Here is a 69,609-nt window from a genome sequence, read left to right as displayed (position 1 = left end):
ACCCTTATTAAATGTATTCAATTTATCCAAAAAAATTTCACAACTTTCTTACCATCTTATTAATTTTTTTCTAACGTCAATTATTTTTTTAAAAGAAAATATATGCTTTTAAGAGGAAATGTCCCTTTCTTTTTTTATTTTTTTAACAAAAAGGGTTTAGATAGGAAAAAAAATCCTTTGTGTTTTAAAAAACTGGACATTTCCTCTTTTTTTTTTAAAGCAGACATTTTCTTTAAAAAAATAATAATAATATCGTAAGAAAGTTATGAAATTTTTTTAGATAAATTGAATACATTTAATAAGGATAAACTTGGAAAGAAAAAGTTAACTCGTATAATATATTAATGACATGGTTTTAAGTGTAAGGAGAATGACACATGTCAAGCAAAAGGGAGAATGTCCAAAGGAGAAGGTTAAAGAGAAGGTTGTTAGCATTCCCCCAATTATTATTATTATTACTATTGCATGTCCGCAAATTGATTTGTTTAGCTGCATTAATTTCCAATACCATGAACTGCTAAAAGGTCAACAAACTTCACTACTAATTAAGAATTAATAAATAAAACATGCCAACACATACATAAAGTTAGTATTTCATACATGTTCAAATTAAGGATATAGCAATGGAAGTTCCAATGCAGCGAAAGCAACTGAAATAGAGAGATAACACATAAAAATACAATACTAATAACCCACAATATCACCAATATCCTTGGATTTTTTTTCAAGAAGAGAAGGGAATTGATGTGTAAAAAAACAATTAATTTGCATCTTAAAATTCTTTAAAATAATATCATTTGCAAAAGAAATACTTCTTGTTGGAGTGCTTCTTTGCAAAACCAAGGCTAAGAATGTAAAGTCACCACAGAATCCCCATTACCACATATTATTATCCATGGCCAATGGACAGCAGATGCCAATGGCCAATATAAGATAATCTTATATTCTTCATGTCATGATGAGATCTGGTTTTTAAATTCATTAAAACGCTCCCTTGTGGAGGTAAAATTGGCCCAAAACAAATTCCCAAAGCTAAGATCAATGTTGGATTGGTTGGGGGGTTATACTTGTTCAATGGAGTTAAATTTCGGATATGTTTTAGTTGATACTCATTGGAACAAGTTTCTTGTAGAACTTTACCACATCCGAGCACCGGAATATGGTGATCAATGGTTAAGAAGTTGACCTATGAAAATGAGCAAAAACAGATTTTATATTCAAAAATGCACTTTTAGGTTCCATATATTCAGTGATGCACTTTTATATCGAAATGTCTTATTTGCTATTTGAATAATTTTTGCCCTAACCGACTCTTCAATTCAATTAATGCAATATTATGGAAGAAAAAAAATGAAAACATGTGGATATGTCTATGTATTTTTTTATATTAAAAAAAATGCATGCTTTTAACTTTTCCAAGGTAAAATAAATGTTTGAAGAGCCAAAGTCAACTTACCAGTTCTGAAGAGAGAGAAAGAGGTTGCAGCTTTGATGACTAAGGTTGAAGAGGTTGTTGGAGAGAGTTTTTCTGATGTAGCTCACCTATTTTAGAATTCCAAAGTTGTTGAAGAGACTGTTAGAGATACTCTTATGTTTTAGGGGCATAATTCTTTAAGGTGACAAATTGAAACTGATGTATATGTTTATGTGACATGTCTACAAAAATCCCTAAAACAAAATGTAAACATCAATAAATCAAAAAAGGCATGTAATCTTATGTGGTGCAAAAGTAAAAAAAAAATGGGATCAACAACAACTTTTGCATGAATTGCACCTCTCATTAGAATTGCACTTATGCCAAAATTTCTATAATAAGAATAACCTATACCTTCACACAAGTCTAAATGTGTATAAATATGAAAGGAATGGAAGCATATCACAAAGACAAGATGCGCAGACTGACGCTGGGTATTGAAGCACAAGGTAGGGGTAGATTAGTGGTTCATGCATGGAAAAGTATCGGATATCGAAAATAATAGACGAAGATTTTGAAGAAAAAAAAAATTCACGGTAAACAAACAGTAAAAGTACAACTATTTTTCTGGCATGGGTTCAACAATCGGATATAAACTTGCTGGGTCATCTCTTCTACTGTTTTTCTTGGTGATTTTCTTTTCTTTTTCCAAACAAAATAAGCAATTAAGAAAAAGATGATGTGGCAGATGACAGGGTTGCCATGAGAGATGACATAACTTAACGTGCAATATATATTGGTATTAAGAAGTTGGTGTCCGTAGCATTATTGTTCTGTAATAGAGAGCTCCCTTCTATCTATATTTATACCCAAGTCGTACCATAACGTGAAACCTGTGTTATTGGCTGATCCATATAACAAGTTTAATTTATTTGATGCTTCTTTTAACTTGTTATTCCACTTTCGCTTTATTACTTTTGCTTATACTTAAGTCGTACCAAAACGTGAAACCTGTGTTATTGGCTGATCCATATAACAAAGTTTAATTTATTTGATGCTTTTTTAATTTGTTATATTCTACTTTTGCTTTATTACTTTTTATTTTTTTAATTTTACAACTATGGAAGTTACTTTGTTACTTAATGTTATTTTTTTAATTTTCCCAGAACGATGGAAGTTACTTTGTTACTTGATTAAGCAAGGTATGTGATGCTCAAGAAAAGAAAAAAAAGCAAGGTGATATTGGGAATGTCAAATATTACTCGCCATATATAGAGTAGTGGAGAGCGCGCGGTTCTATAAAGAAAGCAACGAATTGAGTCGAAAAATAATATAGCTAGAGATGGAGGAGATGGAGGAGATGGAGGAGGATGTTTTTATAGGAAAGGCACTGCGTCAGAGCGAAAAGCCATATAAATGGGCCATGTACGGCGAATGGGAACCCTAAAAGAATTCTACAAGAAGAAGCCAGATGAAGTAGTCCGCCAATTGTCAACAAACAACGACACTGTACTACATGTCGTAGCGTTGCCGGAAACAACGAGCGTGCTTGGTTTTTGATTGATCTAATAATAAAAGAGCCTCAGAAGTTATTGTATGCGTTTGGCAGGAACCTATGGCAATACCATTCTGCATGAGATGGCTGCGTCTGGAAATCTGGAGGCAACAGTGATCTTGATGGCGAGGAGAACAAAGTCAGGAAAAGTATCGTAGCTATAAAAGTATGCTAGAGATTCAGGCAGCTTAGGAGAGACCCCACTCTGGGCTGCTGCTTTCGGTCACACAAACACTACAAAAGTGAAAAAGGCGACCAAAAAACACGACGGTCTAAGTGAAAACCGTCGTTGTTTTTAAAACGACGGTTTTATAAAACCGCCGTGAAATAACACATTAGACAACTAAAAAATGGAGTTTCAAATGGCTGTTCATAAAACAGCGTACTTAATTTAAAAACCGACGTCTTATTGAAATAGGATTTTCAAGAGGTAAAATCGGCCAACAAATAACGGCGGAAGTTATGAACCGACCGACGTAGAAAGTAAAGACGACGGTTTCAAAAAAAGCCGTCGTTTTACGAAATGCTAACACGACCAAGTTTTCGTATAAGGCGCCGTATAATTACAAATAAATCCACGGCGGTAAAATACAAAATACCGCCGTATTAAATTAATGTACAACTACGGCAAAGGTAAATATAACGACGTCTTTCTCGTATTTCTCGACGACATCTTTAATTCTTACCAAGTTGGGGTTTTCATATAACGACGTATTATATAATTTAACGTCGTATTTGTCCACTTTATCGTCATACATTATATTTAAACCGTCGTCTGAATAAAATTGTTTTTAACAATTTATTTCTTGGATTTTGTTATCCTCGTCGGTAGATCTACTTAACAAAATTGAAATAACCACGACGGTTTATATAGAAAACCGCCGACATAATCAGATTATTCTGAGATCACAAGGGTTAGGAAATCTTACAAGATGGAACTCTGTTGCTCATCATCATCTTACCAGAAGACAATATTTTAGAGGTTAATGATGTATGTGTATTTGTGTCTTTGAGATACACAAGCGCACATACATTAACATCAAAAAATTGCATCTGAAATTTGACGACAATGACCTCAGATTTGCAATCGAGAGACAATTTTTTGGAAGTGAATGATGCGTGTGCGTTTGTGTATCTACACAAACGCACACACACATTCACATCAAACAATTGCCTCCTAAAACTTCACGACAGCCACAGATTTGCAATCAGCGAGACAATTTATTGAAAATTGGTGATTTGCAATCAGACCACAGATAACCAACATTCAAACAATTGCCTCCCAAGAGATGAGGTGAGACAGAGAAAGGGGCAAGAAGAAGTTGAAACCCTAATCGAATACTAAAACTGAAAGAACCCGTGGAAAAAAACCCTATTTATAATTAAAAAACCAAATCCACGTCGGTTATATTACACATAACGACGTTTAACAAAAATAATCCTCGTCGGTAACAAATACATTACGTCGTTTTCTTCTTACTTAAGACGACAAGAAACAACGACGGTATAACAAAAACAGTCGTTGTTTTATATTTTTATTTGATTTAAATCAGTCACCTAGAAAAGAAACTTTATATATTCTAGAACATTAATTTCCTCGGGAAAAAAAACTATATGTATAAGGCACTGTTTTTTAAAAATAAACTATAAGAAAAGGAGAAAAAAATTATATTTATAATAAAAAAATAAAATCCACGTCGGTTATATTACACATAACGACGTGTAAAAACGAATCCACGTCGTGAAAAATAATACGTCGTTTTAGTTTAGTGTTATCCACGTCGGTATATTACAATAAAACGACGTATATTATAAAAATAAACGTCGTAAATTTAAAACAACCGTCGTGTTAAATATTTCTACCATGACGCGAGATATTGAGTTATCGACTTTTATTTAGGAGTTTACTACGGCGGTACCTACAACACTCTGTCGTATTATGTACCACGTCATAAGTTCAAATTAACGTCGTAGTTTGTCTATTAATCGTCGTCGTTATATGTAAACCGCCGTCTTATTACTATGAAGCGGTTTGTATACATATACAACTTTTCGTCTACCTGACTTACACATGCACTGTTTCCAAACCGAGAAAAATTTCAATCTCAGAGAAAACTTTTCGTCTTTTTCCTTGTCGAGCACTTTGTCAGAGTATCTCATCGTCTTCCTCTTGTCTTCGTCGTCGCCTCTGAACTTAAACACCAAAATCCGAGAGAAAGCTTTCATTGCACGCATAAAGGTAAGCTTTCATTTCTCACTATTTTTGTTGCTATTTTGCATGCTCATACTGCTTTTTGTTTTGAAAATCTTTTTACCTTTTTTCTGGCGAAAATCATTTTTACTCTTTCAAGTTTGATAAAATACACAGAAAGAGAGGGAAAGTTTCAACTTTGAACACAACTAATTCAACTAAATAAGACGACGGTAGCTTTGTATTTGCGTGGTTAAATATGTAGACCACGACGGTTCGTCAGTCGTCCTAGCGTCGTCTTAAAATTGATCTAAGTTGTTTTTAAACAGACGGTCAAATTTTTATTTGCTTGTTTAGTTGCAGGTTTGATTTCTCTGAACCATGGTTTTCGTTTTTCCTAATTTGATAAAATACAGAGAGAAAGAAAGTAGGGTTTGGTATCTTATATAGACGACGGTATCTTATTATTGACGCCGTGTGAATGTTCATACCACGACGTTGTTTTAAGATACCGTCGTCTATAAAAAGATGCCAAAGCTTTTTTTCTTTGTATTTTATCAAATTAGGAAAAACAAAACCATGTTTGAAGAAATTAAACTGCAATCAAACATTCACAGAGAAAGAAAAATGTTTTGGTTTCTTATAAATACGACGGTAGCTTATTATTCACGTCGTGTGAATATCCATAACACGACGGTATATTAATATTTACGTCGTGTTAATATGAATATCACGACGTCGTGTAAATATCGCGTAATAAGTTCTTATTACGTCTTATTTAATATTGTTTCGTCGTTGTTTAAACATTTGTATTGTTTCTTCTTTAAACATTTATTACGTCTGATGTTATGTTATTACGTCGTGTAAAATCTTATCATACGTCGTAGTTTATAAATAACCGTCGTTTGTGTTCTAATTTTTTCCCGAAATATTTTCACTTGCAGGTTTGTTTATTCTGTAACCATGGTTTCTCAAGACCAAAGTAAGTACTCTGGCTCCAAAAAAAATGGAGGTAAGGAGCTTGGAATGGTAACTCCTCAAGACAAGCCCTTGAAGAAGATGAAGTTTGTTTCATCTGCTGAGACAGAACCAAGCAGCCCGACAACAATTTACTGAGGATTCAAAGTCAGGTCGAGTATGAGCACAATGCCTCGTGTTGTGAAGAAAATTGCAGAAAATCAAGCGGTTGTTGAGTACAATAAAGGGGAAAGGATGTGGCCATGCACATACTGAGATGCAGTCCTACATTGGTGTGTTGGCACGCTCCAGAGTCCCACTTGTGGACAAGAAATGGGCTGAAATCCCCAATGATATAAAGGAGCAGATTTGGGAAGCCGTTGACATGGCTTTTGTGGTAGGTCAAGGGGGCAAGACCTCGGTGTTATCTTCTGCTGCCAAGAAATGGAAGGATTTCAAGTCTACACTGACGAGGCATTATATCCTTCCATACATCAAGGAGAGGGAGAAATTAAGCCAACCCCCTGAAGTATATAAATTCATAGAGAAAGCAGAATGGGATGCCTTTGTAGCTTCAAGGTTATCCAAAGAATTTGAGTCATGTGCATTCTCAACATTCACAGATTAGGGAGAAACTTGAGTACAATCATCGATTGTCTCGAAAAGGATATGCTGGTTTGGAGGATCAATTGGAGGAAACCATGCCTAGGGTAGAAATTGATCGATCTACCTTATGGAAGAAAGCTAGACAGGACAAACATGGTAACATCCCAGATCCAAAGGTGGCAGAGAAAGCAAAATTAATTGTAAGCCTACACACTCTGTTTTAAAATTTTATTAAACTGTGTATATATAATTCTTATTACGTCTAATGTTATATTTTTTCGTCGTGTCAATGATTTTACTACGTCGAAATATTTTAAAAAACGTCGTGAAAGATCTAAAACTGGAATCACAACTCTGTTTTCTCGTAAGTATAGATAAGACGTCGGTGGTTAATTTTTTCGTCGTTTAATGTTATTACTACGTCGAAATGTTTTCAAAAACGCGTGAAAGATCTAAATCTGGAATCACAACTCTGTTTTCTGTAATTACAGAAAAAGACGTCGATGGTTTATTTATTGCGTCGTTTTAAACATCTAACCACGTCGGTTTTAATTAACGTCGTTATAAATATATTATAACGTCGAGTTCTATTTTGGTGCGTCGTGTGAAATTATATACTGCGTCGTTTGTTTATAAATAACCGTCGTGTGTTTTCTTGTCTGACTTTTTGTATGTCTTTGTTTTAGGATGAATTGCAAAAACAAGTGGTGAAGTATGCAGTGTAATTGCGCGTAATGATGTCTTGACCTTGGCTTTGGGTCAGAGCATCCGGGAAGAGTAAGAGGGGTAGGTGCTGGGATTTCCCCTAGGCAATTCTTCAATTTACCTAGACCACAGAGGGTAAAGTTTGCTGATCAATTGAAGGAAAGTGTAAGACTTGTCCTTCAAGAGGAGACTAAGAAGATGGAAGCTAGAACCAAACAATTAGTAGAGGCTGAGAGGAACATTTACTAAGTCAGCTTTCCCACCTCATCCCCAATTTTGATCCAAGCATGCTTAAACCGAAAACTAGCCCCTCTCAAAACCAAGGTCTACACAAAGTCCCATAAATCCAATGTCTGATAAAGCAAGCATTACAGGGGCTGAAGGAGATCCCAACATTTAGAGGATAATCTGCCAAAAATGGGAGCGCGGGAAGAAACGGTAACATAACTGAACTTTGAATTCTCTGTTTTTTTTTTACATTAGACGTCGTTATTATGAATAAACCCGTCGTTTTAAAACCATACCACGACGATTTTATAAATAACCCGTCGTGTTTATTTAAATATCACGTCGTATTTAGTTTACTTGTTTTACGCGCCACTAGACGTCGTACTTTGTGGTTTTTAGACGACGGTTTTAGTCCTTAACGACGTAATATACAATTACCACGACGTTTATTATTTACCATCGTTTAATAATTTTAAGACGTCCATAATTCTTACATACCGTCTTAGGTTATGCCTTACCACGACGTTTTGGTTTAATTTTTTTACTCTCTGTACAATCATCTTATATATATATTTCTTTATTATTTAAAACAGAAATCAGGGCTTTAGATAATCAAGATGAAGAGAAGAAAGGAGAAAACAAAGATGAAGGGAAGAAGGAAGAAAAAAAAGAGAAAAGATGAAGGACAAAGGAAGAACAAATGATGAAGAGAAGAAAGAAGAAAAACAAGAAGAAGAAAAGCATGACGAGGAGGTATATTCTCATAACTTTGCCTTTTTAATTTGTTTTCACATTTGACGTCGATATTTTTCTTTAAACCGTCGTTTGTTTTCACATTAGACGCGTCGAATTTATTTTCTACGACGTCGATAGTTATATAAAATAGCGATATTTAATTATCGTCGTTTAAATTATAATAAGACGACGTTTTTTAATTTAAACCGTCATTTTTAATGAATTACCACGTCATTTTATTTTGCTTTATTTCTTTAAGCGTATGCTAAGTAGTTGATTATTCGAATGTGGAGGTGCCATCTTCCTTGATCCCTTTGTCGTTATGTGGAAACGACACTAAAGCCTCAGGAGAAGATCATGACCTTCAACATTGAGAAGGAGGTGTTTGGTGCAGATCGAAGTACCTTCGTCTTGCATGAAGATATTACACAGTTTGCAGGCATGGAAGAAATTGGGGCTACTGTGGTTGCAGTATATATGAGGTTTGTCCTAATCAAATATCAAACATTATATCATAAGACGTCGGTTGTTTAATTATTACGTCGTTTTAAACCACTAACCACGTCGTTCTTTTTCTACCGTCGTGATAAATTAGTTATCACGTCTTTTCTATTTCATTTCGTCGTGTGAAATTGTATAATACGTCGTTTGTGTATAAATAACCGTCGTTTGTTTTATATATTTAGGTGCTTATATGATGTTTTGAGAGAAGCAAATATGTGCAAGCATGGTTGGCTTTATCGACCCTGCTCAAGTTAGTGTATTTGGGTCACTAAGCGATGATCACGAATTGTAGCCAATCGACTTCAAAAAACAGATGGTGAACAGATTTTCATGATGCCTTACAATCCAGGGTTAGTCTCCTTAAAAGGATTTTGTTTGTATGATTTTCACTAATTGACCACTTATAAAACTGTTTAACTAATTCGTGTCGTTTGAAACATCTAACCACGTCGGTTATTTATTTATTGAGTCGTTTGAAACAACTAACCACGTCGGTAGTTAATTATCGTCGTGATAAATTTATAATGACGTCGATGATTAAGTTATTACGTCGTGTGAAACTATATAATACGTCGGTTTTTATATTAACCGTCGTTTTTATTTTATTTTGTGCACCGTCATTGGGTCTTGCTGATTGTGAGGGCAAAGAGGGAAACCGTCTATTTTCTGGATCCTCTGCCTGGAAATCGTGTGGTTGATGAGGAGGGCAAAAACATCGTGAGCGATGCTTTAAAATTTATAATTCCCACATAGGCGAGACCAGGCCGTAAAGCACCAATCTGAAAACTACGCGAGCACACCAAAGCAACCCAGTGATGTCGAATCACGGGTATTATGTGATGCGCTTCATGAGGGACATCATCATGGATCCTTCCTTGGAGTTTGAGAAGAAGGTAAGAATAAAATTTTCAGAAACATTTTTTGTGGTTTTTTGTATTATCAGCGGCGGTCATTTAAAATTACGTCGTTGAATCGATATACTACGTCGGTTATGAAAAAAACGTCGTCTGTGTCTGAATTTCTTTTTATTTTGTAAAGCTTAATAATCATTGTTTATGGATTGCAGTTTGCCAAGGGAAAAGATCAAGCGCCATACCCCCAAGCAGCCATTGATGAAGTCAGGAAAGAATGGGCCGAGTTTGTTTGCCTTCATATGGATTAGATGATTGTTGGAACACTTGATATTTTTATATAATATATAATTTTTTCTATAATATATAATGTCCAAATTTTGTTTATAATATACATCCTTTTTTTCCCTGAAAATTTGTTGAGGTTTTCATAATATAAAAGAAAAAACAAATTGCGTAACCGACGTGTAATAACTTTCCAACGACATAATTATGTAAAAACCGACGTAAAATGATATTTAGACGTGATGGGGCGTACATAAGACGTCGTTTTGATGACAATTTCGCCATGGTTTCGCTTTTAAACGACGTGCTTTTGAACAAGTAAGTCGTTTATTAGGGTTTAGGTTAATACCTTATAACGACGGTGATTAGGTTGTTGAATATGTATTTTACGTCTGATGGTGAAACATCCGCCATGGTTTCTCTTTTCAACGACGTCCTTTTTACATGTGAGTCGTTTATTATTATTTACAACGTCGTGGTTTGTTGTTGATATAAGAATATTTTATTATTTTTAATTCAAAATTTTAAAAATAAATTTAAAATAAATTCAAAAAATTCAACTTCAACTCCTATGAAGTCATTGATATATTTTCTTCCCCCTAAAACCCAAAAAAATGCAGTTTGTGTAATAAAAGATTAAAATGTCCAACCTAAATAAAATTGTTTTGATGAGTCATAGCATCACTTGCATAGTTTGATGGTTTAGGGTCTAGGGTTTGGGGATTAGGGTTGTTATTTATTAGGGTTTATGGTTAAAGTATAATTTTTGGGGTTTAGGGTTTATGTTTGTTATTTCTTAGGATGTAAAACCATAAACAATTTTATAAAATTAAATTTTACAAATATATAATTTAGGGTTTTAAAGTTTAGGGTATTACTTTTAACGTGGTGATTGAGTCGTGGAATATGGAGTTCGTCGTATGGTGAAAAATCCGGCGTCGTTTCTCTTTTAAGCGACGTTTTGTTTACGTGAGTCGTTTATTATTGTTTACAACGTCGGTAGTTAATTAACCCCGTGTGGTTTGTTGTTGACATAAGAATATTTTATTATTTTTAATTCAAAATTTTAAAAATAAATTTAAAATAAATTCAAAAAATTCAACTTCAACTCCTATGAAGTCATTGATATATTTTCTTCCCCCTAAAACCCAAAAAAATGCAGTTTGTGTAATAAAAGATTAAAATGTCCAACCTAAATAAAATTGTTTTGATGAGTCATAGCATCACTTACATAGTTTGATGGTTTAGGGTCTAGGGTTTGGGGATTAGGGTTGTTATTTATTAGGGTTTATGGTTAAAGTATAATTTTTGGGGTTTAGGGTTTATGTTTGTTATTTCTTAGGATGTAAAACCATAAACAATTTTATAAAATTAAATTTTACAAATATATAATTTAGGGTTTTAAAGTTTAGGGTATTACTTTTAACGACGGTGATTGAGTCGTGGAATATGGAGTTTACGTCGTATGGTGAAAAATCCGACGTCGTTTCTCTTTTAAGCGACGTTTTGTTTACACGATGAGTCGTTTATTATTGTTTACAACGTCGGTAGTTAATTAACTTGCGTGGTTTGTTGTTGACATAAGAATATTTTATTATTTTTAATTCAAAATTTTAAAAATAAATTTAAAATAAATTCAAAAAATTCAACTTCAACTCCTATGAAGTCATTGATATATTTTCTTCCCTAAAACCCAAAAAATGCAGTTTGTGTAATAAAGATTAAAATGTCAACCTAAATAAAATTGTTTTGATGAGTCATAGCATCACTTACATAGTTTGATGGTTTAGGGTCTAGGGTTTGGGGATTAGGGTTATTTATTAGGGTTTATGGTTAAAGTATAATTTTTGGGGTTTAGGGTTTATGTTTGTTATTTCTTAGGATGTAAAACCATAAACAATTTTATAAAATTAAATTTTACAAATATATAATTTAGGGTTTTAAAGTTTAGGGTATTACTTTTAACGACGGTGATTGAGTCGTGGAATATGGAGTTTACGTCGTATGGTGAAAAATCCGACGTCGTTTCTCTTTTAAACGACGTTTTGTTTACACGTGAGTCGTTTATTATTGTTTACAACGTCGGTAGTTAATTAACCCCGCCGTGGTTTTTCATAGTTTTAACGCTCCTTTTTGATTTTGCGTGGTACATAGTTTTACCACGACGTCCTTAATGTAATTAGCGTCATGTTTAATGTTAAATTTTAACGACGCGTGTTTTTTCGGTCGATGTTTTAAAAAGCGCGCTTTCTTAAAATATTCGCGGGACCTAAAATTTTCAGATTTGGCTCTTATTTTTATACTTCTAACCCTGAACCCTAAAATTGTCAGATTTCGCGCAACATAACATTTCGCTCTCTCACTTCATCTCTAATTCAAAGTTGGGCCAGGCTGTGTCAAATCCAATTTGGTCATAATCTGTGAGCTCTGCCAACCTGTAAGTACAAACCCTCTCTTCCCCTTGTAAATTCATTGAATGATATATTCGTTGTTTTGTTAAAGGGTTTTAGGTATATGTTTTGCGATCTATTAATAATGTTGTTAAAGGGTTCATGGATTTTCTTTTAATGTTTTCTTGATCACTCTACTATGTTGAATTGGGAATGGATTTCATTTTGTCGGATCTTTTAATCACTCTCTGTTATGTTGAATTGGGAATGGATTTATTGTTTTCATGCTTAGTATATGTTGGTTTCACGTATATGTTAGTTTCTTGCTTGGTTTCATGTCTATGTTGTGTTCTTAATAGGGTTTTCGGATCTTGAAAATAAACTGGATATCGACGCGTTTAGGGCATACGACGACGGTTTTTACTTTAAACCGTCGTTTTATTTATACAGACGGTGTTATGTAACTACCGTCGTGGTTATAATTAGACGACGTAAAATCCGTGTCTATATATATCAAATACGCTGTTTTTGTTTAAAAACCGTCGTCTATGTTGTATATTACTTGCTATTAGACTTTATATAATCTGCTATAGTGATGGTCATTGCTTTCCTTTTCACTTTATTATATATAATAGGGTATAGTGTCGGAGATGGATAAGTCATGGATGCACTCGGATAGAAGATCGAAGGCATATGAGTTAGGGGTGGAAGCATTTTTGAACTTTTCTGTAGAAAATCTTCTAACTACCACACATATCCGTTGTCCATGTGTTAAATGTGTTAATTTGAAATTGTTTGGGGTTGGAATTATAAGGGATCACTTATACTTTAATGGAGTTGACCAAAGCTATAAAATTGGACATTTCACGGAGAAACAGGAAGCGACTACTAATGCTAGTAGAAATGTTGAAGAAGATGATGACCATAGTAGGTCAGTTTTGTATGTCGAAGAAATAGAGATGGATGATAATGATTTTGGTGATTTTGGATCTGATCCTTATGAGTTTGCCAATGTGATTGGGGATGGAGATCAACCATTGTACAGTTGTAGAAAGTACACGAAGTTATCGGCATTAGTGAAGTTGTATAATTTGAAGGCAAAATATGGGATAGTGATGGCATGTTTTACAGAATTATTGATACTTCAAGGCGATTTGCTTCCAGAAGGAAATACAATACCGGCCTCTATGTATGAGGCAAAAAAGACTTTGTGTGCATTGGGGCTGAGTTATGAGAAAATGCACGCATGCCCCAATGATTGCATCTTGTATAGGAAGGAGTATGAGGATTTAACTCATTGTCCTAATTGTGGTATCTCAAGGTGGAAGGAAGGCAAAGATTCAATCTTGAAAGAGGGTGTGCCAGCGAAGGTGGTGTGGTATTTTCCTCCAATTCCAAGGTTTAAAAGGATGTTTCGATCACATGAGACTGCTAAGAGTTTGACTTGGCATGCTACTAGAAAATCAATTGTGGTTATATGTCTCATCCAGGGATTCCCCGTCTTGGAAACTTCTTGATGATAAATGGCCCGAGTTTGATGTATGGCCGAGAAACTTGAGATTGGCTCTGTCATCTGATGGATTCAATCCCATTCTCTAAGTAGCGAGATATAGTTGCTGGCCAGTTATCTTAGTTACATATAATCTCCCTCCATGGCTGTGCATGAAACGAAAGTTCATGATGTTGACCTTATTGATTTCCGGTCCTAAACAGCCCGGAAATGATATAGACGTCTACTTGGAGCCTTTGATTGATGATTTAAAATCTTTGTGGGATGGGATTGGAGGAGTGTATGATGCACATAATGGAGAATACTTTACACTCAGAGCTGCATTAATGTGGACAATTAATGATTTCCCGCCTATGAAACTTATACAGTTGTGTTGTTAAAGGATATAAAGCTTGTCAATATCGGCGTGATGATACACCTAGTCACAGGTTGAAAAATGGCCACAAAATTTGTTACATTGGGCATAGAAAATGGTTACCGATCAATCATCCATATAGGAGGCAACGCGTGCTTTTAATGGGAAACTGAATATGGCACGCCTCTGAGCCATTACTTAGGAGAAGAAGTGCTGCATATGGTTGAAGATGGTGTGAGTTTGTTGGAAGAAGAAATCAATATTCTTTGATCTCGAGTATTGGAAATACCTTCCTGTGAGGCATGTCCTAGATGTTATGCACATTGAGAAGAATGTTTGCGATAGTATCATTGGTACATTGCTGGAGATCCCTGGAAAAAATAAAGATGGGATTGCTTTGCTCGATTAGATTTATTGAACATGGGGTCAAAGCGATTTGCAACCTGAGTATGGAGAAAGGCGTACTCGTTTGCCTCCCGGGCCTTGGAATTTGTCAAGAGCAGAGAAGAGAGAGGTTTGCAATTCTTTCTATGGTATGAAGGTCCCTGAAGGTTATTCTTCAAATATAAAAAATCTTGTATCTTTACAAGATTCAAGACTTCTTGGCCTTAAATCACATGATTGTCATACCTTAATGCAACAATTGCTCCTGTGGCAATCGTTACATTTTGGAGAAGCACTGCAAGGTATGCAATAACTCGTTTGTGCTTCTTCTTCAATGCTATATGTGCAAAGACTGTTGATGTTTCCAAGCTAGATAAGTTGGAAGAAGATGTAGTAGTTACTTTGTGTTTACTTGAGAAGTATTTTCCCCTTCATTCTTTGATATCATGGTTCATCTAGTAGTACATCTTGTCGGAGAAGTTAAATGCTGTGGGCAGTATATTTTAGATGGATGTATCCGTTTGAAAGATATATGAAAATGCTAAAGGGTATGTTGAGAATCGTACTCGTCCAGAAGGTTGCATTCTTGGCGGTATATAGTGAAGAAATTTGTAGAGTTTTATCGCAGCATTTATCGATGTTAGTACAGTTGGAGTGCCTTCAAGCCAAAGATGGGAGTTTCAAAGCCATTATCGGGTTGCACAGTGAGCGTAGTTGATCGGGACCTGTTGAACCAAGCACATCTATATGTCTTGGAGAATACGGAGGAAGTCCTACCTTATATCGAGTGCGTATGAGTTTTATTCTTTAAGTTTCCATTTTAAATTATTTCTTATGTTTATCTTATATGTTTGGGACCGTAATACTTGAATTTTGTGTGTCATGTAGGCAACATATGATTCACATCCAGACCACTTATCCAAAATTTAGAAAGAGAACAAAGTGGGCTGCAGGATAAGCACAATAGCACTTTCATTCAATGGCTACGCTTCAAGGTATATGTTATTGAATAACATATTGGACTTTTAATTTTCTTCTTTCTATGTTAGATTGAATGAAGTTATATGATTAATTTGCAGGTTCAAAGTGAACTTAATGAGGAAGACAATCATGGCGTATCAGAAAATTTAAGGTGGCTAGCAGCTGGTCCAAACATGGCAGTGCCATTATATAGGAGCTATCTCATTAAAGGTATTAAATTCAACATCAAGGCACAAGATGATGTGCGGACAACTCAAAATAGTGGAGTTTATTTACTTGCACATACTATGCAAGTTGCTAGTGCCAAGGATAAAAACCCAATTCTCTCAAATATGGGTTTCTATGGTGTCATTCAAGAAATTTGGGACCTTGACTACCAAAAGTTTACAATCCCAGTCTTTAGGTGTGATTGGATTGATAATACTTCTGGTCTTGTAGTGGACGAACTTGGATTTACCCTTGTAGATTTGAGTAAAATTGGACATAGGAATGACCAATTTGTTTTGGCTTCTCAAGTCAAACAAGTATTTTTTGTTGACGACCCGATGCATCGTGGTTGGTCGGTAGTGTTATCAATGCCTAATAGAGAATATAATGATGTTATTGGTGATGATGTCTTAGGTGATGTGAGAATTGAGTGTGAGCCATTTACTAGGGGGATGCCAAATGTTGACACATTTGATGAAGTGAGTGGTTGAGTTAGGGAGTCAAAATATTGAGATGGGTGTGAAGATATATGGGTTGAATGATGCTTTTAATTGGCGATGTATGACATTAATTTTGTAATATATTGTAATGTGATTTCTTCACTTTCATTATAATGAGTTTTGGCCACAAAACAATCGAACAAAATTACTGTTCCGATTACAAAACACGCGGTTTTGATAAAATGTAATAAAGCGGCGTCATTCTAATAAATAACGGCGTTTTGGAGCATTCAACGACCGCAATATATTTACCGACGCGTCTTAAAGCAAAGTAACAATGAAGAACCACGACGCTATTGTGAAACAGTAATCCAGATAACACGTCGGACAAGCATAAAGAACCGCCATGTAATTCAAAATAACACGACTCAATCCCATAATACCGACGTCTAAAAGATGAGAATTTTAACTGAGCGTTACAAAAGACGCGTCGTCATGAATTTACCACGTCGTAAGTTCTTTAATAAACGAAGTGGAAAAGGATGAATTCACGACGGTATTTGAAGTCCATTAAATTACGTTAAGATGAATTAGACGACGTTAATTTTTTAATGAAGACGTATAAATTATTAAACACGACGGTCTTTTTCATGGTACCGACGTTGTATATAGACGACAACGTCGTCCTTATAAATTACTGTGTCGTAATTAATGACCCCATCATTTTTTCTACGTCGTTTATTTTCAAAATATGACGTATAAATTCTGTAATATGGCTCTCATTTATTTGCAACCGACGTTGTTTATTCATTTCAACGTCGTCTAAGTAAATACATACGTCGTAATTAATGAACCTGACATCTATTTCCACGTCATAATTCATAAAAAATCGTAGTGGAAAATTTATTTTACGACGGTTATGGGAAATGTTGTGACGTAGTAGGTGTCAATAACGTCGTCTATTATGATTGTAAAGACGTCGTATTTATATTTGTCATCTGTTTCCTTTTTAACGACGTTTTTTTGTTGGAGTTGGTCGTCTATTCTCATCCTCATCGTTTTTATGTCTTTTGCAGCACAAAGGCGTCGGTTTTATTTTTGATGACGCGTTTTGTTTTAACAACGACGGTTATTCACCGTCGTGGTTTTGTTATGGAAAAGATGTCGGTGGATTCCACGACGATTTGAAAACAGAATACACGACGGTGAATTCCGTCGTGGTTTTCCTTTTTGTAGTAGTGAAACTTGGTCAAATATTTGGCTTCCCAAGTGAAGCTGCAGCCGCAGCGGATATAGAGCAGCAGGATATAGAGAAGCAGCAGGAGGAGGCTATGGAGTACCACTTCAACAGAAACCATGATAACTTATCCATTCTTCAGATCGCAGTCATTAGCCAACATTTTGGTCTCTCTCTCTCTCTCTCTCTCTCTCTCTCTCTCTCTCTCTCTCTCTCTCTCTCTCTCTCTCTCCCCCCTGACAATTTGCATTCTTAGTTATATATGTTAGTTATCTATGAAATATAGCTGTGAATTAAGATTAATTCTTGTCTGAAGGTGTGGTTCGAATATATAATCTTGCCAAATAAACATTAGTCTAATTCTTTTTATTTGACTTTATTACTACTAACACAGTTTTCTTTCAATGCAGAGACTGCTCTTTGGTTACTAAAAGAGTACCCAAATCTTGCGAATAGAAAGGAAAGCAATGGACTCACAAGTCTTCAATTGCTAGCCCAAATGCCATATGCCTTCGAAGCCAAATTTTGCAAAAACATATGGAAGATGCTCATTTATAAATATACTATCTACGCTACTGCTACTACTAGAATTAGATATAAACTCACAAATTCAATTTAGGAACAACCATCTATTATTTTTTAGGATCAACTTAGGCCCATTTTTCAGGTTTATATATAAAAATTTATCAATGGCCATGCCAATGAGTCAGCCTATAGCCCCATTTATAAATGGTAATTTTTCTTTTTCTTAAAAGGATTACCAGGGCTACAGCCGCATGCATGTTAGCCTTGCCATTGCTATTTCCACTCTCAGAATGAAGTGCAATCCAAGCTTTATTTATGCAAGGCTTTCTGATGTGATAATGCTGATCTTTGTGCGCTCTTTATTGTTCAGGGATTTACCCTTCTACTGATGACTTGACGAGCAGGATCAATCAGCCCTCCCAGTCTAGTTGTTCACAGAATATTACAAGTAACTAATCAAACTTTCAAAGTTATATATATATAGAATGTCATCCTTGCATAAAATCTTTAAAACAACTTATTTTGTTAGAAAAAAAGAATAAGTTATATATGAAATGTTGGTAAGCCATTATTAGTTAAGAAACATTTTCCTTAAACCTGGTGTGAGGTTAGATTTTATTTTTGCTCCTTTTGACTATAGCTGTCATTATTTTTTTGTATTAGGGCTAGTTCTACTTATGGTTCATTTTGACTTTTGGTGAAGCCTGTCACACCACTGGATACGGCCATGTAGTTCTAATAGCAAATTATGATATCATACATACTCTAATATACATCCAAAGATGTTCATAACTTAGTATCGATATACCTACCGAACGTATATGTTTAGAATGTAATAAAAGCGTAACTGCAAATATAAAGAGTTAGAGAACTAAAAATAAAATAGAACCAATCTAACAGCCAGGTTTTTAATTAGGCCTTACCCAAGAATGACAATCTAAGACTAATTTTGTACAATTGAAGTTTCATTTTCATGCATGTGTATGGATACATATATATATAAAGATCATAACTTACTAGGATGGCGACCAATCCGTGATATGTTCGATGAAATCAAAAATCAAAAATGTCTGTCGTCACTCACTCGTTTGCTGGTGGAGGAGGACTATTCATGGGCGGTAAATATAACAACCGATATCAACACATTTACTCTGGTATGTCCAAACAAATCAGATGATCCTCCACAACAAACCTCTGAATCTACCCTTAAGCAGACCCCTTTGCATATAGCAACGCGCATGGGAATATCAAAATTGTGAAAAAAATGTTGAGTCTCACCCTCAAGCGGTGGAAGTGTTGGATCCTGTAACTCGACAAAACATTTTGCACATGGCCATTAAGTATCGCCGGCTGGCCATCTTTAACATACTAAAAAAGAGCAAATCAATAACGTCAAGGTTGGCTTACAGGATTGATACTGATGGGAACACCATATTGCACCACGCTGCATATGTGAGTTCTTACCCTGTAGACGCTCAAGGCTCAATTGGTCCTGCATTTCAATTGCAAGAAGAATTGCGTTGGATGGCGGTGAGTGACTTTATATATACACGCCTAATTCCCTAATTTTTTATAATTATCTTCAAACATACAAACAGAAGTATATGAAATGAAAGTAGTTATAAATCTATTGTTTACTTGATCAAAATTGTTCATCATCCTCAATAATTTTTCCATTTGTGGCGCGTGTGAAAAAGATAATCCCAAGTCATTACGCCATGCACCAGAACAATCAGGGCTGATTGCAGAAGGCTGTTCGAGAAGGAGCATGCAAATGATCTTAAATTGGCAAAAGGATGGATAAAAGACAGCCCAGTCGTGCTCGACTGTGGCGCTTTGGTGGCCACCGTGGCCTATGCAGCTGCCTTTACGGCTCCGGGGTAATGATAACTCACGGATTCCTGTTCTCGGGCATTCTACTTTCTTTGTCACATTCGCCGTTTCGGACATTATCTCGCTCATCTTCTCATTGACTTCTTTGTGCACGTTTCTCTCTATCCTGACGTCCCCGATTGAGTACAAAAACTTTCACCATTCTCTTCCCTTCAGGCTGCATTTAGGATTCGCCCTTCTCTTCTTCTCGTTGGTATCCACCATGCTCACCTTCACTGCTGCTGTTGTGCTCTTGATTCATCATCAAAAGATGTGGACAACGTCCCTCATTTATGTGGTTGCCCTTCTTCCTGTCTCTGTGTTTGGGCTCTACGCAATTTCCTTTGTATGAAGGATTTCGCCAATGTGTGAAATACATTTCAAAGGAAATGAAGCCGATTATATCTTCAATTCGGGGTGTGTTTGGATTTTCCCAAAGTTTGAAGGCTAGAGATACTATATTCTAGGTCTACTAGGGTTAGGTCTATTATTGAGTGATATGATTTGTGAGCTCTATGCTGTTGCTATAGCTCAAAGGTCAGTCGAAATAAGAGTGTGCTGCTATACCTCTTCTTCTTCCTTTGTGTGTGACAGTGTGAGTGTTTTTGTTTTTCCTGCTTTTATGTATGTTTCAGAAGAAGTCAACATCTTCGAAATAAACTTGTGTGTATCATGTTTTTTATGATATTTGTAATGATCTGGGTTTAAAAATATTCTCTTTCTTTTTTTATGGTTCATCACTCATTTGTTGAACTAAAGTAGAGGATGATTTTTTGGACTGGATACTCCCAGCTCCCTTTTCAATTAGCTTCAAATTAAACTTTAGATATGACTAGCAAAGGCACCCGCGCCATGCTGCGGGTTTTGAAACCAAATTGCATTCTAAAAGACGTTTGAGAAAAATCATATTTTAAAAGAAGAGTTGATAGATTTTCTTTAAAATTGAATCATAATTGAAGACAATTATGAGAAAGGAAACTTTGCCCAAATTCAATGCAATCAACTACCACTTAATATAGAGAAATTGAGTGGGGAAATAAGTTGTGAACAATGAAATATTATCTATATAATGTGTACATTAATGAGATGAATGAATTGAAAAGGAAAGAGCATAAACTCGATGTGGAAGTAGGAGAGGCAATTTTGGAACTGCCTTGGGCTTTTTCTTCTTCAAACCGATAATTAGTAAATTGTCAGAATCTCACACATTTTCTTCTCTGGTTTTATGTTTATCATCGGCAAGACAAACACTTTCATAAGAGATTTCTATACCATTTGAAATGGCAAAACTATGAGCTTCTTGCATCATCTGATTTCGTTTGCTATCTCTAGTCATTTTACGCATTATGCACAGAAATTTAAAACCCCAAGCAACAGATTGATAGCTGGAAAGGAGAAAAAACATGCATTTATACAATTTTAAATTATAAGCAAATGCACCGTGATATTGACAGAACCAAAGAAATGAGAATTTTCAAATGTCATAATATTTGGCAATCAATAAGCTACAGCCACCATGCATGCAATCTTTTGAAAAATGGATAAAACACTAACTGTAGTCAAAGAAGCTATCAAGCACTTCGAAAAACAGCCACACAAAAGCAGGATCACAACAGCTATCTAAAATACAAAGACAGAAAAACAAAATTAGGCTAATAAGTATAATTCTGGTTTTGCTTGTGAGATAAGACGGTCTCAATTAATGAATCTGCTTTCAATACTGATTTTCGTATTGAAGAATATCAAGAACCAACAGAAACTATTTGTTACATTTCCTTTTCTTACACAAACAAATGAAAACATGAAAATATTACGATACGAATTGAAGACTGTTTCTTTTCAAATTCCTTGAGAGGAGAATCACATGTTAATTGGTTGAAAAGTAACCAACACCATAAAGAGAAAACTAAATAAACACATCACAACTCATTTCAAAATCCATATGCGTGCAAGACAGTGTAGACCAATACCAAATGTTCCGTAAAAACAAATTCGATAAAACCAAACATCGACCAAACCCTATATAATTAGTTAAGCCAATGTGGTCAATTTGTTTCTGAAATTAGTTCAATGGCCCATAATTGTGACTTGCAACCAACCATTTGCAGAGGAGCAATTTTAAATAAAATTAAGCAACAATCAAAAGAGCGAAAAATAAAGACATTCTAGATTCTAAAACAGGGCTCTGAACAACTTGGTGATCCCCAATTGGAGCATTAGTGCCACATGTGCTACATCTTTGACAGTGTTTTGATATATAGCCAACCTTTTAAAAAAAAAATCTCATCCTCATTGTTAAAAATTGATGATCTTTTCCCACTTTAAAGTTATTTCCACTATGAATAGAAAACATAAAAAACATTTATTAAGACAAAGTTCTTTCACTAATCAGATTGCAATGGAGATGCTACACGTCTATTTAAAAACTATTAGATGCTGCATTTGAAATAAAGAGTACACGATTACTGATTATAATGTCATGCTTTTTAATAATGTGTTCTTTAATTTGAATAACTTTGATGCATAATAATCAAGCACCGTGTAGCTGATTTACATGGGTTCTTACTAAAAAGTTAATGTATATATTCACAGGGGATGCTTTGATATCAAACTTGCATACCAAAAATTCATCATTAAAAAATTAAGAAGAACAGTACATATGCCTAAATGATCAACACAAATGGGAAATTGATGCCATTGGCTCAAGCAAAATGGAAAACAATTAATTTTTGCCAATTAATTTCAACCAAGAAATTTGCCTCTTGCTTAACAGAACCAAAAGTAGGAACCTAAAACCTCTATCCAAACCAGTAAAATAAGCCAACACTTTGAGAGCACTGCATAGTTTACAACATCTAAGTTTTCTTTTTGGTCATTGGTGGAAATTTCACTATTCATTGTATTTAGCTATTTTTGGTTAATAAATATTTTGATGCCATTTAGTGAAGAATTTAGAACAGATGCTAAATGTAGATGCACCAAGTATGAAACCGGTGGAAGATTTTGAGTAACTGTTTACATACTCAACAACATTTTCCTTGGCACTAATGCATTCAATATCGATCTATTATAATTTAACTCAGGCTCTTTTCTGGTTTTTGTAATTCTTTTAGGCATCATATTCAAAAATTACAAATTCCAACCAACACATCGATGGCTGGAAAGGAAAAAATAAACATGGATGAGTTAAATTACAATATTTTTATTACATCTATATCCTAATCAAGCAAAATGGACGCACACCAACAGTATTGTAGCTATAGAAATAAAAAATTTCAAAACAAACATATGAAAACGAATTAAATACAATTTCTATAGCCTAATCAAGCAAACCATATAAGCAATAACATCACAATGATAGAAATAACAATTTTCAAAGACACAATATCCAAACACCAATTAGCCACACTTGATATGCAAGACTTCTTCAAAAGACGAATAGAAAACTGACCTGTTGTCTAGCAAGAATGGGAAGAGCTACCAAACAGTCTAAAAAGCAGTTATACAAAGACTAAAAACGCAAAACTGAAAATTCAGTTTCTTCTTCTCATAAGGCATATAATCCTTTTTTTGCGTTTGAAAATTGTTGAAGTCTATTTTTGTACGGTTGCCATCTTTCTTTAGGACTTGAAGAAAAAATAAGAAGCACACACTTATCCCAACCAATTGTCAATTGACACCATTAGCTAATTCCTAAGCTCTATTCACAAAACTTAAAACAATTAATTGGAAATTTCAGCCTACAATTAAAGTTATTTCCACTATGAATTGAAAAAAAACATTTATTAAAAAAGTTCTTTGACTAACTGTATTGCAATACATAACACAACAATTTCTTTTGTTTCTATATAATATCCTAATCTCCTTTGTTTCCATGGAAAATTGGCATTTTTCAGATAAGGAAAAGCCACAGAACAATTTCATTAACACACATCAAAAGCATTATCCTCGAATCAAAGCTTAATTCTATATCAATATCAAATTCCAAAAAGTCCAACTTCTAAAACAAAATACATAAAACCAACCCATGAATGAAAACAGCATAAAAAATAACCCAAAAAAACAGAGAGAATTGCACCAAGATCCATGATCCATCTATTTATACCGTCACTCTATATATTAGCTTGTTTTCATAGCCTTCAACTGTCGAATGAACATCAAACCACTAAAAGAAAGAAAGTCTCTTGACAAAAAATCTCCCAGCCAACAAATTCTTCATATGGAACAAATACTTGGAAATGGAAGGTATAGTGCTTACTTCACCCTTCTCTTTCTTTTTCTCTTTCTCACTCACACAAACACATATATTCTAGTGTTCCAAACAACCAATGCTCTAATAATAAGAATGAAACAGGGAGCACGGAAGGTCAGATGAGCGAGACTATAAGTAAAGAAAGAGTGAAGCTGCTAAGAATGATGCAGACTACCACTCTTCAATTTAAAAAGAGTTTTAGCTGCAACAAACAACTTCAATGTAGCGAATAAACTGAGAGGGAGGATTTGGCCTGTTCATAAGGTGACACTTTCTAAACTGCTTGATAAATACTAATCTACAGTTTATCTAATATATGCTAACTTGGACGGGCCAAAGACATAACAGATCTAGGTTCCTTGAAGGAGGCAGCAAAAATCTTCATTCCGGTATATTGTAGCATGATTTCTGCTTTCTCACCTCTCTAATTCTATAAACCAAAAAGTTCAATATATAACTTTAATTTTCTGTAAGCGCTGATCTAGATTTACATTCCCTTTGTCCTGACAACTCAATCGAACATCTCAATCAAAAGTCACCCTAAACAATTAAAATCACAAAACCACTCTCTCACTCAGATTGAATCATTGCACAGACTGATGATCAACATAAGCTCAGGCAATCCTAATATCTAGGATATTATGTTCAATTGTAATTTTAAAGGACAAAACATACACATTCAAGCAAGAACTCTACAAGATGCCTGCTCAATCAAAGCCATACAATTTTCAGAACTTATGTACCAAGCATATTGAACTGGCAAAGTAAACCATATGTTTCCTAGACACCATATGCTTGAGAGTCAATCTAGATAAATGGGTTTTAAAACATGAATTATTTCAAGAAGATAAAAAGAAACCTTTCTTTCTAGTTGAACATAGGGAATTTAGGATAGAATTTAAGAACCTGTGACATATACAGAAAAGCTTCGCAGTCAAGAACTATATTTTTCATATACAGAAACCAAAGTTTAAGCCACATAGCCATGTCTCAGAGCATATGGTGAAAAAATTGACGTGAGCAGAACTTAGAGAGTACACAAAGAAGGGAAGATGGCACTTTATCAGTATGGTTGCTGGTTAATCATTCCCAATTTCTATTTTGACGAAACCTGATTAATCTTCACTTCTTTTTTCCTTGTGTTTTATCATTAATTTTTTTCTCCATATTTAGGATACAGAACCAAAAGCAGTATAAAAAGGAAATTTTTTATTTTTTTAATTTTTAAAGCACGCTTGGTCTTTGCTTTCCAGTGTGTTATCGGCAACCAAAACAGAAATTATGAATGATTTCCATTTCTAAGATTTCTCCGAGAGAGCAAAGTCATTGAATCGACAATTGATTAAAATAATAATAATAATAAGAACGATGGAAATACCTGAGCTAATCTGTGAGATTCAATCCCCTTCCTGATAGAACCCAATATGTTGTGAAATATAAATACCTCAGCTCCTCTTATATAGCATTAGGGATTACCCAAGAACCTGAAATCAAATTAACCAAATAAATGAACCCAAATTCGTAAAAAATAAATCAAAAATACCCTAAAGATAGAACATGGCTCACACCCACGCTCTACAAAGGACGAAAAAAATCCCAAACCAACAATCAAATTCATGAAATGAAGACCAAAAGATCTGTTAAAAAGTTGACGGATGCATACCAAGACAAAGGATGCAAAAACTCGTAAGCAAGAAAGATGGAAGACGCCCGAGTCGAAGGCAGAAACGATGAGAAATCTCCACCACAAATCTGTGAGACGAAGACTAAAAGTGCGGCTGGATTTGCAGCCCACCTCCCAAACGAAAATCGACGCCCCTCATGCATGTCTAACAATGAATGCAGATCTTCCATAGCTGCCCAACCACCGGGTTCAAATGGATGAAAATGGACGCCTTCGAAGTAACGAAACGCTCGCAGCGGAGGAAAGGGGCAAAAGGGAACGAAGAAGATGTTTAGTTGAGGGCGGTTTCACATTCACTTTATGAAGAGAAACAAAACAAAAACAATAGCAAAATGAGGGGCATTTCCGTCATTATACTGTGCTTAGGAACAGTGTTTAGTTGGATTGAGCTTTAGTATATATATAATTTCCATTTATTTGACCAATATGATTATTTCGAATAACATTTATCAAACCCTTTAATATCGAATAATTAACTTACATAATGCATAGGCCCTACCTTCTTTTTTATCTTTTTTTTTTCATTTAGCACCAATAACCTCGATTGTAATAAGACACGTTATGTGCATAGCATTGGAGAAAAGAGCTTTATCTTCTTAGAAAATCAAAACATCCATATGATTTCCAGTCTTCGCAACTTTGTCCATTCTCTCTATGGGCCTTTGAGTGAAGGGATCGCCATCGATGTAATGAATATAATAGTCAAGTTTGTCGGCAAGGGGCTTGTAACTCAAGTGATTAAAAGCAATTACCCATGTACTCGAGGTCATGTGTTCAAATCTCCCCTCCCCAATATCACTTGTATCATATCAAGTCCGCTACACTGCGGATGCTTTTTTTTTTTTTTTTTTTTGTCAGAATGAGGGGTGAGTATGATTATGGTTGGGGCTCACCATTAATAAAGAAATCTGAAGCAGAATGTGTGTTTATGTTTTTTTTTTCACTTATGGAAGTTCAAGCTCCACGTAGAGCTTCATCTTCTTGGTGCTTCCAATTGGAACCCCTTCGGGATGGTTTTGGAGCCCTATTCAAAGGAAATGAAAAAAAAAGAGTATGAAAATTAAAATAAATTTGAAGAAACTTTGACACTGAAATATAAAGAAATTGATTTTGTGTGTAATAATTCACAAATGGATTGTAATTTCATATTTATAGAGTTTGGGGTGAAATTTGGGATTGAATTTGGATCGTCAAATTCTTTTTACCATTAAAACCATCACAATTAAATATCTGACGTTCGTTTGAAGTTAACCGTTGGATCTCAATGGTTTGTTTATCTAGACCCCACGCGCCTTAGGTGCACGGATAGGAAACAGCGGCACGCCACAATTGATCCATCCGGTTCCAAAAACCAACAAACAAACAAAAATTGCTCTTCCGCCTTTGCTTCGTGGATCCCAACTTTTTTAGCCCAATCCTAGCTTGATTAATGCTACCAAGTCTAGACTGTTATTTTCAAAGCGTATAATAAAACAAAAGTCTTAACAAAAGATAGAGAATTGGGAAAATAGAAAGAAAAAGAAAAACAATTGAAAAAAGAACATAGGAAGAGAGGCCCTCGTCCGATGTGCTTTTCTTGTTCCGCACATTCTGGCATAAGTTGTAACAGTGACATCATACAACAACCACAATCTATATGAAAGGCCTAGAAAGAATTACCAACTGCACTTTCTATTTCTTGCCATAATTTCTCTCCTCTATTCACATGCTAATTTGGTGTCAAAGCTGCCCAAGCAGATAGCAAAGGCCTGAAATGCAGACAAAGGATACCGGTAATCCATGGTACACATATCCTTGCCAACTTTACCAAACTGAAGGATGATCTTGTCATGGTCAGATTTGTTAACTTAATAGGTTTAAATGCTCAAAACACATAACATACCTTGATCAGACATGGTGATAATTACTGCAGCAAGGAACTGGATTTCCAAACTGGAATTCTGCAGGTTCTTGGCTGGTTCGTTCTTGAACAGATTCGCAGTATCGCAGTAGGGTAGTTTCTCTATGCTATCCGGCTCTTGAATCTCTTCTTGATGGGGTAGAATAATATGAGAGTGATTTGCCGTTAGCATAGGGACCTCCCTTTTATAGGCATAGTTTAAGAATCCTCCTCATCATGGATTACTTAAACTCCCTTAGCCAAAAGGATTAGGTATCTCAATCCATTTAATATAGGAAATCTTAAGCACTTGTATTTATCTGAAAAGTCATATATATCAAGCCTTAAAATAAATTGATCCATGTAATCCTAATTGACATTGGACTAGTTATCCTTAAGTGATTAGGAGACCATCTTTAGAGTTTGTATTAGAATGCAAATCTTACATTCTCCCACTTGGTCAAATAATCACTAAAGAACAATGTCAATTACTGTAAGGCCTATGTGGAATACAGTTCGATTTTGTTTCCTCATCAAGCAACTTGTCAACAGTGAAAATGATAATGAGTTATCAAGACTGAGCAAAGAAACTTCCTTGAAGTCTTTACAACTACAATTATCAAATCCAATGTCACATAGGGCTACCATCAAGATTGAAATCATAGAACAATCACAAATAACCAAATGACATAACTGCTATGATCATTCTCGTAGTCCAACTTATAGGATTGTTCAAGATCCTTTCTTTTACTCTAGGTAAAAGACATCACTGTTATGAATGCAATACTTTAACAATTAACCTTAAGCTAGCACCATTCACTGTTAATTACATTCAACCAACAAAACAGTTTATGCAAAACAAATTGTTCAAACAAAGTAAGCAAAACAATACTAAAATCAATACTTTCAACTCTTTAAATGCGTTTTTGAAAGGCTAAATGACCTCGGATGGCCAAAAACCATCATATGTCACAAAGCATAACTGTGTGTTTGATTCATGGCTTCATTCCCTTTTCGAAAAGGTATCATGCATCTCAATCAGAGCTCGGACAATAAAACTGCAAATTCCCGCTACATCCATTCGCTCCCACTATTTTTATGCATCAAAACTGGATAGCAGTCCCATACTAGTTACATGCCTCTTGAAAACATTATTTGGTAGCCCTTTATTGAATGGATCTGCTAGATTAGACTCTGTATTAATATGATCCATGGCAATGATTCCTTCACTGATCTTTTCTATCACTGATAAGAACTTTAGCGATAGAGGCTTCCCTCTGATTGACCTTTTGTTCCTTTTGCAAACAATATAGCTGAGTTATTATCATTCCAAATCTGAATAGGCTTCTCAATTGTTCCCAAAACTTTCAAAGGCTAGTTAGAAAATTCTTCAGCCAAATAGCCTGACATATTGCTTCATAACAAGCTATGAACTCTGCCTTGTAACAACCCGGTCCTTAATTACTATTTAATTATTAATCTATTCCAGTAAAAGACCACTATACCCCTAGAATATTTTAATAATATAAAAGTTGACTTTTTAACCTAGAAGGAATTTTGAGATTTCAGTTATACCGTTGAGTAGAGCGCGACGAAAGGAGTTCGTAGACGTGCAGTACACTCGATTCTAAGTTGTATTGAGGGAGATACGATCAAAATACGTTCAGGGGCAAAATGGTAATTTGCCAGGTTAGATGTTTTAAAACTGATCTCTCTCTCTCTCTCTTTTCTCCTCTGCGACCCAGCCCCTCCCGCTTTCTCTCTCCAGCCGTGGCTTCGCCACCAGCACCGCCAACACCACGGCCGGTCACAGACCGGTCAGCTAGGACCGCCATCACCCCACCATCGGTTTCAGATCCCAGCCCCGCAGAGCCCGCCACCGAAACAACCGGTTTTTGACAGAACTTTCAAGCTCTCGTTCTCCATCGTCCGGCCACCAAATCGGACGAGTGAGGTATGGTTTTCTAGCTATTTTCCATGCTCTAGCTGCTGGTTGGGTAGGATTTCAGAGATTTCAAGCGTAGATCGTTCGATTTTTAAGTTAGGTTTCAGCAGACTTTTGTCATCGCCACTTCGCCAGTTTTTAGGTAGGTCCAAGAACAAAAGTGGATCCAAATAGGGTGTTATACCTAGGGTAGGAGTCTTGAGCCGTGATTTAGAGTTTTTTCAGCGGAGTGTTATCGCTTAGGCACCACACACGCTGCCGGTAAGGGCAATAGGGTGAGGACCAGAGTCAGCCCTAGAATAATCTCCTAGTCCCCATGAGCGCGTAGGATTTCACGGATCTTAATTCATATAACGTTTGAACCTCGAATGGACCTCGCCTTAGTGGGTGATTCCCTGGGTTCAGCAGGTTTGAACAGCTTGGATCGAATCATGTTCCAAAGATGTTGATCTAGGTAATTTCGTGGATCGATAGCAATTGACGGATCGTAAAACGGAGTCCCTGATACTCCAAAAATGTCAGTCATAGAGTAAGGTTTATAGTAAAACAAACCAGCAGTGTCGAAAGAGGAAAGAACTACGTGTGGCTTGATCCTCCGTAAGGGTACGTAGGCACCCTACGCTTATTAGGCGCACCACGAGTTAGGGCCTGTGGTTTATGTTATCGCTTTTGTGGGCATTTTGGTCATTTACGACCCACGATTACAGTGTGTCAGCTTTAAACAGTGTTTCACCCGGATTCCAAAGTGGAAATTGGGTCAGTCGTTTCATGCCTGCATAGTTGAGGTAGTCACAATAGGCTGCTTAACACTTTTCCAAGAAACTGCAGCTCCTCCAAATAGAAAAACAAAACCTGAAATAGACTTTAAGTCATCTACGCACCCTGCAAAATCAACATCTGCATAGCCAACCAATTCTAAGCTCTCATTCCTTTTGTAAACTATCTTAAAATCCTTTGTCCTCTGCAAGTATCTCATGATTTTCTTCCCTGCTACCCAATGAGCCTGTCCTGGATTTGATTGAAACCTCCCTAACACACTTAAAGGAAAAGCTAGATCAAGCCTTGTGCAAACTTAAGCATACATAAGGCTGCCAACCAACGAAGCATAAGGCTTATCTGCCATCTCCAACTTCTCTTGATCTGTTTTTGGTGCTTGTTCATGATTGAACTTATCACCTTTGTTAATAAGCACATCACCCCCTACACACTCCATCATATTGAACCTTTTGAGTATTTTCTCAATGTACCCCTTTTGTGAGAGTCCTAATAAGCCTCTTTTCCTATCTCGGCTAATTTCTATTCCAAGAACATAAGATGCCTCTCCCAAATCAGTCATTTCAAAATGTTTAGATAGGAAGACCTTGACATCATGTAACAATGTGAGATTAGTGCTTGCTAGGAGAATGTCATCCACATAGAGTACAAGTAGAATATAGTGCCTCCCACTGATCTTGACATATATGCATGAATCTAGGACATTTTCTGTGAAATCATATGTCTTAATAACTTCATCAAATCTCATGTACCACTGTCTTGAAGCTTGTTTTAAACCATATAGCGATTTGTTCAATTTGCAGACCATGTTTTCCTGTCCCCTTTGAACAAAACCCTCAGTGCTGCATGTAAATTTCTTCCTTCAAATATCCATTTAGGAATGCAGTTTTGACGTCCATCCGTAAAGATGCAGGTCAAAATGTGCACCAACGCCATGATCACTCTGATTGAGTCTTTAGTGGATACTGGTGAGAAGGTTTCTGTATAATCAATGCCCTCTTGTTGTGTGTACCCTTTTGCAACCAGCCTAGCTTTGTACCTGTCTATTGCTCCTTTCGAGTCCCTTTTAGTCTTATAAACCCATTTTCAGCCTATAGGTTTACATCCTTGAGGTAAAACTTTTAATTCTCAAACATCATTCTTTCTCATTGACTCTAACTCAGATTTCATTGCAGCCAACCACCTTTCATTGTCTTCACCCATTATAGCTTGCTTGAAATTCTCAGGATCATCCTTCCCAAGTATGTCATGCTTAAATTCTTGTAGATATACATAGAAATCCGGCAATGCAGATCTCCTTGCTCTTTTTGACCTTCTCAACTCCATATCCTGCATATTTTGGTTTGTGCCTTGAACGTCAATATTATTTTGCACAGGTAGATTCAAAATTCCTGCTTAAGCTGTGTCTGGAATGTCGTTATTGTCTTGCACAGGTGGATTCATAATTTCTGCTTCAACTATGTCTTGTGCCTGATCCGTGTCTTCTTCCATATTGTCAAGGTTTTCATAGTTTGTCTCAACTGCAGGTATTATAACAATGCCTTTACTTGTCTCAGATCCAGCATTGTTATCAATCTCCATTGATTCTTCATCAAAATCCAAAACTCTATCTTCTATTTCATCAGATTCATTTTCCATGAAAACTACCCTTTGAGTTTCAACAAATCTTGTAGTGTTCTTTGGACAGTAGAACCTATACCCTTTGGATCCTTCAGGATAGCCGATAAAAAAACAACTCACAGTTCTTGAGTCTAGTTTTTTTTCCACAGGGTTGTAGAGCTTTGCCTCTGCTTTGCAACCCCAAACCTTTAAGTAGTTTAAGCTTGGTTTCCTTTTATTCCATATTTCGAAAGAGATTTTGTCAACGCTTTTTGTTGGAACTCTATTCAAGATATAGTTTGCAGTCTTCAAGGCTTCTCCCCACAGGAAAATACGGAGATTGGTACAGCACATCATGCTTCTTACCATGTCTTTTAAAGTCCTATTCCTTCTCTTAGAAACTCCATTCTGCTGAGGTGTACCTGGATTGGTATACTGAGCTATTATACCTTCTTCCTGGAGATATCTTGCAAAAGGACCTGGATTTCTTCCAGCTTCATCAAATTTTCCATAATATTCTCCACCTCGGTCTAACCTTACCACTTTAATCTTAAGCTCCAACTGTTTTTCCACCTCGGCTTTATAGATTTTGAACATATCTAAGGCTTCTGATTTTTCTTTTATTAAATAGATATGTCCATATCTCGAGTGATCCTCTGTGAAGGTGATAAAATACTTGTATCCTTCATGTGTTGGATTTGGAAAAGGACCACAAATATCAGTGTGAATTAATTCCAACAAATTTTCACTTCTTACTGCTCCTTTCTTCCTTAAGGTGGTTAGTTTTCCTTTTATGCATTCAACACAGTTTTCATCCAACTCATTAAAATCAAGTGGTGCTAACACAGATTCTTTGCGTAGGGTGTTCAATCTTTCTTTTGAAATATGCCCGAGTCTTATGTGCCAAATTTTTGCAAAAGTTTGATTCTTACGTTTTGTGCTTGTAATGTTCATAACCATTTGAGGAGCCTTGCAATTTAACTGAAACATATTGCCAACAAGAATTCCATTTCCAACTAACTCTTTATTATTGAAAATTGAAATACCAAATTCATCAAAACTCAAAGTGACCTTTGATTTTACAAGCCTAGCAACTGAAATAAGGTTCCTTGTCATAGAAGAACATATACTACATCTACCAAATCCAAAACAAAACCAGAATCTAATTGAATCCTAACTGCTCCAATGAACTCCACTTGTACTTTGACTCCATTTCCTACGAACACCTTCACCTCATCCTTGTTTGGCGGTCTCTTGGTTATGAACCCCTGCAAAGAATTAGCAACATGTATTGAAGCACCACTGTCTAACCACCAAGTATCAGTAGAAACATCAGTCAAATTTGATTCAAAACAGACCAAAACGTTTTCAATCTTACCTTCATTTTTGCGTTTGTTTTTCTGCTTTTCTAACCACCTCTGGTACCTTGTGCAATTCCTTTTCATGTGTCCAAATTTTCTGCAGAAATAGCATTTCAATCCAGTTGGCTTTCCCTCTTTCATCTTGGTATTTTCCTTATCCTTCTTTTCTGCAAAATTTCCCTTCTTTTCTTTGGATTGTTTGACACGATAATCTTGAACCATATTCATAGTCTTTTGACCCCTTTCCATGGTGATATTATTTTCTTCTTGAACACTTATTGTTATGAGATCGTTCAATGTCCAACTTTCCTTTTGAGCCACATAAGAACTCTTGAGAGTTTTGAATTCTTTTGGCAGTGAATTCAATGCAAAATGCACCATCATATCATCATCTATAGTCATGTTTAATCCCTTTAGCTTGTTCGCAATGTCTGTCATATTCATTATGTGAGCTCTTACACAACCTCGCCCATCATACTTCATCTCAGTCAATTTGTTCAGCAGGACACCTTTCTCTCCTTTCTCAGATTCTTTAAACTTCTGACCAATTGAAACAAGAAAATCTTTGGCACAATCTGATCTTGGAATACTTCCTCTTAAAGAAGGTGTCATGGTTTTCAGCATAATCAGTGTAGCCATCCTATTGGCTTTTTCCCATCTTTGGTATTTCCTTTTGACATCTACAGTTGCATCTGCAGCAGGTTCCTTAAGTGCATCCCATTTTAGAGCAATATCATAGTCCATTAGCCCTAGTGAGATTTCCAACTCTTCTTTCCACTTTAGATAGTTTGAACCAGTCAAGATTTCGATGGAGTTGTAGCTTGTAGTATTGACTGTAATTTAAAGAAAAACATAAATACAAATCCCCAATAACTTTAATTAAACATTATTGATTTGCATCTGTAGATCACAAATCAAACATGTTCCATGGTCCTAGAACAACAAATCTGTAGAAGCAGTCTTGAAACAACGAATGATTCCACATCTGTGGATGGAGAAACATTCATTGTTTGCTCATACAATCTATTTTTGTAATCCGTTCCATTATAATCAATCATTCTTGCACAATTCACATCTGTGGACAGAGATTTGTACAAGAGAGATTGAATATAATGCAATCTTGATCAGGAACTTTGAATGAAGAATTTCCTGCATCCATTTAGTTGTTGTGGCTCACTTAATCGATTCAAGATTCTCTCCAAACTTTGATCAATCAGTCTTTCAAGCATGATTTAAGCAGAGAACTTTATGCTTAACTCATACCTTAGCAATTAAGATATGCAATCAAAACTTACATGCTTATAATGACAGTATAAAACATATTCTTTTAAAGCGAATTTTATCTTGTAATTAGGTTAAGAACATATAACCTAAGCTCTGATACCACATGTTAACTTAATATGTTTAAATGCTCAAAACACATAACATACCTTGATCAGACATGGTGATAATTACTGCAGCATGGAACTGGATTTCTTGCTCTGGAAGAAACCGGAAGTCTGCAGGTTCTTGGCTGGTTCGTTCTTGGACAGATTTGCAGTATCGCAGTAGGGTAGTTTCTCTATGCTATCCGGCTCTTGAATCTCTTCTTGATGGGGTAGAATAATATGAGAGTGATTTGCCGTTAGCATAGGGACCTCCCTTTTTTAGGCATAGTTTAAGAATCCTCCTCATCATGGATTACTTAAACTCCCTTAGCCAAAAGGATTAGGTATCTCAATCCATTTAATATAGGAAATCTTAAGCACTTGTATTTATCTGAAAAGTCATATATATCAAGCCTTAAAATAAATCGATCCATGTAATCCTAATTGACATTGGACTAGTTATCCTTAAGTGATTAGGAGACCATCTTTAGAGTTTGTATTAGAATGCAAATCTTACAAGTTTGGGTTGGCTGCGGTGGTTGCAAGGGTGTCGGTGCACCAAAGAATCGACTGTAGCTACTATCAATCAAAGTTCTTGACAGAGGCAACTGTTACCCTTCCATGGAAGTTAAGGCACCAACACTGCAACTATTCATGCCATCTCGATGCCTTGTTCCGAAGAATCAATGGTCTCTCCTTTCCTTCATCTTCATAATGGGACCCAACTATATCAGAGAATCGAGCACCGCTAAACTCGCTTGAATTATCAATTGATTTTGAGAAGGATATGCTCCGAATGAGTCCTCAAGGGAGCGCTGAGAAGCTCAGGCTGGCTGTGGACAATGCCACCGTGCTCAAGGGATGCGGCAGAATTGAGTGCATGTTGCAGCATCTGCGTGGCCCCTAGTGCCAAGTACATTTAACTCATATGTCACCCGAGCGATGTTGTAGCTGCCAGTAGGAACCTTGGGAGAGACCTTTAGAGTAAAACCGACGGCTTTGGCCGGGTGGGTAAAGCCGAGCCTGTAGGGAGGCTGGGTATCATAAATAATGAATTTGGTGCCTAGAAAATTAGACCTGAAAATGATGCACGTTAAACCAAACCAGATAGAAACTGCTTCAGGCCCATCAATAACAAAAATGAAGGGAAAGTAATATCCTAATACAATTATTATTACTATTGCATGTCCGCAACTTGATTTGTTTAGCTGCATTTCCAATAGCATGAACTGCTAAAAGGTCAACAAACTTCGCTACTAATTAAGAATTAATAAATAAAACATGCCAACAATAAAATATTAGTTGTAATAAAAATATAAGAACCACCACTATACGAATGCATCCATGAGAACTCAGGCAGCAACAATTGCGGACACTGACATCATGCAAAGTGACAGACCAAAACACATCATAACGAAAGGACTGTCACCAGTTATTCAACCATGGTCATAATGCCTCATAAAGTCAGTATTTCATACATGTTCAAATTAAGGATATAGCAATGGAAGTTCCAATGCAGCCAAAGCAACTGAAATAGAGAGATAACACATAAAAGTACAATACTAACCCGCAATATCCTTGGAAGAAGAGAAGGGAATTGATATGTGTAAAAAAACAATTAATATGCATCTTAAAATTCTTTAAAATAATATCATTTGCAAAAGAAATACTTCTTGCAGGAGTGCTTCCTGCAAAACCAAGGCTAAGAATGTAAAGTCGCCATAACGAATCCCCATTACCCCATATTATTAATCCATGGCCAATGGACAGCAGATGCCAGTGGCCAATAGAAGATAATATTATATTCTTCATGTCATGATGAGATTTGGTTTTTAAATTCATTAAAACGCTCCCTTGTGGAGGTAAAACTGGCCCAAAATAAACTCCCAAAACTAAGATCAATGTTGGAACAGTTGGGGGTTGTACTTAATGAATGGAACTAAATTTCGGATATGTTATAGTCGATACCCATTGGAACAAGTTTCATGAAGAACTTTACCGCATCCGAGCACTGGAACATGGTGATCAATGGTTAAGAAGTTGACCTAAGAACATGAACAAAAACAAATTTTATATTCAAAAATGCACTTTTAGGTCCCATATATTCAGTAATGCACTTTGCATTGAAAAGTCTTATTTGCTATTTGAATAATTTTTGCTCTAACAGACTCTTCAATTCAATTAATGCAATATCATAATATATATATATGAAAACATGTGAATATGTCTATGTATTTTTTATATGAAAAGAAAAAATGCATGCTTTTAACATTTTCAATGTAGGTTTTGTTTTTCCGACGTAAAAATAAATGTTTGAAGAGCCGAAGTCAACTTACCAATTCTAAAGAGATAGAAAGAGGTTGCAGCTTTGATGACTAAGGTTGAAAAAGTTGTTGGAGAGAGTTTTTCTGATGTGGCTCACCTATTTTAGAATTTCAAAGTTGTTGAAGAGGCTGTTGGAGATGCTTTTATGTTTTAGGGGCATAATTGTAACAACAAAATATATAAATAAAATAAAGAGATATTTGTAGAAATATCACTTGAATTTATAGATTAGTTTCAATTTTTCACCTTAAAGAAAAATTTAAGTGAAATGTCACCTTATCCGTGAGCTACTTTCCTTTTTTTTGGCTGATACTTTCCCGTCCAAGAAAAGAAAGTGTGATCTTTTCTTGTTTGCTGGAAGTGAGCTCCAAGACCAAAGCATGTGATGCTCACAATCATCGCTCATGTTGGGTTATGATAAAGATCATCAGTTAACTGTTTTTAACGTTGGGCTAAACATCCTAGCCTTGATTTATTCTTTTCACTCTGCCAGCAAATAGATATTTTCTGTGGTTGCAATTAGAGAATACTGCCAAAATGGTACTTCGGTCTTGCGGCACTTTTTTCCCTTATTGCACAGCATTTCATGGCTCCACAATTTGAACAGAAGACAAATTTTATTTTTTTTTCGACTTGGGTAATTGCATGCCCTCGTCTTTCACTGCCTTGACACATGGAACACCAATATTTAGCTTGTGGGTTTTGTACCTGAAATGAATTCATCATCCAAGTTCGCTCAGCAGAGCATGGAGTTTCGCTAGGCAAAGCATGGAGATTTGTGGTTGCCATCCAACAACGATTACCATCCATTTGTTTGATTTGTGAGTTTTATACCAAAACACGGGGGTTTGCTTGGCAAATCATTATTGATTTGCGGGTTGTCACCCAACATGGATTGCTACCCATTTGTTCGATTTGCAGGTTTTATACTCAAGCATGAAGGACTTCAAGAGATGAGCTTTGTTGCAGATACAAAATGCATCTTTGATTGCTTCTATCTTTTTTTGCTCCACTCTTTCCCAAGCCTTGCCGCTTCTCTTCTTTTTTTTTTTCTCTCTCTCTTTGCAGCCTTCATGCTCATCCTCCCCCCTTTTTCTTTTCCCACAGCTGTGCTTTTTGTAGGCTAGCCATGAGAGATTACTTTTGTGAAGGACTTTTTATTCAATAATCAGCTCCACCAAAACAGGAACCGTCAACCTCTCTTGAGAGTTTTCATTGATTGGTCAGCCTCCTATGTTTAAATTCCTTTAGGAGATTTGCACGTGGGATTAACCCACCTTTGAATACTTGAAAAGCTTATTGGATAATTGGCTTTACTTTTCTATTTTTTATTTATAAAACTTATCATCTATATTAGATAAGGCTTGCTGGATGTGGGCTTAGACAAACACAACCCAAATTTTTTTTTTCCATTCATTCTGATGGGTTCATTGAGAGGTATAAAGCTCGATTAATTATGAAAGGATACAATCAGACTTATGAAATTGACTATGAGGAAACCTTTACGTATGTTTTCAAGATTAATAGAATTTGAGTCCTCTTGTCACAGGCTGCAAATTTGGATTTGCCTTTGTAGCAATATGATATAAAGATTGCTTTTGTACATGGAGACTTAAATGAAGACGTATATTTGAACTTGCCACTTGGGTACTCCGCTTCAGGGAAGTAAAAGAGGAACATGTGTACAAGTTAAAAAAAGGCTTTGTGTTGGTTGAAGCAATATCACCTTGGATTGTTTGAAAGATTTAATTTGGCCATGCATAAATATATGGTTACAAGTTGTGTGTAAGCTTGTCTTCGCTTAAATCTTCATCTAATTTAACTAGGTTAACTAATAGAACTAAAGTGTTTAAATTAATTTCTATGGGAAGGATCAGAAGGATCTCGTATTTTCTTAAATCTTCATCTAATTTAACTAAGTTAATTAATATAATTAAAGTGTTTAAATTAATTTCTATGGAAAGGATCCTGTATTTGCTTGCTGTACTATTACATGTTTCGTGCACTTGCAATTAAAATTTTGATTAAGTTGGTCTAGAAATTAGGTTCGTATAACTTTCACAACAATTTTTTGTAGGAAAGGCTCAGAAACTTCCGTTTATGCTCAAAATTCTTCTCTTTGACCTAATTATTCTACAAAACACAATTGAAACCAAACTAATTGGCTCATGTTAAAGAGGAACAAATACAGAAACCAATTAAAAGTGTGTATTAAAGACGTGTGAATTTATGCACTTATTAATTGTCACGTACGGGTGAGCTTGATGCGTAAAAGAGAAGAGATATGCTTGGTTGTTGTGGCAGGTGGAGTGTAGGCATAAAGGATTGGTGAAAGTAATAGATGCCATATGGAGAATTAATGAATTGGTGAAAGGAGGAGATGCAATCTGGACCAGTGCACAAGAGGGGGAATCACCGATGGGTGGAGAGAAGCTCTGATACCATGGAAAACTTATATAAAAGAATATATATGCAGCTCACCTTTCGTATGAATCAGCGGCTCAGCTTTCTGATCAATACAAAGATAGGTAAAGTGTATATACATACAAAGCCCTAGCACACTAGGTTTGGATCCATTGAGGAGGATAAAGACAACACTAGTCCTTACCCTATGCCAGCTACGCTTGAGGTACGGCTGGAGAGCTGATGCTGCATGTGTATGCCTTAGAAGATGTCAATTATCTGTTATTTGACAAAAAAGAATTGAAGTAAACGCATTGCATAATTTGTTCGAGTGCTTTGAGTATATTGTAAGCTAACAAACACTCAAGCCTGGAATACGTGCAGTAATTAATTAAACAAGATTAAACACATCCTAATCTTGTATTTTATAATTTAGAATTACATAATAAGACACATAAGTAACTTAGCCTCACGTAAAATTTCTAGCTCACACTTTTTGTTGTCTTCATCAGGTGTATGTGTAAAGTACATGTATTATAAAGAGTAAGTTATGAAACGATAAATCTCCAAAATAATTTTGCATGTAGTTATTATGCCTATCATATAAATATAAAATTAGTTGGTACTGGTAGTTATAATATGGGTTTGGCACTGTTCAACATTGTTCATAAACAAAATCATTCGGAGATTGGGATTGAATGATTTAATCAACTATATAGTACATGATAATGATACAATTAAATTATCATTCAAAATCTCCTTGATAACAACTAGATTGGGAGATTGGGATTAAGTGCTTCATTATTCTGTTCTTAAATATCATTTATTAGATATGCAACTTGGCTCACTTGCAACTTGGCTCTTTGGTCGAACGTCACTTGCAACTTGGCTCTTTGGTCGAACGGCAACACCCTTGATAACAAGTCCGCTCTTCCATTTCCCACCATATTTATACAGCAAAAAGTCGATGTTCCTTTGATTTGCGGATGCATTAAATTCACCCAACTTAATATCTTTCATTCGATCTTTATTATCCTTAAAAATATCCTCCAAATTAATGGGCCAGTCATTTGTAACACCTCCGTGAGTGAATTTGAAATTCACTGGATCTTCCCATCCATAAGCACTACTTTTCATCTCGGCCTCAAGTACAACTTCATACGGAGTTTTTGGTGACAGGCTTAGGTTTTCACGTTTTCCACTCACTTCTAGCCAACACACATTTAACATTTCAATAGGACTGCAATGGAATCGAAGTTAGGACTGAGATTACTGAGAGCATATATATATTTTGTATATGTTATTCCTATCTGTATCAAATGTTCAATAGGACTGGAGAAACCGAGAAACCATAAGTTATGTAAAGAAGTTTTTGTTACCTGGTTTCTGTCTCATTGACCCATCGCCAGTAACGAGGGTCATTACCCCAAGTGATTTCCAGATCCTTCGCATTCCAAGTGATTTTCAGATCCTCCGCATTCACCATAGAGTCATTTTTGGACTCCTCCATCTCTTCAATATACGTCTTCCATCCAATGCTTCTTGTTGCTTATATAGGTAAAAGCAGGGCTAAGTTGGTCATTTCACTGTATGCATATTATGCATATGATTTTGGTATTTACGTGTACGATGAGGATGAGGGCTTTAGCTTGTGAGCAGTGGCGGATCTAAGATTCTCGGGCCAAGGGTAAAAGTTTCGAAATTTTTTTAGAAGAAAATAACACTAAAAAAATAGAAAAATAGTACTTTCCATCCAAACTTCAATTGTACACGACGAATTTTCTTTTAAAAACATTGCATTGTAACTTCATAAATCATTTATTTTTTTTAATAATTTTAGGCACTTTTGTTAATGTCTCATCTAAAAGAGAATATCATTTTTTGTAAAGAATAAAATTATAATGTATAGAGACTACACTTATCTTTTAAAAAAATTTAAAATGAAACAAGCCCAAACCCCCACCTTGAAAAAGAAAATTAAAAAAACAAAAAACAACACCTCTCATTTTCTTTTTCACAGTTTCTCTGCAACATCCACCCCAATCCTCTCTTCCATGCCTTCTCAACTTTTATAAAATAAAAAAATACTACATATAATATAACATGTTTGTTGTTGTTGGCGTGCCTACATTCCTCTTCCCAGTCTCTGCCACTTAAAATTTTGTTACTTTTAATACTTCTAATATTATATTTTTATGTTGTTTTCAAAGTCCCCACACACTAAATGAATCAAATGCTGTATATTAATAGGTTTTGCTCAATGTGAAAAGCAAGACTTTTCTCATACTCTACACCAATGCCGACAGCCCCAAGTGAAGACCTAAATGTCTTCAATTTCAACCACTCATTTAAATGCAACATAACTTCCTCCAAAAGCCAAACCAAAACCAGAACTTCCTTCCCCATTTACTACATGGGTCCCACATGGGAATTTTACCAATCTCAATAGTTTGCTGTCCAAAATTAAAACTCACCCACCTATTATCATCGCTGTAACCCACCTCATTAACTTTCCTTTTCTCTATCTCTGTCCAAAATTAAAACTCACCCACCCATTACCTTTCCTTTTATCCATCTCTGTCCAAAATTAAAACTCACCCACCCATTAACATCGTTGTGACCCACCCATTACCTTTCATTTTATCTATCTCTGTCCAAAATTAAAACTCACCCACCCACCCATTACCATCTTTGTGCCCACCCATTACCTTTCCTTTTCTTTATAGGTATTGAAGGAACAGAAGCCTAAATGTGTATAAATAATTAAATATGATGGTGTTTAGGGGTGCTAGAAATCCATCTAACTTGGGCTTCTCAACTATGAAGTTGGGCTGGGCACAAGAAGAATGGCGGCCGAGGCTTGGAGAGTTTGGGCAGCTAGGTTACACTCTGGTACAACCAGATTTTTTGGAGCCAAGTTGGCCGGGCTGCATTTGTAATGAGATTCGAAAGTGGCTGGGCAGATCTGAAAAATTACGGCCGAACTTGGAATGGATGAATGCGACCGTTTCTTGAATGGAAGAATAGCAGAAAGTCTGTCACGCCGGACCGGTAGGTGGAAATCCAGGTGCGTTAGAAAATAAATAAAATAAAATAAAATGAAAAGAAAACCGAAATAGGGTTTGAAATAAACTTCTCTTATAAAAATAGCTCCAAAATTACAACTTTACAAGAAATAAACAAACAAAGCTCTAACACTCTCATCTAATTTAGCCTCAACTGGTTTAGTCCTTTTCTTGCCCACTAACTCATCTGAAAAGTTAAACAGGGTGAGGGATGAGCATCCACACCAAGTATGAACATGAGACCTTACCACAGTAGATTGATATAACTAAATTAAGTGACATGCAATCACACAGCCAAATATCACATTAATAATATTAATGTATGAATGCTCTTCATCTAATCCCGTTAATTCATATAACTGGACAAGGCAGACTGCACGTCTCATACCATGCTTATACCACTTGGTCCCGAATGCCCATTTATATGAATTAACACCCATTTCAATCATCCCATTATTCCCCTTTTGTTAGTCATCTTGTCTAACTCCCTTTCGCCAGTCCCGAATCACCCAATAAAAATATCATGTGCACTGTGGGATCCCGAGACTGGTACCTGCCAAGAGTTAGACTCAACTACACAAAAGACTATATCCATTACCCTCTTTTCCATTATTATCTTCTCCACCCAACAACTCCAACCAATTACCATGACATGATATAATTATGCCAACATTATTCAAATAGTTCACAATACATAAATATCTCATATCAAGAACATTATACAATATCACACATAATATAGAGCTCACGAAATTTAATTAAATCAATCTTATGTAAAGGCTCCCAAGAAATCCCTACCTCGATTCCAAAGCATTTCTCAAGTTAAGAAAATACAAGCTAACTTCTATATCTCTTCCAAGAATCTCTCTCTCTCTCTCTCTCTCTCTCTGTATTTTACTTCATTTCTCTGTTTCTCGTTTTGTTATTGACAACATAAGGGAGAGGCCTTATTTATACTCTTACAAAACTTGGGCATGAAGTAAGAATAGATATAAGGATAAGCTTAATGAATAAGGATAAATACGAATATAGGAAGATAAAATCAAAATATTAATTAACTAACTTCTTACAGGAGCTATTAAAACATACAAGCTTTGAGCTTTGAAACAATGACACATATATTGGTGACAAGGATGAAATATGCAAGTGCCACACGTCCACTCCACCTTAAGATGATTAAAACTCATATATATATATAAAATTACTATGTCAATCCTCTTGTCCAAGTTAACTTGCTCAGAAAGATAAAAAGAGATTTGTTTTAGCTATTCACAAGATGTGAATAACACAATTCTAATAATTGAATATTATTATAAATATATACGATTATATAAGTTAAATACCCAAGAAATATCTAAGAATTTAGAGAAAAACAAATAATATAATTTATTCAAATGAACTTATGTATATATATATTTACTAAGTACAAATAATTATTAAAATAGCATTGTAAACGTAAAACAGCACATATATATATATATATAAACGTTTAAAAAAAACTTTTAAGAATATGGACTCTCACAAGTCCTAGCGGGGAATTCTAGCGAGGTCCGAGTTTCCTAGCTGCCAAGATTCCTAGCGGGTGGAATTCCTAGCGGGCGAGGGTTCCTATCATGCAAGATTCCTAGCCAGCAAAATTCCAAGCGGACAGAATTCCTAGTGGGGAGATTTCCTAGCGGCAAGTACTTTCTCAAGAAGGCGGCCGAGATTCCTAGCGCCGAGATTCCAAGCGGCAGAATTCCTAGTGGGCGAAAGTTCCCAACGAGCGAGAGTTCTAGCGGGCAAAATTCCTAGCAGGTGAGATTTCCTAACGGGCTAAATTTCTAGCGGGTAGATTTCCTAGCGCCGAGTTTCTAAAGGCAAGATTCCTAGCGGGCAGAATTCTAACGAGGAGATTTCATACATGCAAGATTCCTAGCGGGCGAGATTTCTAGCCGCCGAGAATTCCTAGCAACTGAAGTACTTTCTCAAAAAGGTGGCCGAGGTCTTTTCTTCAAGGCCATGGTGCTTTCTCAAAAATGCGGCCGATGTGTTTTCTTCAAAGGCCATGGTGCCTTCTCCAAAATGCGGCCGATATGTTTTCTTCAAAGGTCATGGTGCTTTCTCAAAAATATGGTCGAGCACTTCCCTTTGCAAATATAGTCGGACACTTCCCTTTGCAAAAGTGGTCGGGCATATCCTTACAAAAAGTGGTCGAATGCTTCCTTCTCAAAAAGTTGGGTCGGGGCGAATTTTCTCCTTGCTCACCTTGGCACCCTCCTCTCAACACTTGGGCAAGCAAAGGCGAGCCAAGGGAGTTGAAGTTCGGCCGGAGGTATGTCCGCTGACTGCCCAATATTCGAATATTTGAGAACTCAAATATAGTCCAATGTAAGGCCAAGCCCAACATCCAAATATTTGGAGTTCCCATACCACCCATCTTGGCGGATGGTCGGCGGATGGTAAGCCAACTGTAGAATTCTAAAAGCTCAAGGGGCACAAGGTTCCACCATATGTCAAGATGAAATCTCGGAGGTCAAGGCCCAAGCCACGGATTCACGCCCAAGATTTTCGGAGGTCAGTGTGCATGTGATGGAGGCCTCACAAGGAAACAAATCAAGGAGATTGATGATAGTTCATAATATTCCAAAACAAGAGAGGATCAAGCAATCAGAATATTTCAACCAATGTAATCCCACGGATTCAAGGAGCCTCAAAAGGAAAGGTTTTTAAAAGAGTTGACATTTGGCCATTCAATGGCCAGCCCATGGGCTGATGGAAGCCCTATATAAACATCACCAGACGAAGACAGAAGACACACAACATCAGACAGACAAACCTATTTTTCGTCTCGCACTTTTCTTTTCCTAGACTTAGGATTTTACTTTTCATGCATTTAGTGTAGCAAGTTCTTCCTTTTCTTAGTATAAGTTTAAATTCTCGTTCAATTTATATTTTCTTGTCATTTAAATTCAAGTTTATTTCAATTGCTTTGTGTTTCATTGTTATCGCACTTCAATTAAGTTTAATTTCAAGTTCATTTTACTTTATCGTTCTTATCGCTTTCATTTCGTTATTGCTTTACTTATCGCTTTGATTCATTTTATCGCACTTTAATTCTCCTCTTTATGTTATTTATCTTTCATACTTTATTTTACGCATTTGTCTTTAAATTATATTTAAATTTAAGCACCTTTACTTTACGCACTTGTTCTCCGTTTCATTACGTTTCACCTTCCATCTACATCTCCACCCACTCCCAATCATCTAGTCGCTCACATAAAGCCTTGACCTCGAAGTAGTGAAAGAACCTAGGTCGTGATGAGGTTCCTTGCTCGGCAGAACAATCATTTGATTAAAGTCAGTTATCGGACGCAACACATCCATCTACTCACATTCCATTCAAGCAAAAATTCGGGGCTTGGTGGTGGCACGCCCCGCACTCAAAAAAGAAGGACCAAAAGCTCCTTCCGTCAGCCACCCCGGCTGAAAAGAGGGAAAAGATGGGAACGGAAGCATATCACAAAAACAAGACGTGCAGAGTGACGCTGGCAAGTATTGAAGAACAAGGTAGGGGTAGATTAGTGGTTATGCATGGAAAAGTATCAGATTTTGGCAAAGTGTGTGGAAACTGCAAATCACCCCTAAATTGAAGATTTTTGCTTGGTTGATTTATCAGGGTAAAGTCTTAACTAATGAGCAGAGAGCAAAAAGGCACCTCATTCTGGACCCATCCTGCATGATTTGTGGTTGGCTTTCTGAATCTATCCTCCATATCCTTAGAAATTGCTCTAGAACTAAAAGAGAATATCATTTTTTATAAAGAATAAAATTATAATGTATACAGACTACACTTATCTTTTAAAAAAATTTAAAATGAAACAAGCCCAACCCCCCACTTTGAAAAAGAAAATTAAAAAAATCAAAAAACAAAAAACAATACCTCGCATTTTCTTTTTCACAGTTTCACTCTCTGCTCTGCAACATCCACCACAATCCTCTCTTCCGTACCTTCTCAACTTTTATAAATATAGCATGTTTGCTGTTGTTGGCGTGCCTACATTCCTCTACCCATTCCATGCCACTTAAACTTTTCTTACTTTTAATACTTCTAATATTATATTTTATGTTGTTTTTAAAGCCCCACACACTAAATGAATCAGCTGCTGTATATTAATAGGCCATTTTCTCAATGTGAAAAGCAAGACTTTTCTCATACTGTACTAATGTCGGCAGCCCCAAGTGAAGACCTAAATGTCTTCAATTTCAACCACTCATTTAATGCAACATAACTTCCTCCAAAATTAAAACTCACCCACCCATTTAATCCAACATAACTTCAACCACTCTATTCTGTCCAAAATTAAAATTCACCCACCCACCCATTTAATCCAACATAACTTCAACCACTCTATTTCTGTCCAAAATTAAAATTCACCCACCCAACCCACCCATTATCTTTCCTTTTCTCTATGTGTATAAATATGAAAGGAACGGAAGCATATCAAAAAACAAGACGTGCAGACTGACGCTGGCAGGTATTGAAGGAGAGGTAGGGGTAGATTAGTGGTTATGCATGGAGAAGTATCAGATTTTGAAAATAATAGACGAAGATTTTGAAATAAAAAAAAAAAATCGCGGTAAACAAACAGTTAAAGTACAACTATTTTTCTGGCATGGGTTCAACAATTGGATCTAAACTTGCTGGGTCATCTCTTCTACTGTTTTTCTTGGTGAATTTCTTTTCTTTTTCCATAAAAAATAAAAAATTAAGAAAAAGATGATGTGGCAGATGACAAGGTTGCCATGAAAATGACATAACTTGCGTGTAATATATATTGGTATTAATAAGTTGGTGTCCATAGGATTATTGTTCTGTTATAGAGAAGCTCCCTTCCATATATAGTTATAGCTAAGTCGTACGAAAACATGAAACCTGTGTTGTTGGCTGGTCTTATAACAAGTTTAATTTATTTTATGCTTTTTTAATTTGTTATTCTACTTTTGCTTTATTACTTTTTCTTTTTTAAATTTACAAATTTATAAATAAACTCAATCCTAGACATGTATTTATAATAAAACCCAAGCACTATTTAAACATAGAACCACACCCAAAATCAACCCCAAAGTCAACTTTTTGGGTGTGTTTATAAATGGATTTTGAGTGTGTGTAATGATGGGTTTTGGGTGTGTTTATATGTTTAAATAGTGCTTGGGTTTTTTTATAATTTCAACCCTCATTTTGGGTGTTTTAGTGAAACTCCCAAATTTACAAATTTACAACTATGGGCTGGTATACGTGTTACTTTGTTACTTGATTATTTTTTTTTGGTCCAGAACGATGGAAGTAACTTTGTTACTTGATTAAGCAATGTATGTGATGCTATATATATAGAGTAGTGGAGAGCGCGCGGTTATATAAAGACAGCAACGAATTGAGTCGAAAAAGCCATACAAATGGCTTTTCAAGGAAAGGCACTGGATAAGTGCCAATACCCATATAAATGGTCCATGTGCGGCGAATGGGAACTCCTAAAAAAATTCTACAATGATCAGCAAAAAAATCAGCAAGATGAAGTATATGGCCAATTGACAACGAACAACGACACTGTACTACATGTCGTAGCCGCTGCCGGACGCGACGACGTGCTTCAGTTTTTTATTGATCTAATAAAAAACGACCGTAAGAAGTTATTCCAGGCGTTTTCAATCCGGAACAACTATGACAATACCATTCTACATGAGGTGGCTGCGTCTGGAAATCAGAAGGCAGCAATTATCTTGATGAGCGAGGAGAACAAAGTCAAGGAAGAGTATCATAGCTATGAAAGTATGCTAGCGATTCAGAACAACTTAGGAGAGACCCCACTCTACAGGGCTGCTGCTTTCGGTCACACAAACTTGGTCGAACATTTGGCAGCAATTATCTTTAATCTGCAGCCGCAGCAGCAGGATATAGAGCAGCAGCAGGATATAAAGAAGCAGCAGGAGGAGGCTATGAAGCACCACTTCTACAGAAATCATGATAACATATCCATTCTTCAGATCGCAGTCATTAGCCAACATTTTGGTCTCTCTCTCTCCCCCCTCTGACAATTGCATTATTAGTTATATATGTTAGTTATCTATGAAATATAGCTCTGAATCAAGATTAATTCTTGTCTGAATGTGTGGTTCGAATATATAATCTTGCCAAATAAACATTAGTCTAATATTTTTGTGTTTGGTTTTCCTTCAATGCAGAGACTGCTCTTTGGTTACTACACAAGTACCCAGATCTTGCGGATAGAGAGGAAAGCAATGGACTCACATGTCTTCAATTGCTAGCCCAAATGCCATATGCATTCGAAGCCAAATTTCGCAAAAGCATATGGAAGATGCTCATTTATAAATGTACCATCTACGCTACTGCTACTACTAGAATTAGATATAAACTCACAAATTCAATTTAGGAACAACCACTTATTATTTTTTTAGGATCAATTTAGGCCCATTTTTCAGGTTTATCTCAAAAAATTTATCATTGGCCATGCTAATGAGGCAGCCTATAGCCCCATTTATAGATGGTAATTTTTCTTTTTCTTAAAAGGATAACCTGGACTACAGCCACTGGTATTTCTGATCTCGCAAGCCAAGCTTGTGGAGCAAGAAGGAATAGTGGCCCCTTTATTTGTGCAAGCCTTAACTTCTGATGATGATAATGCTGATCTTTAATTGTCCTCCCCTTTTTATGCATTCGGATTCAGGCCTTTTTTATGATGACAACTGTGACTCGGAGAGGAGATCCAATCAGTCACCAAATCAAAACAATGGCTTGGAGAGCGGATCCAATCAGCCACGAAATCAAAACGATGACTTGGACAGAAGATCCAATCAGCCTCGCCAATCTAGTTCTTCAAAGAAGATTACGAGTAATTAATCAAACTTTCAATGTTTGTGTGTGTCTATAAATATGGGGAGTATTTTTGCTTATCATTTTAACTCAAGGTATATCCTCACTACCATTTTAAAATCTTAACACATGTCCAACGCAACACATAATAGTACCCTTTAGTTGAAATTAGTTAGTTACGTTTGAGACTCTTGAAAATAAGATTTCAATAAAGGCAAGTTTTGGGAAAATCCCAGCCTCCAATGAGAATTGATAGAGGGATGGTTTGAAGATGCCCTGCAGTGGTAAGAAAAGAGTTATGAGATTTCATATCTGAAGCCGGAAAGGCTACTAACGGAGACGAACATGAAGTCACAACATGTGACGGCAACTCTAGGATTAGGGTTACTGGGGATGGAGAGATCATAGATGACTTGTTGTAGAACAACCATGATGGCAGAGAAAACACCAGGCGTGGTGGCTGGGGTGGCTGAGGGGGTATAGCTATAGGGTGTCTAGGACTAGGTTTGGGTTTTGTTTTTTTTTGTTTTTTTTGTTTTTTTTTTTGTTTGAACGAAGACTGGGTTGGGGTTAGGGTCAAAAAGGAGGGGAGAGTGAGATTTTTTTTACACATGGTTTACATATGGACAGATGTCAAATTTTTAAACGGTGGTGAGGGTACACATTGAGTTAAAGTGGTGAGCAAAAATGCTCCATATATATAGAATGTCATCCTTCCATAAACCCTAAAATCTTAAAAACAACTGATTTGTTAAAAAAGAAAAGTATATTATTTTTCCATAACATAAAATGCTGGTAAGTCGGTACAAATTAGTACAGATAACCATACAAGGATATTATAAATACAGAAGCCATTATTAGGCAATTTATCATGGCTAACTTTTTTGGCTGCCTTTGTGACTGAATTACAAATACTATTGTCTTTATCTCAAAAATGTTGGTAAGCTATTCTTAGCTAAGAAACTTTTTCGTTAAACTTGCTGTGAGGTTAGATTTTAGTTTTGCTCCTTTTGACTATATATCTATATATATTCATAGAGATATAGTCTAATTTAGTAAATTATGATCGTATACATACTGTAATATATACCTACAAATATGCTCATAAGTTAGTATCGATATACCTACCAAACGTATATGTTTAGAATGTAATAATAACGTAACTGCAAATATAAAGAGTTAGAGAACTAAAAATAAAATAGAACCAATCTCACAGCCAGGTTTTTAATTAGGCCTTACCCAAGAATGACAATCTAAGACTAATTTTTTACAATTGAAGGTTCATTTTCATGTTAGTGTTTTGATATTCAAGCTGGGCTTTGTGTAGAGGTCTGTTAGAGAGAAAAGAAGAAAGATGAAGAAATGTAATTTTGACTAACTGCTCTGCTTGCTCACGGTACAATTCTCTATGTAAGAAAAATGAGCTCACACGGTAAGTACAATCAGACCGTTAGCTCTGAGCTGGATTCACACAAGCATCAGTGAATCTCAGCCATCCATCTGTCTTAATTCTAGCTCTTGGCTATTTCAGTCTTTACATGTTTGTAGCCTTACACTTGTCATTCTAGGACTAAGTGAATACACAATTAACACTCTAGGCTTAAAAGAAATCAGACTTACAACTTACAATTCTACATTTCATGCATGTGGCTGCATGCTCTTACAGCTTTATTACTTTTCTCCTTCTCTTCATATTATCTCTCATGAATATTAATATATAATGATCATAACTTACTAGGATGGCGACCAATCCGTGATATGTTCGATGAAATCAAAAATCAAAAATGTCTATCGACACTCACTCATTTGCTGGTGGAGAAGGACTATTCATGGGCGGTAAATACTATAAGAAACAAAAAAACACATTTACTCTGGTATGTCCAAACAAATCAGATGATCCTCCACAAAAAACCTCAAACAACACATTTACTCTGGTATGTCCAAACAAATCAGATGCTCCTCCACAAAAAACCTCAAACAACACATTTACTCTGGTATGTCCAAACAAATCAGATGCTCCTCCACAAAAAACCTCTGAATCTACCCTTAAGCATGCCCCATTGCTTGTAGCAACATGCAAGGGAATATCAAAAATTGTGGAAATTATGTTGGATTGTCACCCTCAAGCGGTGGAAATGTTGGATCCTGCAACTGGACAAAACATTTTGCACATGGCCATTAAGTATCGCCGGCTGGCCATCTTTAACATACTAAAAAGGAGCAAATCGATAACGTCAAGGTTGGCTTACAGGATTGATAGTGATGGGAACACCATATTGCACCACGCTGCACATATGAGTTCTTACCCTGTAGACGCTCAAGGCTCAATTGGTCCTGCATTTCAATTGCAAGAAGAATTGCGTTGGATGGCGGTAAGTGACTTTATATATATACGCCTGATTCCCTAATTTTTTTTAATAATATTTAACAATTATCTTCAAACATTGCAAACAGAAGTATGTGAAATGAAACTAGTTATAAATCTATTGTTTACTTGATCAAAATGGTTCATCATCCTCAATAATTTTTCCATTTGTGGCAGCGTGTGGAAAAGATAATGCCAAGTCATTACGCCATGCACCAGAACAATCGGGCCTGACAGCAGAAGCTCTTGAGAAGGAGCATGAAAATGATCTTAAATTGGCAAAAGGATGGATAAAAGAGACATCGTGCTCGATCAGGCGCTTTGGTGGCCACCGTGGCCTATGCAATGCCTTTACGGCTCCGGGGTAATGATAACTACGGGTTCCTGTTCTCGGCATTCTACTTTCTTTGTCACATTCGCCGTTTCGGACGTTATCTCGCTCACCTTCTCATTGACTTCTTTGTGCACGTTTCTCTCTATCCTGACGTCCCCGATTGAGTACAAAAACTTTCGCCATTCTCTTCCCTTCAGGCTGCATTTAGGATTCACCCTTCTCTTCTTCTCGTTGGTATCCACCATGCTCACCTTCACTGCTGCTGTTGTGCTCTTGATTCATCATCAAAAGATGTGGACAACGTCCCTCATTTATGTGGTTGCCCTTCTTCCTGTCTCTGTGTTTGGGCTCTCGCAATTTCCTTTGTATGAAGGATTTCGCCAATGTGTGAAATACATATTTCAAAGGAAATGAAGCCGATTATATCTTCAATTCCGGGTGTGTTTGGATTTTCCCAAAGTTTGAAGGCCAGAAATACTATATTCTAGGTTTGCTAGGGTAAGGTCTATTATTGAGTGATATGATTTGTGAGCTCTATGCTGTTGCTATAGCTCAAAAGGTCAGTCAGAATAAGAGTGTGCTGCTATAGCTCTCAGTTATGGTTCCCTCTTCTTCTTCCTTTGTGTGTGACAGTGTGAGTGTTTTTTGTTTTTCCTCCTTCTAGGTATGTTTCAGAAGAAGTCAACATCTTCGAAATAAACTTGTGTGTATCATGTTTTTTTATGAGATTTTTCCTTCATTTGTAATGATCTGGGTTTAAAAATATTCTCTTTCTTTTTTTATGGTTCATCACTCATTTGTTGAACTAAAGTAGAGGATGATTTTTTGGACTGTGGATACTCCCAGCTCCCTTTTCAATTAGCTTCAAATTAAACTTTCGACATGATTTCCATTAATTTGACCAATATGATTATTTCGAATAACATTTATTAAACCCTTTAATATCGAATAATTAACTTACATAGTGCATAGGCCCTACCTTCTTCTTCTTCTTTTTTTGGGCTTGTCCAATATAGATCCTTACATTTTCTATTTCCTAGACATATACCCATCACTCTATAAATCTATGTGTAAAACCCAATTTCAAATTTAAATGACCAGTAGGATATAAGAGGTCGTAGTATTTCTATGTTTTTACATTGTTGCCACTAAACTTCATATTTTATTTATAATTTATTTCAAGCATTTCATTAACTGCCATAATTGTAATTAATATACTCTCTATTAATAGCATATCAATCACCCCATTTCTTTTAGTTGTCATTCCCTCTCACATCTCACCCCCTAAAATTGCAAACAAACAAAAATCTGTAAATTACATATCCAATAATGTACCTATGAAAAATATAATATAAATATATACATATAAAATATAGGTATATTATTTACCAAAAAAAAATTCAGTTACTTTGTAATTGCGTATATTTTTCATAATTAAAAATAGGTACACAATAATTTATATAAAATATAGGTACATTATTTACCCACAAGTAAATTATTTTACAATACACCTGTAAATGTGTATAGGTACATTATTTGGAGAGGAAAGATAGGTACATTATTAGAGGAAAAAAATAGGTAAATTATTTGGAGAGAGAAAATAGGTTCATTTAAAAAAATTTACTTTTAATAAAACAAATAATAGGTACTTTATTCAGAGAAAAAAGGCTATATTATTTATAGAAAAAAATAGGTACATTATTTAGATAAATAATAGGTACTTTATTCGTAGTAGGTATATTATTCAAATGCTAGGTACATTGGATGACATATAATACCTAAATCATAATTGTAAGTACATTAAAATTAATGTAGGTATATTGGATGTGGTATAATGTGTTGGCGTGACTTGTGGATATTGACTTACTTTCTTTACAGACCAAGGATTCCTATTTTATTTGTAATTGATTTATTTTAATTCCTGATTTCGTACTGTAAATAAATTTAGGAATTTATTATTTACTTGCTCATTCAGGTTTTGTTGTATTATAAATATGACCTCCTATAAGGAGAAGAATACATAGAAAATTCCCACAAACAAATATTCTCTCATAGTTTTCATATTTTAGCATGGTATCAGAGCGGCGATCTTGGAATTGCTGACTCTAGTTTCAAACCCCCGCCGCCGCTATGGGGGTTGATGATTTTTTCAACCCTCATGGAGGTAGCACCACCGACTCCTTATCTCCTTCTCAACCAACCATACCCAAGTTGAGTGCCCAAATGGCTTAGCTCCTACAGATGCAGACTTTGGCCCCGAATTTGATCATGAATCAGGTTCCTATTTTGATGACCTCGAACCCGATCCGGAATCAGGATCCTATTTTGACGACCCCAACCCCGACTCGACTATGACAACGACGACCCGACCACGACTCAAAGACGACCTCGACTCCAACTCCGATGATGACCACAACTCCGAATTTGTCTATGATTCATACCTCGATCCCGATTTCGACTCCGACTCCAGCCCCGACTCAGGCTCGATCCCAATCCGAATTCCTACTCTACCTGTATCCTATGCATCTTCCGCTGCACGATTATGACTTCGACTAACGACACCGACACATGGACTAGATTGCGCATATTGTGGTGATCTGAGACACACTCGTGAGACTTGTTTTAAATTGCATGGCTACCCCGATTGGTGGGCTACTCTTAAAGATCGAGGACAATGCAATACGACCAATAATGGTACTGGTTATGGATTCCGTACTTCCGATAAGATTGATTCCGGAGTTGGATAATTGATTCGGTGCAACTGATCATATGACGCTTTGATCCTCGATGATTTTCTGAATCCTACACCTCGACGAACTCTGTATTGCAAATGCCAATGGCGTTACTTATCCTGTGATGGCACTGTTGCACTCTCATCCTCTCTCACACTGTCTAATACTTTACTTGTTCCATCTTTATCCACTAAATTATTGTCCGCTAGTCAGCTTACTGAACAATTGAATTGTTGTGTACTCATTTACCCGAGTTTTTGTTTGCTTCAGGATATTCACACTAAGGAGATTCTTGGTCGTGGTACTAAGAGAGGGGGGCTATATTATGTCGATGACTTCAGATCCTGGCATGGCTATGATGTGACGCATCCCTCCGATAGCAAACAAAAGCAAATTTGGTTGTGGCACCGTCGATTGGGACATCCGTCTTTTAGTTATATGAAGCATCTTATATCATATTTATTCTCATGTTTCAAGGACTCCGACTTCACATGTGATACTTGTATTTTGGCTAAGAGTCACCGTGTGCCATACCCGTTGAGTACGAACAAATGTACTACTCCATTTACGTTAATTCACTCTGATGTCTGGGGACCTTCACCTATCACTGCTCCTTCTGGTGTTCGATGGTTTGTCACATTCATAGATGATTGTACACGGATGACATGGCTTTATTTGCTGAAGAATAAAAACGAAGTGTTTTCCAGTTTTCAGTCATTCCACAAACAGATGAAAACTCAGTTTAATGCTCAAATCCAGATTCTTCGCTCCGACAATGGTGGAGAATTTGTCAATCATGACTTTCAGACTTACTTCCAACAACATGGCATTATCCATGAGATGACTTGTCCTCAGACACCGCAACAAAATGGTATTGCTGAACGAAAGAATCGACATCTTCTTGAAACCGCCCGAGCACTTCTGATTGGCGCTCATGTTCCTCGCCATCACTGGGATGATGTTATTGTCACTGCAGTTCACCTAATCAACTGCATGCCTTCGGTGTATTGACTTTTAAAACTCCCTTACAGTGCTTGCGCAACACGCACCTCGCCTCTGTTTTGGTACTCACACCCCGAATCTTTGGATGTGTGGCTTTCGTTCATCTCCACAAAAATCAACGTAGCAAACTTGATCCATGTGCGCCGTTGTGTTTTTGTGGGTTATACCACTCATCAAAAACGCTACCGTTGTTATCACCCTCCTACCCGACGTACCTATGTCACTTTGGATGTGACCTTTCGAAATCTGAGCTGTTCTTCCATGACCTATCATCCAATTCTACGCTTCCGGGGGAGATACTGAAATGAAAAGCGAATTGGAGCAACTTGGAAAACGAAGAAATTCTCCTATGTATAGAAATGATTGATCATCCCGAGTCTGGAGCACAAGATTACTCTCTGCCGAAAAGCAACCAATCGCCCATTCATAGCGATCAATTACCTGACCCACCTGATCCATACGAAGATATTTCTAATCCGAGTTCACACCTACAGACAATACAGAACAACAAGATGAAGACCCCCCTTCTAACTCAACAGTACCAACAGACCAATCTCCTGAGAATATCCTTGATATAACTACTCCTACTAGACTTGTGCATTTAGAGGATAAAACTATTGGATATCAATTACCTTTCAGGCAAAATCGTGGGAACCCACCAAACCGCTATTCACCTGATATTGGCAAGACATCCAAGTATCCAATTGCAAATCATATATCTACTGAGAAGCTATATGAACCACTCAAGGCTTTTGTGCATCAGTTGTCTGCTATCCATATTTCAACCAAGGTCTCTGAAGCATTGAAAGATCCTAAGTGGGTCTAAGCTATAAAAGAGGAGATGAAAACTCTTGAGAAAAATCAGACTTGGATATTGGAGACTATACCACAAGGAAAAAAGACTATCGGATGTAGATGGGTGTTTACTATAAAACACAATGCAGATGGATCTATCGAGCGATACAAGGCAAGACTTGTGGCAAAATGGTACACACAGACCTATGGTATAGACTATGAAGAAACCTTTGCTCCAGTTGCAAAGTTAAACACCGTCAGAGTCTTATTGTCCCTTGCAGCTAATTTGGATTGGCCACTACACCAGTTTGATGTGAAGAATACTTTTCTACATGGCGAACTCACGGAGGAGATGTACATGGACATTCCTCCTGGTTATAATACTACTCAGACTGGAACAGTTTGCGCTACGAAAAGCATTGTATGGGTTGAAAGTCACCACGTGCATGGTTTGGACGGTTCACCATGGCAATGAAGAACAATGGTTTGAGCGATGCAACTCAGGATCATACTTTGTTCTTGAAACATCGTAAAAGGAAGGTAACAGCATTAATAATTTACGTTGATGATATGATTATTACTAGGAATGATAAACAAGAAATATCACAGCTACAAGACTATCTGGCTACAGAGTTTGAGATGAAGGATCTAGGTGGACTCAAGTATTTCTTGGGAATTGAGGTGGCTCGATCGCAGCAAGGCATATTTCTCTCTCAAAGGAAATATGTCTTGGACTTGTTGATGCACAGGAATGCTAGATTGCAAACCTGCGGACACTCCTATTGTTCAGAATCATCATCTTGGAGAATATCCGAATCAAGTTCCAACTAACAAACAAAGATACCAAAGGTTAGTGGGAAGATTGATCTATTTGTCACATACTCGACCATATTGCTTATACAGAAGGCGTTGTCAGTCAATTTATGCACTCTCCAAGTGAAGACCACATGAATGCAGTTCTTGGATACTTAGATATTTAAAGTCTGCGCTGAAAAGGACTTATGTTCTCAAAGCATGGTCATCTAAATATTGATGGTTATTCAGATGCAGATTAGGCGGTAATGTAATGATAGAAAATTCACATCGGGTTACTTCACATTCGTGGGAGGTAATTTGGTGACATGGAGGAGTAAGAAACAGAATGTAGTAGCTTTATCCAAAGGCGAGTTGGAGGCATGACTAAAGGGATTTGTGAACTTCTTTAGTTAAGAAAGTTGCTTACTGAACTTGGGTATAAACATACATCTACAATGAATCTCTTTTGTGACAACAAGGCTGCTATAGTCATTGCACGAATCCAGTTCAAGATATGATCGTACTAAACATGTTGAGGTGGATCGACACTTCATCAAACAGAAGCTTGAGGCTAAAGTGTTTCAGTTTCCTTTTGTGAAATCCGAGGATCAATTGGCGGATATTTTGACAAAGGCGATTTCCAGTAAAGCATTCCACAATTCACTGGATCAGTTGGGCATTAGCGACATCTATGCACCAACGTGAGGGGGAGTGTTGGCGTGACTTGTGGATATTGACTTACTTTCCTTACACACCAAGGATTTCTATTTTATTTGTAATTGATTTACTTTAATTCCTGATTTCCTACTGTAAATAAATTTAGGAATTTATTATTTACTTGCCCATTCAGGTTTTTTTGTATTATAAATATGACCTCCTACAAGGAGAAGAATACATAGAAAATTCCCACAAACAAATATTCTCTCATAGTTTTCATATTTTAGCATAATGTAGGTTTATAGGAATTGATAATTATGTGCACTTTTCATACTAGGTAAATTATATTTTTCATAAAACAAACAAGTAATAGGTACATTATTTTTTCAACATAATTAGTATGTACAGTTTTATTTAGAAACAATTATAAAGTGGATTATTAGTCATGTATAATTCATAAAAAGAAAATAGCATAAACATTTTATTAAACAAACCGATTACCCAAATTTGAATTTATTGTTAAATTTTTTTTAAAATGTTTCAAAATTAATTCCTACATCCATTACAACAGATCTTTCCAAATTCAACATCTGTCATTATATACAATCCAATTAAAAACTGTTTCCATATTGATTCCTACATTAATATACAAAATGCAATAATGGCTTAGTTGGGGGTATTTTTGGAATCTGAAAAGTACAATAAATCAGATTTTATGCTTAATTAGGTAACTTGCTGAGTTGGATCCTAGTCATGGGTTTTTACTTATACAAATTGGGTATTATTATAGGAATAAAAAGTGAAGAGTTTTAGGTACGACAAATTGAATTTGAAGGGTATAAGCCAAATTTACTATTTTTTTTTCATTTAGCACCAATAACCTCCATTGTAATAAGACACATTATGTGCATAGCATTGGAGAAAAGAGCTTTATATTCTCAGAAAATCGAAACACTCATATGATTTCCAGTCTTCGCAACCTTCTCCATTCTCTCTATGGGCCTTTGAATGAAGGGATCGCCATCGATGTAATGAATATAATAGTCAAGTTCGTTGGCAAGGGACTTGTAACTCAAGTGATTAAGAACAATTACCCATGTACTCGAGGTCATGTGTTCAAATCTCCCCTCCCCAATATCACTTGTATCATATCAAGTCCGCTACAGTGCGGATGCTTTTTTTTTTTTTTTTTTTTTTGGGTCAGAATGAGGGGTGAGTATGATTATGGTTGGGGCTCACCATTAATAAAGAAATCTGAAGCAGAATGTGTGTTCATGTTTTTTTTTCACTCGTGGAAATTCAAGCTCCACGTAGAGCTTCATCTTCCTGGTGCTTCCAATTGGAACCCCTTCGGGATGGTTTTGGAGCCCTATTCAAAGGAAATGAAAAAAAGAGTACGAAAATTAAAATAAATTTGAAGAAACTTTGACACTGAAATATAAAGAAATTGATTTTGTGTGTAATAATTCACAAATGGATTGTAATTTCATATTTATAGAGTTTGGGGTGACATTTGGGATTGAATTTGGACCGTCGAATTTTTTTTACCATTAAAACCATCACAATTAAATATCTGTCGTTCGTTTGAAGTTAACCGTTGGATCTCAATGGTTTGTTTATCTAGACCCCACGCGCCTCAAGTGCACGGATAGGAAACAGCGGCGCGCCACAATTGATCCATCCGGTTCCAAAAACCAACAAACAGACAAAAATTGCTCTTCTGCCTTTTGCTTCGTGGATCCCAACTTTTTTAGCCCCATCTGGAATATCTCACATCTCATACCCAATCCTAGCTTGATTGATGCTACAAAGTCTAGACTGTTATTTTCAAAGCATATAATAAAACAAAAGTCTTAACAAAAGATAGAGAATTGGGAAAATAGAAAGAAAAAAGAAAAACAATTGAAAAAAAAACAGAGGAAGAGAGGCCCTCGTCCGATGTGCACTTTTCTTGTTCCGCACATGCAGTCTGGCATAAGTTGTAACAGTGACATCATACAACAACCACAATCTATATGAAAGGCCTAGAAAGAATTACCAACTACACTTTCTATTTCTTGCCATAATTTCTCTCCTCTATTCACATGCTAATTTGGTGTCAAAGCTGCTCAAGCAGATAGCAAAGGCCTGAAATGCAGACAAAGGATACCGGTAATCCATGGTAAACATATCCTTGCCAACTTTACCAAACTGAAGGATGATCTTGTCATGGTCAGATTGGGTTGGCTGCGGTGGTTGCGAGGGTGTCGGTGCACCAGCAACCGACTGTGTAGCTGCTATCAACTGAAAGTTCTTGACAGAGGCAACTGTTACCCTTCCACGGAAGTTAAGGCACCAACACTGCAACTGTTCATGCCATCTCGGTGCCTTGTTCCGAAGAATCAATGGTCTCTCCTTTCCTTCATCTTCATAATGGGACCCGACTATATCAGAGAATCGAGCACTGCTAAACTCAGTTGAATTATCAATTGATTTTGAGAAGGATATGCTCCGGAATGAGTCCTCAAGGGAGCGCTGGAGAAGCTCAGGCTGGCCAGGTACAATGCCACCAGGCTCAAGGGATGCGGCAGGAATTGAGTGCATGTTGCAGTGCATCCTGCGTGGCCCCCTAGTGCCAAGTACATTTAACTCATATGTCACCTGAGCGATGTTGTAGCTGCCAGTAGGAACCTTGGGAGAGACCTTTTTAGAGTAAAACCGACGGCTTTGGCCGGGTGGGTAAAGCTGAGCGCTGTTGTAGGGAGGCTGGGTATCATAAATAATGAATTTGGTGCCTAGAAAATTAGACCTGAAAATGATGCACGTTAAACCAAACCAGATAGAAACTGCTTCTGGCCCATCAATAACAAAAATGAAGGGAAAGTAATATCCTAATACAATTATTATTACTATTGCATGTCCACAAATTGATTTGTTTAGCAGCATTTCCAATAGCATGAACTGCTAAAAGGTCAACAAACTTCGCTACCAATTAAGAATTAATAAATAAAACATGCCAACAATAGAATATTAGTTGCAATAAAAATATAAGAACCACCAATATACAGATGCATCCATGAGAACTTTGGCAGCAACAATTGCGGACACTGACATCATGCAAAGTGACAGACCAAGCTGGTTCAGAAGTGTGACAATGGATGTAAAGTCTACTGATTAAAGACATATGTGCGTGTATTATAAGTAAATAGAAGATAATCTAATATCCTTGCACCAAAACACTTCATAACGAAAGGACTGTCACCAGTTATTCAACCATGGTCATAATGCCTCATAAAGTCAGCATTTCATACATGTTCAAATTAAGGATATAGCAATGGAAGTTCCAATGCAGCCAAAGCAACTGAAATTGAGAGAGAACACATAAAAGTACAATACTAGCCCACAATATCACCAATATTCTTGGATTTTTTTTCAAGAAGAAAAGGGAATTGATATGTATAAAAAACAATTAATATGCATCTTAAAATTCTTTAAAATAATATCATTTGCAAAAGAAATAATTCTTGCAGGAGTGCTTGCAGCAAAACCAAGGCTAAGAATGTAAAGTCACCATAACGAATCCCCATTGCCTCATATTATTAATCCATGGCCAATGGACAGCAGATGCAAAAGACAAGATAAATGTTTTTAATTCAGTCTTGATCCCTAAGTATGCGCAATGAGTTTTCAACATGCTCAATATTCCAGTTCCAGTTTCGTAACTAAGTTTCAGAAAAGAAAAGAAAAAAATTGTACAATGACACATTTATCAAGTTCTTAAGTTGCAGATTTCGCTGTCTTCCTGAAGTTACTAACATATGAATTTCAGCATAGAATAGAACAGCTGAAAAAGCAAGTTCAACAAGAATCACCTCAATTTCCCAATGTAGGTGTTGCTTGATCTTGATATGTTATCAGCATCCATTGAGATCACATACTCTGTGCAAGTAGTTCTGCGCGTTCGCTTGGCAGAAAGAAGAAATTTCCCATTTTCAACAAGTAAGGCTGCAAAGGCATGGAATTGATCAACAGAACATCCTAAAATAGACTTGCAAGCAATAATGCAATCAACAGAATATTGCTTGCCAGAAAATGAAGTAAATTATTTACTGCACAATACGTCTGTATTTAAAGTTCAAGGTCAATTTAAAATTAGACAACCCCTCTTTATATGAGTTATTGCAATACAATCCCTTTATATAACTGAGGCTATGTAGGGTAACAATCCCTATGATCTTGACATAAGGAGAAGATGATAATTCTTATGCAGTATAGAGTGAGAGATGTACACTATTTATAACATTTAGACAGCAAATCAAACAATTAGTAATAGAACTTAGCTAAATCAAATTCTGGTAACCAGAATTAAAATAAAGTTTTGAACTTTAACACTTGCTAATAGCCTCTATTATCAACAGAAACCAAATGCCCTGATACAGGACAGCATGATTGATGGAACCCAATGATAACGTGTCAGTGAGGTAAGGCTAGGCCTCTCCGACTTAGCTGGGCTCTAGAGCCTTGAATGCGCTAGTCCTCGGAAAATGGTACAAGAGCAGACTGAAAAAAAAAACACAGCATGAGAAGAGATTGTTATAAGTGGATACAATACACTAAATGGGTTGTTTGGAATCCATAGAGAACGAAACTAAGAAATTAAGTTGACCCAACTAGCCTATATAGTTAGATCTGAAATTATCCCTTATAGATATATCAGTGGGTTGATATACATTATTGGTCAATTCTCTAACAACTTCAGTTTTGGGGGTCCAATGGTTGACTAACATGGTATCAGAGCTCTGATTGTCGGAAACCTTGAGTTCCAAACTTCCAATCAACATTTCTTACTCATTAACTTGCAAGGTGCAGGGAGGGGCTGAACTTATATGTTTCTCTTTATATGTATTTTTCTACCTCTTTATGTGGAGGTGATGTAGTACAGCCCGTAGGTATTAAATTAATCACTTAACAATCGAACAGAGAAGAATATAAGAGACTGAGGAGAAGAAATATAGGTCGAAAAGACGATACAAAGGGCAGAAACAGTAGAACAAAGAAGAATATCGGAGGTCAAGGAGAAGAAAATATAGATCGAAGGGGCGAAATCAGAGAGTTCTAGGAAAAGGTTTACTCAACATTCAAATCTGAATTTTAAAGAACTACATGGGGTTATTTATAGAAAACTAAAACCTAGACATAATAGGATAAAAATCCCTTGCCTAAACAGAAATCCTAATCCAAATAAAATAGGAAAATTAAAACTAGATATCTGGAAATCTGGAAAAGTAGAAATCCTACTAGAATTCGGAAGACTAGAGAATCTAGGAAACTAACAAATACATTAGGAAACTAATAGATTTAGGTCCTATGCGTCCTGCATCAGGAGGACTGCACTTCAAGAAGGATGTTAACTTGATATATGTTGATGGTCCATTCACTAACTTGAACTTCTCAAGTCCAGTGGTTGTGTAAAGTCAACCATACTCTGCTTGCCAAACAACTCCTCTAAGATACTGAATCAGGTTACATTCATCGAAGCAGGAATTCTACAACTTTGCATAATGCTGTCCTCTACTATGAGTGATTCGAAAATAGAATTTCAGTTTTTAAAGAGAGAGGTTAGATCATCACAATCAGCAGCATCACTTTTACAAAACAATCATTTAGTGTCTTCCCAACGATATTATATACCTATGTTAGGACACGAATAATTTGTCTAAGGTGTAGAAGGCACTCCACATACAACAGACGAGGTCCTAAATGGCCTTGATAGTGCCTAGATTTAGCATCCACTGTCAAAAGGATGCTCTTAGCAATAGAAAGTTCCAAATGGATATTGCCTATATATTATTGGTCTTATTAAAGATTGCGTGGTCATAGCACAGATCAATGGATCAGTTAGTATTATTTACAAATTAGTTTCCATGCCATATTCTAATAAACATGATGGCATATTGACCAAAGGTTGAGTTAATTAAATACTGATTAACAAGAAACCAATATTATTCGCAATAATAAACAAAAACTTTTCAACTAAGCTGAACACAACAAATGTTTTAGTAAGTTGATCATAACTATATTGTGAAATCCCAACAAACCACATAACCTGAAATCTCACATTTAACTTGGTAAAGCATTAGTTCCAACAAAGCTGTCTTATGAGAACTTTACCAGGGCTAAGGCAAAGGAAAAGGTGGTAAGTTAAATTAGACTTGTCCCTCTTGATAAAGCACTGGATCGTTCCATCCCGAGATCCTGGCTGTGAAAGGCAACCATGTGTCAGCTACTGGCTATTATGAATATGGTTAAAAGAGAGCATCTAAGTGCATAAACACATGTATAACTAACTTAAACAGAAAACCCAGGTAATGACATTAAAACATAAATGTGTGGGCACCTTCTGCCTTTCATTAAGTGCCTCTCGTAAGGAAGACAATACCACAAAGCTCTCACCTGCTTCAAGGAGACTGGGAAGGTAATTTTCCCAGAGAATTCAGGACTTCTGACAATTTCTTTGCACATTTCCCTCCATGACCTGCATACGGCAGCGCAGGCAACAACATGCTTGCGAGAAGGCCAAGTACTCTCACTAGCCTCCAATCTTTTGATTACATCACGTAGTAGTTCAGGAGGTAGGCTAGCCCAACGGCTATTCTGGATTACCAGAGGTGGGTCGTGCAGCTCATGGACTGAACCATGTGATTTCCCCCTGTGATGACCAGGCAGTCTCACCTCAAAACTCCGTCTGGATAAACTTCCAAACCCATCCCTTACATCACGAACTATACTGCGAAATGACATTAACTCTGGCGTGCCAACAGACTCAGATGTTATATATGCCCTCAATGCAGATGCACGATATAATCCACTTCAAGTTGGGATGAACCACAAAACTATAACTGCAGGTTCAACTGCAAATGAACCAAACTGGATTCAAATTTCTGTTACAATGCTTAAAACCTAAGAAAGAAAAAAGGAAGAAGACTGATTGACAAAAGCACAAAGCAAGAAAAGGAGATTCTCTATAAAGAAAGTCTCATTCTCACACATGGACTTAAAGCAGCCTAAAGTACAAGACTTTAATCAGATACATCTTTTGGCGGGTTTTAAAGCTGATCTTCCACAACCTAAACTATAATTAATTCAAACTTAAATTCCTACTTGTGCAGTCTAAGCCAAATAGAAAAATAGAAAAACTTTAGAAAACAACCCCCAGACTGAAACCTCTTCCACATGGAATTTTTAAAACTACAGTGTCTATAATTTGTTATTCTAGAATGCAAAACCCTTCAGAGACAAGATTGTAACTAAAACCCAAATACTTTTTGTTTTAAAAAAAAGGTAAAACAGTGTCATAAATATAGGCAGCATGAATTATGCACCGAAATGAGAAATGCAACCTGAATAAATAAATAAATAAATAAATTGTAAAATCAAGTTGACCTAGCAATTTAAATGCTCAACTCCTTAATAACTCACAGAGAGAGGAAGAGAGGGAGGAGAGAGAGAGAGAGAGAGAGAGAGCGCGCGCAAACCCGAAAAACACCAAATTAAATGCCACAAGACTTGAGTTTGAGAGCTTGGCACTGATCAAAGATACATTGCTTCACCAGTAAGGCTATCAGAGATCGGTGAACAACTTTCAAGAATCAAAGCCTACTGCTGGAATTCCTGCAAATATAAAATACTGCAATCTTAGAAATGACGAAGAAGGTTAACAAATTTAGCCTACAAAACCAGAAATTTGAAAGCAAAAACCACCAAAAAAATTGTTCTTCTCTTTTTTCGGTTTTCCAACTACTGATGTTAAAAAGTAGATGAAGCAAAGTCAGTATTTTGATCTCCATTTTGCTTAGAAGCACAAAAGCATCCACAGAAAAAATTAAAATTAGCCAAAACTCATGAAATGAAACAAATTAATGCAGAACACACACCAAAATGTGGTGCTTCAAACCCCTTAACTAAAAAAACTAAAATTCAGATATTATCCATAAGGGATTTACACCCCCCACCAACTGAAGAAAACCCACAAATGTTTCAAGAATCAGACTTTCCAAGACGGTTTTGGGACAGCAAAGTTATAACCCAGAAAACGAACCTAAAACTCAACAATCAGAGAAATGATCCCAGGTGGGGCTGCAAATTTAACAAACAGAAAAAGAAAAAAAACAAGGAATTTAGACAAACATTTCAGACGGCTGATGCTTCAGTACTTCTTAAAGCTGCGATGCAAAACACCATAAAGACCTGAAGATCACAACCAGCTCACCAGCTTCTGCTCTCTCTCTCTCTCTCTCTCTCTCTCTCTCTCTGTGTTAGAAGACCCGGACTTCAACTCTTTATTCAATCCAGTTCACGAACAAATAGCTTTATTAACTTAATCCAAATTATTTAATTTTATCTATTTGTCTTAATTTTAATAACACCCACTTGAACCAGACTGAAATGACCATTGGGCCCTTGACGGTTGACTTTTGTCACAGAACAACTCCCTGTGTTTCCGTTACCCGACCAATTGGCGTATCTTAGTGCGAGATTCCTACGTAAGCCGCTTGTTGGAGCTTCGGCGTAATTTAGCATCCACCGCTTACGACATCGCGCTTTGAGAGTTAAATATGGTACTCCTCGGCGTACCTCGTTATGATGTGGAAGCAGTTGTGTTATTGATCTGAACCGTTGACTCTGTTGAAATGTTGGGATTTGGGAAGCTGGGTGCATGTGGGAAGATCATGAAATGGGCACGCAGTCATGATGGAGGCCTGATGGAGAGTGGAATGACATTTGTATCCCTATTGGTTGGGTCTGTGCTAGGATGCTGCAGCTGCTGCCACGTGTTGGGATATTTTAACTCAGAAGTAAGAGCATCTACAATGGAGAGGTGTATATGAGGATGTATGTTAAATATACATCCCGAGTCACCGGAATCGTCTCCAATGAGGAGATGTAAATGGATTTAAATATACATCACCGGTCCACCATGGGGATGTAAAATAAAAAGTATATTTACATCTATTTTTACATCCCTTGTAGACGGGACCCACCCGAGAAAAAAGAAGAAAAATGAAGAAAAGTCAACATAAAAGGCTGGGACCCACGACTACACTCTAATTTACACCCCTGTTGGAGTAAAAACATATTTACACCCGGAGATGTAAAAGGGATGTAAAAGTGGTTTTATACCCCCGAATTTACATCCTCCCACTGTAGATGCTCTAAGAGAAACACTTACATGAAACAAAGATGGCATTATTTTGCTACCCCCAACTAATCACAGCATGCTAAGCGTGCTAACTTTTTCATCTAACAGTATGTAATTGAAAAGGAATAGCAAACAGTGATATCCCCGTTTCATACAAGTTTTTCTACAGAAGTATATCTTCTTTGGTGTTGCTTGGATTTCAAGGAATGGAAAAGACAAAATTTTCGAGGGAGGGAGGGAGGGTACAATGTAAGTTGCTGTTGAGATTGGATTTTAGATTATGTTATCTATATTACCAAACAAAAAAAACCAAAACCAAAAAAGATTATGTGAGATAAAATCACTCATATAATAATAAGTTTATAGGGCTTCCAGCTTTTCATTTTGATCCGTTTAAATGTGGGTTATACATTAGCATTTCTTTTCTCTCTTTTTTTAATTTTTTGTGAAACAAAAATCCATTCATAATATGGGCTAAGTACAATAAGAACACACCCTTTAAGGAGGTTATTGCATACAATAAGGCTAGAAAATAGAAATCCAGCAAGACAATGGCAAATTAATTGCACAAATTTTGAGTTCAGCTCACTCAAAGTTGAAAGAGGGATGATCTCAATTGCATCACCATTACTCCATAGAGATCATGGTAGAAAAACCAATAGCTAGGGACTAGAGGCACCTCCAAGTAAAAGGGCCTTATTGCTCAGCATCCATCGGGCCATAGAGGTCACAGAGCCTTTAGAAACTCACATGATCTCACAGCACCTAGAAATGGTATATCCACCCACGACTAATGACTCCACCTCCAAAAACATGCATATCTATAATAGATCCAATACCCACCCTAACCCAACTCCATAAGAGGCGAAGGCATCAAATCTACCAAGACCCATGAAACCTAGCCCAAGAGATTGCATAGCAAACCCCAAGAAAACTGGGGAAAAGCCCAAAACCTTGCCAAAAGCAAGGGAAGAAAAACCCATCAGAAAACTGGGATGAAAACTCTCCATAACATGTCGGGAGAAGGGAGAGGGGACCGGTTTATTAGCCAAAAGAAAAACTAGAGGGGTGCCTTATAACCGGAGAGGATTGCAGGCAGTGATTGTGAGGTTGGTTGGGTTGAGAGAGAAGAGAGAGTTCGACTCGGGTTGTAATAGTTGTGTTCACTGCCGTTAAATATTAGCATCTCTAATTTAGTTCATTGACCCATCAAAGTTTAGTTTAATAAAATGTTGTGTAGGAGGAAGTCATTTAATAAAGGGTGTTTCACTAAAACACCCAAAATGAGGGTTGAAATTATAAAAAAAACCCAAGCACTATTTAAACATATAAACACACCCAAAACCCATTATTACACACACTCAAAACCCATTTATAAATATACCCAAAAAGTTGACTTTGGGGTTAATTTTGGGTGTGTTTCTATGTTTAAATAGTGTTTGGGTTTTTTTATAAATACATGTCTAGGATTGGGTTTATTTATAAATTTGTATTTAATAAATTGATGTTTTTCATAACTAATTCATGTAGAAAAGGGAGAGAAAATTATAGTTCAATAAGTCTTGTTAAAAAATTAGATGTCAATGTCTATCTATGAGCCGATCTTTAAACAGCTCAAAAAACATACTCCGTCTTTCAAAAAAGATAAGACACAAGAAACTAAAAGGGGTTTCACATAGTTAAGAAATATCTACTCAATCCTCCTATCCATGTACCACAATTAGGCTGAGAGCTTCACATCTATTTAAAGATTACAAAATTCCTCAATAAGTTTAGTAGCAATGCAGCATCCATATAGTTTTTGTTTACCATTTTTATATTTGAGCCCGTTTGAAGGCTAAGTAAAATTTCACACTAAATTTTTAACCATTTAATGGTTTCTAGATTAAATTTCTTTTATGTGAGCGTGCCACTGTTAGCAATTAATACCTTAACAGATTTGAATGATTTTATGTACTTGCACCCCAAGTAATAGACTTTAAACAAACGATTGCAATTTTGGGTGGGGAAACCTCCCAAGAAAATTCTTTTCTATGCCTCAGACTGATGAGAACTTCACAATTTATCTAGATAAAAAAGGTACGTACAACAAAATACACTAGTTTTTGAAAGATATAACAAACTAGTGCAAGCAGAATTGCCTAAAGTACAAAGCATAAAATGAATTGCCAAGTGTGGATAGGCCTCAGAGTGTTAGGCTTTGACTTCTGCTAAAAATACAATCGCAGAGATGATTCAAAATCGGGCTGGACTGGATTTCTCTTGACTAGACTGGATGTTTCTACATTGGAATT

At 36.3% G+C, this 69,609-nt stretch overlaps 5 protein-coding genes, 1 long non-coding RNA gene and 1 pseudogene across 10 annotated transcripts; 3 read left to right on the top strand and 4 right to left on the bottom strand.

The window, feature by feature from the left end:
* Positions 1-27,378: 27,378 nt before the first annotated feature.
* LOC148915964 (tubby-like F-box protein 8) lies at positions 27,379-36,352 on the bottom strand (annotated as a pseudogene).
* LOC148915965 (uncharacterized) lies at positions 33,069-34,254 on the bottom strand. The gene is made up of 2 exons (XM_089054432.1): positions 33,444-34,254; positions 33,069-33,333 (listed from the first exon to the last, which is right to left on the bottom strand). The coding sequence occupies exons 1-2, from the start codon at positions 34,168-34,170 to the stop codon at positions 33,299-33,301; spliced, it is 762 nt and encodes a 253-aa protein (XP_088910558.1). The 5' UTR covers positions 34,171-34,254; the 3' UTR covers positions 33,069-33,298.
* Positions 36,353-38,386: 2,034 nt separating the features above from the next.
* Positions 38,387-41,035, top strand: LOC148915963 (uncharacterized). The gene is made up of 2 exons (XR_016128232.1): positions 38,387-39,324; positions 40,296-41,035. It is a non-coding gene; the product is annotated as an uncharacterized LOC148915963 (long non-coding RNA).
* Positions 39,267-41,057, bottom strand: LOC148915962 (protein PHLOEM PROTEIN 2-LIKE A1-like). 3 transcript variants are annotated; one of them, XM_089055403.1, is made up of 3 exons: positions 40,901-41,057; positions 40,296-40,761; positions 39,267-39,324 (listed from the first exon to the last, which is right to left on the bottom strand). In XM_089055403.1, the coding sequence occupies exons 1-2, from the start codon at positions 41,029-41,031 to the stop codon at positions 40,341-40,343; spliced, it is 552 nt and encodes a 183-aa protein (XP_088911529.1). In that variant the 5' UTR covers positions 41,032-41,057; the 3' UTR covers positions 39,267-39,324; positions 40,296-40,340. The 3 variants fall into 3 exon arrangements, with proteins under 3 accessions (XP_088911529.1, XP_088911530.1, XP_088911528.1); XM_089055404.1 differs by lacking the exon at positions 39,267-39,324 and having other exon boundaries at positions 40,183-40,364; positions 40,395-40,761; XM_089055402.1 differs by lacking the exon at positions 39,267-39,324 and having other exon boundaries at positions 40,183-40,761.
* Positions 41,058-47,888: 6,831 nt separating this feature from the next.
* LOC148915960 (uncharacterized) lies at positions 47,889-52,945 on the top strand. 2 transcript variants are annotated; one of them, XR_016127878.1, is made up of 5 exons: positions 47,889-48,635; positions 48,809-48,958; positions 49,312-49,476; positions 51,196-51,829; positions 52,000-52,945. XR_016127878.1 is itself a non-coding variant. In XM_089054431.1 (3 exons), the coding sequence occupies exons 1-3, from the start codon at positions 48,023-48,025 to the stop codon at positions 49,482-49,484; spliced, it is 936 nt and encodes a 311-aa protein (XP_088910557.1). In that variant the 5' UTR covers positions 47,889-48,022; the 3' UTR covers positions 49,485-49,607. The 2 variants fall into 2 exon arrangements, 1 of the variants encoding a protein (XP_088910557.1); XM_089054431.1 differs by lacking the exons at positions 51,196-51,829; positions 52,000-52,945 and having other exon boundaries at positions 49,312-49,607.
* LOC148915961 (uncharacterized) lies at positions 51,593-52,190 on the top strand. The gene is made up of 2 exons (XM_089055026.1): positions 51,593-51,833; positions 52,000-52,190. Exons 1-2 carry the CDS (start codon positions 51,593-51,595, stop codon positions 52,188-52,190), a joined length of 432 nt encoding a protein of 143 aa, XP_088911152.1.
* Positions 52,946-59,935: 6,990 nt separating the features above from the next.
* On the bottom strand, positions 59,936-66,461 carry LOC103336315 (tubby-like F-box protein 8). 2 transcript variants are annotated; one of them, XM_008239357.3, is made up of 6 exons: positions 66,304-66,461; positions 65,652-65,787; positions 64,570-65,027; positions 64,288-64,375; positions 61,989-62,121; positions 59,936-60,925 (listed from the first exon to the last, which is right to left on the bottom strand). In XM_008239357.3, exons 3-6 carry the CDS (start codon positions 64,915-64,917, stop codon positions 60,214-60,216), a joined length of 1,281 nt encoding a protein of 426 aa, XP_008237579.2. In that variant the 5' UTR covers positions 64,918-65,027; positions 65,652-65,787; positions 66,304-66,461; the 3' UTR covers positions 59,936-60,213. The 2 variants fall into 2 exon arrangements, with proteins under 2 accessions (XP_008237579.2, XP_088910556.1); XM_089054430.1 differs by having other exon boundaries at positions 65,596-65,787; positions 66,304-66,457.
* Positions 66,462-69,609: the final 3,148 nt, after the last annotated feature.

Source organism: Prunus mume, linkage group LG6 (genome assembly GCF_029339155.1).
Source record: "Prunus mume cultivar Tortuosa linkage group LG6, ASM2933915v1, whole genome shotgun sequence".
Taxonomy (NCBI): domain Eukaryota; kingdom Viridiplantae; phylum Streptophyta; class Magnoliopsida; order Rosales; family Rosaceae; genus Prunus; species Prunus mume.
Note: the sequence above shows the minus strand (reverse complement) of the source record. Positions and strands in the feature narration are given on the sequence as shown.

Coding starts and splice junctions, on each gene's coding strand:
- LOC148915960 (XM_089054431.1), top strand. CDS start 48,023: ATGGCTTTTCAAGGAAAGGCACTGGATAAGTGCCAATACCCATATAAA. Junction 48,636..48,808: donor AGTCATTAGCCAACATTTTG/GTCTCTCTCTCT, acceptor CCTTCAATGCAG/AGACTGCTCTTTGGTTACTA. Junction 48,959..49,311: donor GAAGATGCTCATTTATAAAT/GTACCATCTACG, acceptor ATTCGGATTCAG/GCCTTTTTTATGATGACAAC.
- LOC148915962 (XM_089055403.1), bottom strand. CDS start 41,031: ATGGAGGAGTCCAAAAATGACTCTATGGTGAATGCGGAGGATCTGAAA. Junction 40,762..40,900: donor GTCAATGAGACAGAAACCAG/GTAACAAAAACT, acceptor ATTCCATTGCAG/TCCTATTGAAATGTTAAATG.
- LOC103336315 (XM_008239357.3), bottom strand. CDS start 64,917: ATGTCATTTCGCAGTATAGTTCGTGATGTAAGGGATGGGTTTGGAAGT. Junction 64,376..64,569: donor TCCCAGTCTCCTTGAAGCAG/GTGAGAGCTTTG, acceptor TGCCTTTCACAG/CCAGGATCTCGGGATGGAAC. Junction 62,122..64,287: donor TTTCCTTTGCCTTAGCCCTG/GTAAAGTTCTCA, acceptor ATGCCTTTGCAG/CCTTACTTGTTGAAAATGGG.
- LOC148915965 (XM_089054432.1), bottom strand. CDS start 34,170: ATGGACTATGATATTGCTCTAAAATGGGATGCACTTAAGGAACCTGCT. Junction 33,334..33,443: donor AAACAAACGCAAAAATGAAG/GTAAGATTGAAA, acceptor AATTCTTTGCAG/GGGTTCATAACCAAGAGACC.
- LOC148915961 (XM_089055026.1), top strand. CDS start 51,593: ATGTTGGATCCTGCAACTGGACAAAACATTTTGCACATGGCCATTAAG. Junction 51,834..51,999: donor ATTGCGTTGGATGGCGGTAA/GTGACTTTATAT, acceptor CATTTGTGGCAG/CGTGTGGAAAAGATAATGCC.